The sequence below is a fragment of the Pseudonaja textilis genome, chromosome 18 (assembly GCF_049901715.1).
Source record: "Pseudonaja textilis isolate UNSWEBS1 chromosome 18, rPseTex1.2, whole genome shotgun sequence".
NCBI lineage: Eukaryota > Metazoa > Chordata > Lepidosauria > Squamata > Elapidae > Pseudonaja > Pseudonaja textilis.
In genome coordinates, this window is record NC_142007.1 from 4,145,699 (window position 1) to 4,215,456 (window position 69,758).

The 69,758-nt window shown below is 45.5% G+C and overlaps 1 protein-coding gene, 1 long non-coding RNA gene and 1 pseudogene across 2 annotated transcripts in view; all 3 read left to right on the forward strand.

Annotated features, from left to right (window-relative positions):
• HES4 (hes family bHLH transcription factor 4) overlaps positions 1-240 on the forward strand; it is a 2,954-nt gene extending 2,714 nt beyond the window's left edge. Inside the window, exon 4 of the mRNA XM_087915114.1 lies at positions 1-240. This exon is cut by the window's left edge and continues 734 nt beyond it. The gene's annotated coding sequence lies outside the window, so the exon portion shown is untranslated.
• A 49,494-nt stretch (positions 241-49,734) lies between these two features.
• On the forward strand, positions 49,735-50,730 carry LOC148124468 (uncharacterized; annotated as a pseudogene).
• Positions 50,731-53,385: 2,655 nt separating this feature from the next.
• LOC148124469 (uncharacterized) lies at positions 53,386-59,193 on the forward strand. The gene is made up of 3 exons (XR_015739835.1): positions 53,386-53,649; positions 56,895-56,952; positions 59,114-59,193. It is a non-coding gene; the product is annotated as an uncharacterized LOC148124469 (long non-coding RNA).
• The last annotated feature ends 10,565 nt before the right edge of the window (positions 59,194-69,758 follow it).

Consider the following 69,758-nt stretch of genomic DNA (forward strand, 5'->3'; position numbering starts at 1 on the left):
CCCCTCCACAAAAAACCTTTCATATTTATTCGTTTCCAAAGGTTGGGATGCCAATTTGTATTTTTCATCCTTTTAAAACGTCATGTGAAATATTTCTTTTTTAAAAAAAGAAAGAAGTTAGTTTTGTATCAAATATTTGCCATGTGCTATGCCAAAGCTTGTTTATGACTGTCTCGAGACTTTTGTTTTTAAAGAACGCTGGAAGGTGTTTGTACAAATAAAAACTTTCTTGAATTAAAACATGCTGTTGTGTCGTGGCCAGTGGGCAAGAGTTTTTAAAACTTTTTAAATTAGTGGACTTGGACAAATGTGATTTGGTTATCAATGCTATCTCCTTCTTTAGGGGCATCGCAGACACCACACAACGTGTGCAAGTTGGAGGAAAGTTGCAAGGATTGTGGGCTCCCTTAGCAAATCAAGAATGCAGAAAATGCTTTGGATTCAACTGAAATGTTCCAGTTACATTATTAAAGGTCCATTTTTTTCATGGACAAATACAAAATTAGGGTGTGATTATCTCAAAGGCGTTCCCATCTGTGAAAGAAATGGGTGGGAAGCAGTCTTTATCTGTTATACTTGCAAAATCTAAAAGCCCCCCCGTTTCCCCCACTTAAATAGTATTCAGATTTAATTGGGTAATCTTAAGTAGGCCTATAGGGGAGAAATTTGCCACCCAGGGCAATAAAATGCCCAGGGATGTGATGGACAAGTCATATTTTTTCCTTAATTTGGCAAGAGCTGCTTCAAACAGCTGATAGTGCTTTCATGCTAAGATTCCTCTTTCAAATCACACAAAATTAGCTTCCAAGAACACGAACTTGCTTATATATAACAGAGATGAAATTTAAGCCTTGTGATGTTAGCGAAGTTGACAACTCGGCCCAAAGCTTATGCACTTAGCTAGCCAAGATTTAGAGTCCACTCTGTTCTCCTTCTTCAAATCTTAGTCCCCCCCAAACCTTGGCTGCCCCTCAGCAACTCCAAACAGTAAACGCTAATATGGGAAAAGGAAAAATATGTTCATTACTAGGGAATCATTGTATTAGTTACCTCTAATTGTAATTCTGTTCAAATGAAGATTAAATTCAGCTTTGGTCCTTTCAGAAAGCAGTTCTAGGCTGGCAACCACATCCGGTCTGCAAAATTGCAGACAGCCATTAGATGGCAGCAAAGGTATATACTAGCACCCCCTACTGGCCATCCCTATTTATGCAACCCAGTTCTATTCGAATATTAATTTCAAAATGGGAACTAGGGAAAAACAGTTTTTTTCCCCTAGCATATACATTTAGAAAGGTTTCTAACTTAAATATTCTTTCAAGAAATGGGTTTCCGAATGAGGTCTTGAGCAACAGCTGAGTTCTTATAACTGATTTAACCTGGTTATTAAAATCCATTTTCGGACAATAACCAAAGGTGCTGGGACCATGCAATATCCTAAGCCACAATATAAGCAAGGTTAAAATAAACCACATTTATCATGTATATTCTACTGCTGTATTATTATTATTATTTTCTGGTCACTTGGTAAGCATGTTGCAGGACTGCAGCTGCCTCAATTAGATCCCTCTACAAAAGCAGCCAACGAGACGCTGCCTGTATATCTGATCTTCCTCCATTTCTCAGAGTAAGGACCAGGTACCATCTGCAGTTGTGGGGATTAGAGATATTATAGAAATTCTTATTTTCTAGTTGCGAAATATGCAACCTGACAGCCTGCTCTATTGACCTGGAAGGCTGCGCCAACATAGCCTTGCCCGGAAGCCTTTCTGCAGTTTTTAATCTGAGGCATAGAAAGATTCAAAAGCAGCCTAAAAAAGCTACGGCATCCCCTTATTCTCAGAAAAGGCAGGTTTATCTTCTCTATAAAACAGATGCAAGACCTGAAAATGGGGGTGAAAGAAACCAATATCACCCTTAGCTGAGAATGGCGGGGGTGCGAAGAGAACCATCTAGGAAAAAGATTTGGTTTTAGACAGGGGCTCTTGTGGCTTCGTAATACAAGTATGCGATATTTGCTTTCTCTTGGTATCAAATGAACAGTTTCTTTGACTTTGGAAAGGAATTGTTTCAGATTGAAGACGTGGGACAGAAGGGGAGAATCTTTGCATTCACGCCCTCTGCACAAAAGGAGCTATTCTCCTTACCACAATTCAGCTAATCCTGTGTCACAGATGAGGTTGGCCAGTATTATCATGATGATGAATTCCTGCCAGAAAGCAGTTAGGCCATTCTCCTTGTCACTTTTTTCCCTCTCTCCCAGCCTCTCCCGCCCTGCACTTTCCATTCTGTAGGCCGAAAGGCACCCGTATCAAACGAGGGAGTTTTGTGCCAAAGCGAAGGACCCGGAAGATCAGATCCAAGGCTTCATCTAAGCCTGCCTACCTACCCACCACGTAAATTGGGCGCTCTTTGGACTCATGAGCTGATTAAAAGCAGACCCCACCCCCACCCCCATGGAAGCAGGCTTGGCCTCCCTGTAGCTCTGCATTTTTTCCCCCCCTGGGTTTGGAAGAAACAGGAAAAGTTGCTCTCCCACCTTATGGGATGGGTAGCTGTCTTGGCCTCTTTTGTGGAGAAGGGTAATTAAAAGATATAAAAGGTCTCATTGAATATGCAGCGGGCTCTTTTGCAAGGCTGAGAGTCTATTGAGAGTCTGGGCCCTTCTTCCTCCTTCCCTCCCATCCAACCCCCCACCCCCCCCCCAGTAGCCCCCTTCTCATTGACCGGAGGGTGGGGAGGGGGGGCGCGAGATGGACTCTCGGACTCAATAGTGTTGTAAATTCAGTCGGTTGCCTTCACAAAAGCCTCCCTCATAAATGAGAATGATTCAACCCTGTTCTTCCTCCTCCCCTCCCCTGCCTTCCCTGTCAAACCTCCCCCCACCCTCTTCCCCTGCCCACTCTGCTCCAAACCTCACCCACACTGCCGCAAAGAAGGCAGCAAAGAAGAATTGAGGAGAAAACAATTTCGCCACCCATTATGACACGCACAGCATGGGAAGAGCAACCAAAGGCGAAGCGTCATAGCAAGCCCGAGGAGAGAAAAGAGGGTATTCCCAAAAATGACAGGGATGGGGAAAAGCTGTAAAAAGAGAGAGAGAGAGAGAGAGAGAGAGAGAGAGAGAGAGAGAGAGAGAGAGAGAGAGAGAGAGAGGGATGCTTAAAAGTGCAACAAAGCCCTTCCAAGGCATTATTTCAGAAAACCTTACAATAACCCTCCAAAGTAGGTCAGGTAATTATTAAACCCCATGCAGGCAATCAAGGAAGTATTCTGTCACTAAACAGAGACAGGAAAAAGTCCCAAGTGATCCAAAGGGACCAGTCCGTGAGAACAGAACAGAATAGATTTCTTTATTGGCCGAGTGTGATTGGACACACAAGGAATTTGTCTTGGTGCAAATGCTCTCAGCGTCCATAAAAAGAAAAGATACTTTCATCAAGAGTCAAGAATCATTAGGTACAACACTTAATAACAGTCATAAGCAATCAAATCATACCAGGAAATAGTAGATATAAATCGTGAGGATGCAAGCGACAAAGTTACAGTCATACAGTCACAAGTTGGAGGGGATGGGCAATAAGGAGTGATGAGAAGATGAATAGTAGTGCAGACTTTGTAAATAGTTGGACAGGGTTGAAGGAATTATTTGTTTAGCAGAGTGAGGAAATCAGCAAACGGACTAAGGTGCAAAATTGTCCTTTTTTTGAGGGGTGGGTGGGTGGAATATCCTTTCCAAAAGGGAAAAATTAAAGGAGAAGCCGAGAAACTAAAGCAGAAATACAACCAGGCTGAACAGGAGATGCGAATGCAATGGATGATTTGATCCTATCTGGAGGGGAAAAGGTTATTTGGAGTTAACAGCCACATTTCACGCCCCCCCCCCCCACCCAGGCTGCAAGTCAGGCCCAAAGTTTGTGATGGTCCCACCCTACGGTGCACTAAATATGGGGTTTATCCTTAGAGCACACAGTTAATCACTCACAGTGCTTACAGCACATTTAATCCACGGGAGCAGCTGTTTATTTATTTAACTGTATTTTTATCCTGCTTTCCAGGGACCCTGTTCTCCCAATATACTCCCAAGTCTCACAGCAGCGTTTTGGGGGGGCTCTTCACAGCTTTGTTAAATGTGGAAGGTGGATATGGGGAGTGGGTAGGAAAAAAAACCCTCTCACAATATTAAATCAGGGGGCAAATATTATTATAAGGCTACTGGAGCACAGCTGCAAAAATGTGGTTGGTCACTAGGAGGCAGCCAAGAGAGGTCAATGTGCTTAGGATAGGCCTGTGGCTGGCAAGAATGGGGAGTGGGGTAAAAGGCTTGTGGGAAGACCTTGTTGGGAAGGGATGAACAAATAGACTGAAAAAAGGAAGCTATCATTATATTATTTATTTAACAAATGCATATAGCCACCCATCGACTGAAGGAACATTGGTCTGCTGAGATCTTCCATCTAACCTACGGTCAACATCGCCAGGTTCAAGTGTATCAAGATGCTCAGCTTTTGGTTGTGTGAACCAGGGACTTATTTAACCAATCCTAGCTGTAGGGGGATGCCTTCCCTAGGAAGGAGCTCCTAGTCTACAACATTGAAGATTGTTTGGAAATGCCAAGGAAGGAATCTATAGTGTTCTGCGTGCCCAAAGCCTCGAAACGAGTGTAAGTGGATGGGCGCCAAGGTCAACGAGCCTGCTGGCAGGGGACGATGGGGATTGCACTCCACACCCATCTGGGAGGCCAGTATGTACCGGCGGTTATGTATCACCTGTTAAAGAAAAGGCCTAACCACGGTTCGGGGGTTTTGCTGGAAAACCTCAGCCAAGCAGATTTGCACGAGCCTTTCGGCTTTGAAGTGAAAGGAAGCCCTTCCTGAGCCAAGCTGTGCGGCGGGGCCGGCTGCCCTGGAGCTGGCGGATGCGTTGGGGTTTGGCGGCCGCCCCACGTCTCCGCCCTGCCGCGTGCATTGAGCTGAAGGTCGTGAGAACAGAGCGGGTTCTCTCGCTCCCTTCCTCCGCAGAGACTGCGCCCGGGCGCGCCGCCAAGCCAACCAGAAATTCTCTCCTGCTTTGGACTGTGTGCGGCGGCGGCTGGCTGGCTGGCTGGCTGGCTGACTGACTGACTGGCTGTCCGTCCGCCCGCCCGGCCTCCCTCCCACCCACCCGGCGCGGGCTCTTGGCGAGCCGACGAGCGTTTAGCCGCCCACGCGGGGCCGGGCGCTGGAGCGTTGAGGGAGTGACGGAGCCCTCGGCTGGCTCAGCCCGCGGCTGGGTGGCCCGGGCCTGCTGGAGGAAGCTTGGAGGGTGGAGCGCTTGGCAGCGGCCACCCGGAGCCGCGCTGGCTTGGCGCGCCGGATCGCAAGCTCGGGGAACCAGCGCCACGTCGGCCTGGCCAAGCTGGCAATTTGGGGGTGGGGTGGGGGGAGGACGGGGGGGCGCCTCACCCGGCCTAAATTCCGGAGATTTCTTCTCCCCATGCACCGGAGCCTCGGTGCAACAGCCTGGCACCCAATCTGGAAGGGGGCGGTCTGGCGAGGAGCGGGTGTCTGCAACCCGGTTACCCCGCGTGAGGAAGGCAGCCTCCTCTCCCCACAACCCGCGTGGGGTGTGGCGGGGGGTCAAGGAAGGGTTGACCGAGGCTGGGCGTTAAAGAGTCCTCTCTGCCAAGCTGGGAGCGAGCCTGGCGCGCGCTTCTCCTCCGCCTTTCTTTCTCTTTTGCAAAGGCCTCCTCGCCCCCCCCCCCCACCCCCGCCCCCGGTTGCGCAGGTTTTACCTCTCGCCCCTGTTCTTGGAAGGATAAACAAAGCCGTGGGCCCTGGCCTTAAAAAAAAAAGAGAGAGGTAATTCTCCCGATTCTGTCGTTTGATCCAGGGCAATAAAGCAGCCCCGAGGGACCAGGGCGGTTTGGATTGGAGGGAAGATGCCCCGCCAGGCCTTTCCAAGGTTGGCATCAGGCTGGAGCAAGAGACTTAAAACCCAACCACCAAGGCTCCCCGTTGAAAACCCTCCTAAAATCAGCCAAACCACCTTCTCCAATGTCTGTTTAGTTGGATTATTTCTCCTTGCCTCATCAGAAAAATCCTAGGAGTTTGTTGTTCCTTTGGAAACAATATATATATAGATATATATTTAAACTGGAAAAACAAGGGCGAAGGTTGCTTGTAATCTGCTATGGAAAAATACCTATCCTGAAAAAAAATAAGGGTATCCTTGGCCATCCTCCTCATCGCTGTCGTAATCAAAAAAGGATCATAGGGAATGATAACAATCTACAAGTTAGCCAGCTTGCCTTCCCTGGGATTGCGGTTGCGCCTGGTAGTCAAATTGATCATAAACCAGATCTCCACGTTTGGTTTAGAAGGGGATTGCGCCAAGCAGGCAGAGCAATGCCCACCTACCCACCCACCCAAAAAAAAGTCCTGATCCAAGAAACTCACCAGCCGGCCTGCAGCCGGTCCCAGCTTGCCGAGGGACGGGGCAGGCCGACTCAAGCCATTAATTTGATGAATTGAACTGAAATGCCCCCACAGAAGGCAGCCCTTCTTTCTGGGGTCAGGGGTTCACTGCACCCAAGCCCTCAAATCAGGATTTTAACCTCCCCCCTCCTGAAGGGGAAAGGAATGCGTCCCTTTCAAAGCAAGGCGGATTGGCGCCAAAATTCTTGCTCCGCTCCCTGCACTCCAGCGAAGGGACCCTCCGCTCCAAACAAAGGATGCCAATCCCCCCGCTCCCCCTGACTTGAGAGGCCGGTGGCCGCTGATCCCACCAGAAGAGCGAGGGTGGATAAAATAAATAAACTAGCTTGTTTGGCTTCCCTTTTAAGACGCAGGCCGGTTTGAGAGGATTTATAGGCCAAGGCGCAATCTGCTCCTGAACTTGCAAATACATTTTGAAGGGAAACACCCTGCATTTCTCCCCCACCCTCCCTCCCTCCCTCTCTCCCTCCCCCCACAAACTCCTTGGAGCTCTGTTCTTTCTGGTTATAAAGTCTGGAATCTGTCAGATTCCTTTCAAATGTGTCAAAGCCGGAGTGCCTGGTACGCTGGCATGGTGCTTTTTTTTTTTTTTTAAATTGCCAGGATTTAACAACAACTTTACTAGCTTTGGGTAAGTTTATCGTAGTTACCTTTCTGCGTCCACAGGGCTTTCACCCTCTTTGGGATGCCTTGGGTTTTCTTGATCAGGCCACACGAGGAATATGGGAATTGCATTAGGCTAAGATTGTGGCAGCTGAACAAAATCACGGCTTGTGAAGCCAATTCCTAGTTTAAGTCCCCCCCCCCGCTTTTAACAAAAGAATCGCTGGGAGTCAAGTGGCATATAAATGTGATTGTTTTACATTATTATTATTCTCTCTAGCAAAAGCGAGGACAATTACTAAGTGGAGCAACTTGCCTCCAGAAGTTGTGAATGCTCCCAACACTGGAAGTTTTTAACAAGAGATTGTACAACCATTTGTCTGAAGTGGTGTAGGGTGTCCTGCCTAAGCGGGGGGTTGGACTAGAAGACCTCCAAGGTCCCTTCCAACTCTTGTTATTCCATAATTCAACCCTACTACCTAGCCTCCTAGTTCAGTGGCTGTATTCACGCAACTTGTTAAACCTAATGACTAAACGAACTCATGTTCCGGCTGCCCACAATTCAAATGTACCCCAAAGTAGCCCGGTGGCCTGAATTCACACAAATCTATAAGCCCCACACATATCCAGGTTAACACTAATCCATCTTAATATGCTGTACAATTGCAATAGTTATTTGCTAGGCCTTGCTCCGTGAATATAATCCTTGTTCCACCTTTCTATCTGAGAAAGCCATTTCCAGTCACCCGAGGCTCTTCAATTCTATCTGAGAAAACTAGATCAAATCTAATTTGTACACCAGGCACCAATAATGTGTGTTTTTGAAGGAGCTTTTACACTATTCCACCCCCCTCTTTATTCCATTTGATTAGTAAGAACAGCAGGTTTTCCATTGATTGGCAGGAACTCTGGGGGAATGTTCCTCAGCCCTATTGAATCTGGCAAAATTCTGCACTTTAACCCTTCATCTAATGACCAGGGTGTATATATGCAGGAATAATGATGAAATATTACTGACATGCCTCAACATACAGAATGCCTTTCTTTAGTGTTACTGCAGGTACCCGCCAGAGATCCAGCAAATCGTTGGTCAATTTCATTTCGGAAGTTTTGATTTTTCACTAGACTAACCTTTGTGATCTTTTAAGAGATCATCAGCAAGCAAAACACGGGGCTTTTCTGGCTTGTTTAACCCAGATTTTTAAAATGCTTTTTTTTTTTTACTTCTGCTGGTGCAAAACCTCCTCCTCATTCAGCCCTCTTCATTTTAGAAAGGAGCAAGATTTTGATAGAGAGGAAGGTTGTTTAAAAGCTGAACAGAGTAAAATATCATGGCAGAGGGCAGGGGAAATCCCCCCCCCCCACGTCTGGTCAACATATGTGAGGGTTGGATGTGCCTGTGCAATTCTTCCTAACTTTTAGGAAGTTTTCTCAGACACCAGAACAAACTTTGGCTGATCTGTGGGGCTGCGGATGAGTTCGCCACCATCAGCTGAGTGGGACAGGTGAAGAATTCCTGCGGCATACAAAGAGAAAAAGAGACAAGAAAGCAGTTGGGCCTCTTTTGACACGTAAAGCTAATTAGCAGAGCAGTGAGGCTGTGCCAGCTCGCTTGGGAAAACAGGCTGTTCTCACGTTTATGGTTCTAAAAGGGCTTAAAGATTGTTGCTCTGTCTGGCGGTCTCAACCGCAGGCAGAATTTATCTCAAGGAGATAACAACAGAGCCTGTCTGAAGCAAAGGGAACCAGAAACGGTGCATTTGTGGGAGAATGAATGGAAAATTAGACCAGACATTCCTCAACCAGTTCACTTTTTCACTTAGTGCTGAAACCTGTTGTCGGCAGCTTAAGGGGTAGGAAAAAAAAAATGCTGTTCATTTCACGACCCTACTAGATGTTCTGTTTCATATTGGATCTGGCGTCTACCTGGTTACTGTTTTATTTTCTCCAAAACTGAAACTTGTTAAAGAAAGCTCAGGGTATAGATTTGCTTTTTAGATGCAGAAACAAATCGATTTCATACTTGGAAAGGAAACCATTAAAAAAGAAATATAAGTCCTTCCTTGCTTTGCTGCTCAGAAACCTTTCTGGTTTAATAAACAATCATAACACTGAAACTCCAAATGCTGATAGATAGATTAGATAGATAGATAGATAGATAGATAGATAGATAGATAGATAGATAGACAGACAGACAGACAGACAGACAGACAGGAGAGATGGAGAAAGATGGATAATAATTAAATCGCAAAGTAAGGCAAACAGGTCCAATCCCCTTTACTCAAACATTTAAATCTATTTTTCCCATTTGACACCGCCTTTCCGATGACCCAGTCAGCAAAGTCCCTCCCCTTGAATTCACATAACACGCCATGACCCCTTCAAAATATGTGTCCAAACTCCATGCTAAGACCCCTGCTAAACAGTTCAATGGTCCACTAAGCCACAAGTTCTTACAAATTTGTTTTTGACCCGATGCCTGTAATGAATACATGCATTGCTCAATGGTGGCAGTTTCTAACCTTTGCATTGTAAGGAAAATAGCGAAGAGATGTCCCAGCGCCCTCCAGAAGCCACACAAAATGGCAGCTGAGTTGACTTGATGGACAGCAGTCCCCTGTATTTCTTTGGCCAATGTGTGGCCCCATTCGGCCTCAGAGCACATTCTCACACCCAGACCCATCCCAGCATACATTTTGCACGGACAATGAAGCTGCCAGCCTTTCCTCTTAATGAGAAGTTAAGATGCTATAGGAAATCGATGGTTTAAGAGCATCGCTTGGCGTAGCTCCCGAGCAAAACCCTCTGCAGGAAACCACAGAAGCCGTAGAAACCAGAAAGATTTTAAAAGCATTTACGATCAAGCCAAGTGGAAAGAAAGAGAGAGAGAGAGAGAGAAAGGGAGTGTCTCGCCTCTGGAAAAGGACACAATTCTTTAAGATGGACAGCCTCAGATTCAAGCCAACCTGCTCATCATTCCAGGGTTGGCTTGGCAGAGTGGGTCAGCCTGAGTTAAGAATTATATTTGCTATATTGAGATAAGGATCCAAACTGTTTTCAGCCATGGAGAAAAGTAACGATTTTGGGAAGAACTTCCCTTTGGAAGATACCCTCATACAGGGGTGAGACTCAAATTTCTTAACGGATGGTTCTTTGGGCATGGCCTAGTTTGTGGGTGTGGCTTGGTGGTCATGTGACTGGCTGGGCGTGGCTTGCATGTAAATATTTATGTAAATATTGAATTTTTTTTTAATTAAAAAAGCAACTTTTATCCAAAAGTAGGCAAAGCAGGCAGGCAGATTGAGTTGCTTGCAGAATCACAGATTCACTCAGAGATCTACCTTTCTGCAATCTGCTGCCTGAATCTGAACTGAAAAATACAAGCTTCAGTCCTAAGAAAGGTTCAGCTCTGCTTTTAGAATGTAGAATTTACCTTTACTGTCATTGCATTACAATGAAATTTGAAAGCTACTCCAGCACAGTGCCCCAGACACCACATCACAATCACACTACATATTTAAAAATTAAAATAATTAAAATAATAATAATAATAATAATTAAAAACCTAGTCTAAAACCTATCTAGTAAGTTAATATTTAGTAAGTTAATTAGTTTAAAAATGCCACTATATACATAGGACTAGATCACAAATGCACTGTTTCATTCAAGACAATGATTTCCTGCTTTCTAGCTAATCTAAATCGCCCACCACAGATGATAGTTGGAACAGCTGATGGTCGGAGGAAAAAAAAGGAAAAATTAGGCGAAGGCACAGTGCAGGCAAGTTGGATGGCACGCGTGCCAGGTAAGGAGTGAATGGGTGGGGAGGTGAGGGGCCAGTCAGTGGCATGATTTGCTGGTTCTCCGAACTGCGCAGAATCGTAACAACCACTTCTATAGAACCGGTCTGGTCAGGTAGAATCTCACCCCTGCCTGGTCACACATTCCAAGCAGAAGTCTACTTCTGAGAGTCCATTTTTTAAGGCTTACTCTTGGTTGATATTTAAAACTAGAATGACTTGCCGCCCACCATTTGATATTAGTAAACTTATCACAACAGATGGACATTTTGCCCAGGCATTAGCTAAAAGAGATTATTTATTCTTAGGATCCCTCAGAGTCTCCTTCACTAAGTCAAGAGTAAAATTAAGGATATGGTGGGCTTGCCTTGGGTCAGGCAAAGGCTGAGCAAACACCTGTAAAGGTTTTTTCATTGCAGGCCCTGCCTGAAGCAAGAGGTTAGACTGGATGCCCTCTCAGTTCCCTTTCTCAGAAGAAATGACTGCTGGACCGGAACAGCCTTTTCCCCACTGACTAATCCTTTCCTGCCAACTCTGTTTGCTCAGAGTGCTAAGAAAACTCTTTGTTAGCAAGATTTTGCCTTCCACATGTCACAATAAGAAAGCATGCTAAAGAAGGCTCAATCCTGCCACCAAGGAGAGAGAGAGAGAGAGAGAGAGAGAGAGAGAGAGAGAATAAGGTCAGCTTTGATGGGCTGTCATTGGAACCTCTGGCCACAGTTTGGGGTCCGTATCAATCACAGATACTGCCCTCACCCTGATGTCCCCGAAGGAGCATGGGATAGTTAAGGAGTGAAAACTGGCACTGGTCAGAAAACAACACCAAGGATGCTCATCGGGATATGAAAACAATAATGCAGGTTGAAGCTTTTGAATTCTTCCTTCTAAAGGTGAAGAGGAGACGGAAGGCAACACAATCTTTAATGGGATTAGGTACTCTTGAGTGGATCAATGAAGGCCAATTCTTGCATCCTCTGCCACATGGTTTTCACCTTCAGAACACCAGCCTTAAAGATTAACCCATCTCTGCCCGCAATTTCCTAACGTGGAGAAAGCAAGGACCAATTCATTAGTGTAGAATTAAACCTGCACAACTCCCTGCCACTAGAAGCGGCCACTAGCTTCACTCCCAACAACCGAATAAGTATTTCCTTTTACCAAGGTTGGGCAGTCCAATAAGCCCCTGCAGGTGAGCCAACACTAGAGTTTTTTTAGTTTAGTTTACTTTATTGTCATCGCACCTCCTCATACAACAAAATTAAATGCCATCTTCAGTGTACATTAGAACTATAAAAAATAGAACACGAACACTCATCCTCCACATTCTGTACAATTGAATTGAAAACCCCTGATATTGCATTAACATTGCACTATACAGTAGAATTCAGTATAGTTACTGCTCTGGGATAGAAGTTGTTTTTCAGCCTATTTGTCCTTGGTTTTGTTATCTCACCAAAAATTATTTTGGGGAGAGATTGGAGAGCCATTTGTGTGGAGGATTTAAAGAAGAGATTGCACAACCATTTGAATGAAATGGTAGAGTCAAGTGTCTCCTGCCTGGGCAAGGGGTTGGACTAGAAGACCTCCAAGACCTCCTTCCAACTCTTATTCTGTTGCTGTTGTTGTTATTCTATTCTATTTCTATTCTGTTTCTATTCTATTTCTATTCTATTCTAAATTCTGTTCTATGCTATTCTTCTATTCTATTCTTCATTCCTTCTATTCTATTCTATTCTATTTCTATTCTGTTTCTATTCTATTTCTATTCTATTCTATTCTATTTCTATTCTATTCCTATTCTATTCCTATTCTATTCCTATTCTATTCTAAATTCTATTCTATGTTATTCTTCTGTTCTATTTTTCATTCCTCTATTCTATTTATTCCAATATTCTATGCTATGCTATACTATGCTATGCTATTCTTCTATTCTATTCTTCATTCCTCTATTCTAGTCTATTCTCATTCTCATTCCCTATTCTTTCTATTAATTCCCATTCTATTAATTCCTATTCTATTCTGTTCTATTCTATTCTATTCTATTCTATTCTATTCCAGTCTAATCTAGTTTATTCTAGTCTAATCTAGTCTAGTCTAGTCTATTTCTATTCTAGAACCAAGCCAGTCCTTTTAGAGATATCAGCAATTTGAACCCGGAAGGTCCATTTCTCGCTCTAGGGAAAAAAAAAAAAGGACCGGTCCAGCCCACATCCTTCCAGATAGGATTGCAAGCCTCAAACTTCCCAGGCCGTGGGCTTAAACATCCGGAAGGCAGCTGGCTTAGCAAGGCAGGGCGAGATAAAAGGCATGGAAAACAGGTGTTTTGGGGCTGCTGTTTGTAAAACCGAATCTCCACCTCGTACTGGAGGAGAGAGGGGCATGTCCGCCCGCCCGCCCGCCCTCCTTGGAATTTCTCTGCCTCTCGAAAAGGAGGTCAGCTTGCTTGCTCTCTCCTCTTCCCTCTCCAAGCCACGCTCGTTTATTTTCTGCCATGGAATCCGAGCAGGGTTGCTTTATTTTTATTTTTTTCCCCTTCCCTTTCCCACAAGGGCAATGAAGAGTGTTGGAGGAGGAGGAGGAGGAGGAGGAAGGGCATTCAGCTAATAGGCTGGCCACAGGCTCGAGGCTTGTTTCTTGAACGTAGCTGGTGGGGGGGGGACGGACAGGGGGGGAGAAAGTTATTCATCACTTAATTCCTCCCTAGAGATTTCCTCGGCCTCTTTTTTCCCACCACCAGGCCTATTATTTCAGTCACTGAAGGTATCCGGTTCGGGCTGTCCGACCGGGAGCCGCCTCCGTCCTCGGTGACAGAGGACACAATGCTTGCGGGGGAAATGTCGGCCCGCCCCAGCCCGCACACACAGCCTCTTTGCCTCACACTGGAAACTCAGCCTGCTGGTGGGTGGTACGATGTCATTACAACAGCTGCACGCTGCCGGCAAGCCGCCACCCCGCTCCCCCTCCCTCCCGCTGCATGGGGGTGGCGCGGCGGCAGGGGAGGAGGAGGAAGGCAACCAACCAACCCTGCAGTTGACAGGCGAGCGAAAGCAATAAGGAAGGTGTTGGGGAGAGAGAGAGAGAGAGAGAGAGAGAGAGAGAGGCCGCTTGCAGAATGTATTTTAATGCGCTTGCAGACGGATTCCTCCTGCCACCCTTCCAAGGAGTTTCAGAGACTGAATTTATTTTACAACTTGTGTGCAGATGGGATTAGTTACTGGCTGTGTTCACACAACCCACCCCCACCCCACCCCAAAACCAGCTCAGGTGTGTTTGGAAAGTTTGCCTTTTGAAAGGGGTTTTGGTGTTTCAACCTGCTTTCATGGTTAGGTTCTGATTTAAGGGCACGATGCCAAGCCAGGATAATGTGTTCATTCAAGAAATGGATTGCATCATGCAGGCAGACACTGGGTGGGGAGAACTCAAGATGCTGATAGTTGTGACTTTAAAATAATAACAATGAGGAGGAGGAGGAGAATGGAGAATGAAAAAGTCAAGATCTTGTGGGACTTCAGAATTCAGGCGGACAGCATTTGGCCCACATCACACCTGACATAACAATAGTTGAAAAGAAAAAGGGTTGGTTCATTGACATTGCAATACCTGGTGATGCACAAATTGTAGACACACAGCAAGAAAAAAATCACAAAGTATCGGGACTTACAAATTGAAGTTGAGCGACTTTAGAAAAAGAAATTGTGTGTTATCCCAATTGTAATTGGAGCCCTTGGAGCAATAATAATAATAATAATAATAATAACAACAACAGGTTGCTAGCCTCACAGAAAGGATCATGCTACAGCACAACAGTTTGTTGAGTGGCCATTCAGAGTTACACAACGGTACTGAAAAAAATTGGCATATGATCCGTTTTCACACTTAATGACCATTGCAGCATCCTCAAGGTCACATGATCAAACTCCGGACATTTGGCAACCAACTCATATTTATGATGGATGCAGAGTCCCGGTGGGGGTGTCACATGATCCCCTTTTGCGACCGTCTGACGAGCAAAGTCAATGGGGAAGCCAGATCTGCTTAACAACCTGTGTTACTAACTTTAACAAGTGCAACGATGAGCTTAACCAATGTGGCAAGATAGGTTGTAAAACGGGGCAAAATTCACTTAGCAACTGTCTCGCTTAGCAACATAAATTTTGGGATCCGAATGTGATCGTAAGTCGAGAACCACCTGTATAGAATGACAAGCCAGAGGAAAGACTGAATTAAAATATTCATAGTAGAGTGAAGTTACTGGTTTTTTTAGCTTCAGCTATTCAGTTCTGCTGCAAGAAATTGCGCGGTGCTATTTTGGGGTACTTGACTCTTTTAATTGGAAAAGTCTGCAATTAACCCTGGATTTTTTTTTTGTCACCGCTCTTCAGTTCGACTTCTTCTCTATAATTAGCGCCAGAAGAATAGACAAATGCAGACCAATTTTAACTTGTTTGGTTGCAATACTGTGTATTGCATATCTAGGTGTACATCCTTCCAGCCCAAGGTACCAGCTGGCTAGATCTTTTAATGACATCCCGTAGAATACATATGTCTTTTTAAAACAAAATATTGGTTCTTCCTGGAAACCCAAGCCCATAAATGCAAATTCAAAGCCAGAAATAGAGAACACTTTAGATATCATTCTTGTCAGCCAGACTGGGAATTTGGCAGAAAAAATAAAAGAGAGAGAGAGAGAGAGATGGTCAAAACATTTCTCTATAGTGTTGGGGCTTAACTTAACAAGAGATTAGTTTACACAGCTGAGCGACAAAACCTGTTCTCACATTTAAAAAATCAGAACCTCACATTAATTATGATAATAATAACAAGATCAACAGCAGAGAGCGTAAGGGTTTCTATGGCTGGCTTCACGTAGGTCAAAATGTACTATAAAATTCTTGTCATTCAAGTAAAGTCAGTCATTTATAGCTCATAAAAAACTATGTTGCCAAACCAGTCCTTGCCTTAGTCCTTGTCATCCTCTAGCTAAAATGCCACTGGAGTTGAATAATAAGGAGGGATAAAAATGCATCTGGAATCTTAAAGTTATCTTCTAAACTAGAAACATGTCCTTAAATAGAAAAGGTAGCTGTCCCTGGAATTCTGGCCTGCACAGAACTCTGCACATCGTTTAAATTGAGCCCCTTGAATTAAAAATGCGCCCACAAGTAAAATTAATGCTACTAAAAGTTGTATCAGTAATTGTTGTTTCTCAAGGATGGGCAGTCAGCCGTTCTCTAGATGTTTCAGGCTGCAGCTCCCATAATGGGCTTGCAGCCTACAGATTTGGAAATCGCAACCCAGAACATCTGGAAGACATCAGGTAGCCAACTCCTGGTTTAGAAACTACACCTCTGTGGGGGAAAAAATAAATCATATTTCATGAATGTTTGTAGATACTTGCCACACTCAAAGCTTCCTGTGGGCCTTACACACACTGCAAGAAAATCAGAGTGAACAAACTCCTCAACCTGTACTCTGTTGCACATTTATAACAAAATAACCCAACATGCAGTGTGCCAGCGTGAGAGCATAATGGCCTCTTTGGTCCAATAAATGCTTGTGTCACTTTCAGTTAAAATAACTACAACCGGAAGATTTAGGATTAATTATTGGTCTCTTAACTACTCAGTTAAAATACATTGAAGAATATAACGTATTTTGTAACACAGAGAAGCATCAAATTCTGTTGCAAGAACAGCAATATACATGCTCGTCATCAACTGCCCTTCAATTGTCCCCCAAACCATGGTGGATATTTTGGGTTTATCATCCCTGCAATCAAGACGTTCCCTCCGCCCCGCCATGCCTTCTCTTTCCCACTTACCATCCTAAGCTGTTTAGACAGAATGCCAGAAGCAACTCTGGGCCTTTCATGGCAAGGGTGGCAGAAGTTGAGGAAAAGGCACGATATCCATGAAAGGATGCCAAGCTTAATACAGTTATCCCTTTTTTCGATAAAATTTTCAACGAAATTTAAACAAACTTAGCTATGGCCTGCTAAATTGACGAGTTATGTGCCAGTGACTGGAAGCACTAAGAAGGGCTAATATAATTCTGTGATTTCTGTGCCATTTAAGCAGGGAGGGAAAAAAACCCTCAGGAAAAGTGCCTGAAAAAAATCTGGCATCCAATACTATATACGTGTTCTTGCCACAAGCAAAGCCGTGGTTCCTTTAATTAATTACTGTGGCTGGATTAGCTAATGCCCTAAATTGCTGGCCAGCATTCCCAAACCGTACAATTCATACAACGTGCTAAGCTGCACATATTTTATTTATTCATTTTATTTATTTTCTTTGTCGAGCATGTATTAGACAACAGATATAAGTATAAACATGATTATTAATACATGAAATGGATTGTGGGTTGTTGGACTGTTTTACTGATTGGTATAGCAATAGACCTTAGATGTATATACCACTTTTTACAGCCCTCTCTAAGCAGTTTACAGAGCCAGCCTATTGCTCCCCAACAATCTGGGTTCTCATTTTAGCCACCTCGGAAGGATGGAAGGCTGAGTCAACCTTATGCAGACCCAACTCAATTTTCTTGCACTTGCAGACGGTGAAGGCAATCAAAAAGGAGGCAGATAGAAACAGGTCTGTGTCTGTCTCTCTCTCTCTCTTTCTCTCTCACTCTCTCTCTGTGTAGATACCATTACTGATGGTTACAGACAGGAATTCCATTGGGTCATAAAACAATGCAAACAGCTAAACAATACCACCCATAGCAGCATGCTAAGCTACAGAAAGATCAGGCGTTCCTAGCTTGTATGCATACCTGCTTTATCCACACCAGAACAACTCAAGCTTTTAAGGTTAGCCTGTTCAGTGCAGTCCTAACCATGATGTCATCATTTTATGAGCTCAATTACTTGCTTAAAAAAAACCCAACAGTTTTAAAAGCCATGTTCAGTGCCAAGACCCTCCCACTGAATTGAGGTTCACAAAAATAAGGAGGGAGTGAGGCAGAAAGTAAATCCAGGAGAGTGTTTTTAAGAAAAATAAAGGCAATAAAATTCTCTTGTATAAAGACACCTTATCTGTGGTAAGCCCAAAGGGCTTCTTGAGTTATGGTCAGTCCGAGGTGACCCATCTTTTTCGCAAAACGGCTTACCTTATCTTCCCAGAGTTTTGATTCTGCGTGTTGGACCTGTTTGAAGTGAAGATGGGAAGCAGAAAGCGAGGAGGAGAAAAGTTCTCAGATTCTCCGGTGGGATAATGCCTGGCACCTGCCATTTATTGGATCTTGATTTTGGAAAAGGTTCAGGAACGCATTCTGAGGGGGGAAAGTGCAAAGAAGTTATTCTTATTTTAAGCAATCAAGACCTATCTTCCTAGTGCTGTTCCTTGTCATGTTTATACATCATTTTATGTGAAGCATTTATGCTTGTTAAACTATTATTTAAACCAGGGGTGCCCAGTCCAGGGTATGCCAGGCTGTGCAAACAAGTGAAGCCCCATCTAGGGGATGCAGGCAACACACAAAACCACACATACATACACACACACACAGAGTCCACAGAAAACAACTTTCTCCGATCCCTGCTGCCCAAAAGATTGGGGGCCACCGTTGTAAGCCATCCCTTACACCCCCACTTCAGTTCCTCCTGATGATATATAAGCAAGCACAGTGCCTAAATTATTCAGTGTTGTTTATTCAGTTTACCCAAAGTGGCTGAATTGCATTCAAATCTGCAGCTATAGTTTATTGGAAACAAGCAAGCCCCTTTTATGAAGCCCCGGCGAATCTTGGATAATCCTGGCTTACTTAGGTACAATGATCTTTAATAATAATAATAATAGTAATAATAATAGTAATAATAATAGTAATAATAATAATAATATTCACATATTGCCCAACTCTGGTGCATCTCTCACTGGATTATTGTACCCAAAGAATCTCAACACGATTATTGTGCCCAAACAATTTAAGATTCATAAACCAAGCTTAGGTGCTTACTCTAACTTGTTTAGGCACCATAAATAATCAGATTATTTGTTTATGGAGTTTCTTGATCATCCAGGACATGATTGTCCCAAAAATGTTTTTCCAAAAGGCAACGGGACGTTCTTGGTGTTCCTTTTTCTCCTTGAAAACATTTCACTTTTTATCCAAGAAGCTTCTTAAGTTCTGAACCGAAGCAAAACGTTTTCAAGGGGGCAAAAAAGTCAAGGAAGTCTTTTGTAAAAGAACCTCTGTGACGATTCTGGTTATTTGGGGTCTATTACTGGGAAGAGTTGGAAACACAACTGAGAAAGAAAAAGACTAGGAAAAACAACCCCAAGCAAAGCATATTATGGCTTAGGGTGTTGTCCAAATGTAGACACAAACAGAATTAGCTTTTATATATTTTAAATTCTAGGTGGTGCTTTCTTTTTGGGGAAAAAAAAAACAGATGCTTTGCTTTCTGACCTTTTGTACCGTTTCTGCAATAGAAACGGACTACCCTTGTTGAAAATACAGAAAGAAGGTTTGACCTGGATTCCAGCTGCGTTTCTACTCCTCCCAGGCTTTGCAGCCGCCATCCTGGACAGAGTTAAGCCACCCTAAATAAAATTAACTGGATGGACTAGGTGCACCTAATCCAGTCTAGGATCAGGTTACTTTAGGATGCCACTGCTGGGTCTTCCCCGTTTCTAGGTTTAATTTCCTTGGGTTGTTCAGCTGCTGTCAAAACAAGAAGAAGAATGCCTTCCTGTGGCTAAAAAAAAAAGAGAGCTCTTTTTCACCATCAGAAACAAAAGGCTTCTTGTGTCAAATTTCATTCCATGATTTCCTTATTTCACCACCACCCCACACACACACATACACACAAAACCCCAACAACCTGTGACTGCTAAACTCACTAGCAGAACCTCCCAGGTGTGATTTCTCATAAAAGGTGTTTATGTGTGTGTGTGCGGGATGGGATGGGACGGGAAGGGAATGGGATAGATAGATAGATAGATAGATAGAGAGAGAGAGAGATGGATGGATGGATGGATGGATGGATGGATGGATGGATGGATAGAAAGAAAGAGAGAGAGAGAGATGCATCTTGCCTTTATTATTTTTACACTTATTTTTACAACAAAGGCGAGATACAAATAAATATCCTGCCATAGATAGATAGATAGATAGATAGATAGATAGATAGATAGATAGATAGATAGATATAGGTATGTATATATATGGAGAGAGAGAGATCGAGAGATCTGCATCCTGCCTTTATTATTTTTACAATTATTTTTACAACAAAGGAGAGATACAAATGAATATCCTGCGATAGATAGATAGATAGATAGATAGATAGATAGATAGATAGATAGATAGATAGATATAGGTATGTATATATATGGAGAGAGAGATCTGCATCCTGCCTTTATTATTTTTACAATTATTTTTACAACAAAGGCGAGATGCAAATAAATATCCTGCCTTCCTTTTTTTTTGACCCCCCCCAAAAAAATTGAGTGCCAGAACAACAAACCTGCAAGGTAGACCAGCCTGTGAAGGACCAAACAAAACAGACCAATGTCGGCTTGCAAACCTCCATGGGTGGTAAAGATGGACTTGAATCTGGCTCCCCCAGACTGGTTTCATCTCCTTCATCCACCACTGACTCTCATTCGTGGCTTAGAGCAGTACACAAGCCCAACCCAAACTGGCTTGTTCAGAAAACCAGGTTTACCATCCTTAAAAACCATGGCTGGTTTTTAAAGGTAAATTAAAATTCTCCTCAGGCGCTGCTGCCCCGAGAAAATGGCCATTTCCTAGAAGGCTGCTGGGTGCCACAAGGGATTGTGGGATACAGTCAAATGGACCAGAGTGGCTGAGAGGACTACAAAGGCCATTTTCCCCCCCTCAGGAGAGGAGGAAAGGCATTGGTGAAGCCCCCACAGTTTTGGAGGGAAACACATTTGGGCAAAAAGTTTTCCTCAAACTGTGAGGCAAAGGGGCTCTGAGGGAAAAAAAGGGGGGGGGGATCCCCTCCTTGCCTTTGTGTGTGTGTGGGGGGGTCTCCTCTCTTTCGTCATCCCCTCAGAGGATGCCAGAAATGGTGGGGTGGGGAAAAGTTATTACTTTTTGTATTCCTCTGGTTTGTGAGAGGCCTCGCCGCAGCTGCCCAGTGCAAGGAGGCTGGCCCTCCAAGGTGGGAAAGTTTGGCTTTTCTTTTCTATTCTAGAAAAGAATAGAAAAGAACAAGGAACAGAACAGAACAGAACAGGAATAGAACAGAACAGAACAGAATAGAACAAGAATAGGAAAGAATAGAATAGGATTAGGAAAGAATAGAATTTGAATAGAATGGAATGGAATGGAATAGGAATAGGAAAGAATAGAATAGAATAGAATAGAATAGGATTAGGAAAGAATAGAATAGAATAGAATAGAACAGAACAGAATTTTTTATTGGCCAAGTGTGATTGGACACACAAGGAATTTGCCTTCGGTGCATATGCTCTCAGTGTACATGAAGAAAAATAAAATACATTCATCAAGAATCGTAAGATACAACACTTAGTGATAGTCATAGGATACTAATAAGCAATCAGATCATACTAGGGAACAAATAAAACAATATAAATTGTAAAGCTACAAGCAACAAGGTTATAGTCATAAGTGGAAGGAAATAGATACTAGGAAGGATGAGAATAATAATAATATAGTAAATAATTTGACGGCGTGGGAACTAGTTGTTTAGCAGAATGATGGCATGTGGCGGGGAGTGGGTAAACTGTCCTTGTGTCTAGTTGTTCTGATGTGCAGTGCCCTATAGTGTCGTTTTTGAGGGTAGGAGTTGAAATAGTTTATGTCTAGGATGTGAGGGGTCTATAAGTGTAAAAAGGGGTCATAAGTCACTTTTTTCAGTGTTGTAACTTTAAACGGTCACTTAAAAAATGATTGTAAGCCGAGGGCTACTTGTATGGATTTACTCACCTCAATTTCAGCCTCCTGCACTAATATACGAGTGGCGACAGCAAAGAGAATGTTCTCCTTGGCTTAAAAGAAGTACACAAACACACACTGCATAGCAGCAACCCTTTTCCGCCTTGTGAGAAACCAGGGGCCTGCTACACAAAAGGACAGCAGCCTTGGAACCAGATCCACAGACGGCACACTAATGAGAAACAAATGCGTGTTTATTGTGCCATAAATGGATTATGCAGGAAGGCAGACTCTGGCTTCCCAGCTGCTTTCAAATCCCCAAAGGGACTTATTTCCCGTCCTGGTTTATTGGCTATGCAATGTTGGTTTGATTGCTCTGAAGGGAGGTTGGGGAAAACAACCGTGGTAATTAGCTAATGAGGAAAGGACGGTGAGAAGCAACTTTGAAGCCCAATAAAGACCAGGATGTGGATGGTGGGTTGGTGTTATTTCCACTTCAAATTCCCAAGCCCCTTTCTTCCTTTGCAATCCCTGGGAATAGGGCTTATATTGCTCTTTTCCCAAACACCCAGTCCATTTGGTGGACAGAAAATATCCCTTGTTTCTAGAGTCTTTCTTTCTCTCTCTCTCTCTCTCTCTCTCTCTCTTTCTTTCTTTCTTTCTTTCTTTCTTTCTTTCTTTCTCTTTTTACTTTCCTTCCTTTCTCCTTCCTTCCTTCCTTTCTCTTTCTTTCCTTCCTTTCTTTCTCTTTTCTTCCTTCCTTCCTTTCTCTTTCTTCCTTTTTCTTTCTTTCTCTCTTTCTTTTATCTTTCTCTTATCTTTCTTTCTTCTTGGCTTTCTTTCTTTCGTTCTCTTTTTACTTTCCTTCCTTTCTCCTTCCTTCCTTCCTTCCTTCCTTCCTTCCTTCCTTCCTTCCTTCCTTCCTCTTTCTTTCCTTCCTTCCTCTTTCTTTCTCTTTTCTTCCTTCCTTTCTCTTTCTTTCTTTCTTTCTTTCTTTCTTTCTTTCTTTCTTTCTTTCTTTCTTTCTTTCTTTCTTTCTTTCTTTCTTTCTTTCTTTCTTTCTTTTTGGCTTTCTTTCTTGGCTTTCTGTGTCTAGTGCTTTCTCCACATTGCATATCAACAGTTAAATTGTAGACACAAACTCTTGCAATTAAAAATGAAATCCTTGGACGTTTGGAATGAAAAATCCAAGGTTGTATATCATTATTTATATACAGTTGGAGATTTTGAAATAGCCTAGGCAATTTGGTGAAGTTTCACAAAGTGGGCAGGGTACACTTAAAAAAAAAAATCTGTAAGTATATAGAGTTCTCCGATTTAGAAATTGAATTTTAGAGCATTCTACACTGTGGATGTATCTCTGCCTAATAATCTGGGGGTAATTGTCCTAAAATAAAATCCTTCTGCTAGAGAATTCTCTACATGCTCAAAGATACTTTTCTGTAGCTAAATTTACATCCTGCATTTAACCTAAATTAACTTGTTTCCTAGAGCTAAACAATAAACCGAAAAAGTTAGAATGCACAACATATTAGGACATAAAGAAATTAACAAGTTTAAATGTATCTAAGCTTAGTCAATCGTTTCAGAGGTTTCAGAAAAACAGAATTGGAAGGGACCCTGGAAGTTTCTTTGTCCACCTCCCTGATTATGCAGGAGACCATATAACCATCCCGTCCAATCTATTTTTGAAAGCCTCCAGTGATGGAGAACCCACAACTTCTGAAAGGCAAACTGTTCCACTTGCTAATTTTTAGGAAATGTCTCGTAATGGTGAGAACAATTGTGCCGATGCACTGGTTAAGATTTAGAGTGATTGTGCTTGGTGTGCTATATAAACCTCACCTATAAGTTTTGGGGTTAAAGCTGCAGGTTTTAATTACTAAAACCATCTTAAGGATAGTTTTGGGGCAAATTATTATTGGAGACTGAAGGAGACGAGCTAATTCATCAGATATATTACTTGTTTATTAATGAAGGCTTTGTTTTTTTTTTTAATTTAAGTTGCTGGAAAAAAAAATGATGTAACACCAGGTGGTGTCTAAGGAAGAATATCAGGAGAATTGAACATAATGTAAGTAGGTGGCAGTGTATTTATTTCCCTGTGAAAGATTGATTATACAGTTCTCTTTGCACATGTTTATGTAAGAATAAATCATGCCTTTGAACCCAGTCCTAACTGAGGAGTGACTGAAAACTTGCCTATTCATTTATCTAAACTGGGAGTATGTGAGTTGTTATAGTCACAAAATGTGTTGACACGTTTGTCTGCTCCGGACATCTCATATTTGATGGCTGCATTGGTAGTATCTCAATGTTGGCTTTTTCCATTACAAAAAGCAGAGAATTTTTTTTCTTCATGGTGCATTATGGATTTTCTCGGTCATGCTGAAAAAAAGCTATCTTGGGCGAGGATCTCGTGTTAAGCCAGATACCTAGTTTACACAGCTCCGTGGCTGATATTCTACAAAACAGAACAGAACAGAACCACGTTATGGCTGAGTGAGCGGCATGAATCCAGGAATTAAGATGGTGGACGTTATTCTGACATTCACCAAATCAGCCTTCCGTATTCTGATTCCCTCCAGATACTTAAGGTATATGTTTATTGGGCGGTGGTGGGATTCAAATTTTTTTTACTACCAGTTCTGTGGCCGTGGCTTGGTGGGCATGGCTTGGTGGATGTGGCAGGGGAAGGATAATGTAAAATCATCCCCACTCCAAGGGAAGTTTACTGCAAAATCCCCATTCCCTCTCTACCCCCGCTAACCTGCTTTCCAGCTCCATTCTCCTGTGCAGGGCAACCAAAGGAAGACCCAGCCGATCAGCTGGGACTCGGGAGGCGGAGAATAGATGGGGGTGGGGCCAGTCAGAGGTGGTATTTACTGGTTCTCCGAACTACTCAAAACTTCCACTACTGGTTCTCCAGAACTGTTTAGAGCCTGCTGAATCCCACCTCTGCTATTGGGAAGGAAGCTATTGAACATAAGTTTGTTACCTGTGAAAATGAGGCCGCCGATTATATGTGCAGAGGAATGTTGACATTTTCTAGGCTGCATCAACAGAGGGGTAGAATCAAGATCACGTGAAGTGTTAATACAACTTTATATTGCCTTGGTAAGGCCACACTTGCAATTATGCATCCAGTTTTTGTTACCACAATGTAAAAGAGATGTTAAGACTCTAGAAAGAGTGCAGAGAAGAGCAACCAAGAGGATTAGGGGACTGGAGGCTAAAACCTACGAAGAACGGTTGCAGGAACTGGGTATGTCTAGTCTAATGAAAAGAAGGACTAGGGGAGACATGACAGCAGTCTTCCAATATCTCAGGAGCTGCCCCAAAGAAGAGGGAGTCAAGACATTCTCCAAAGCACCTGAACGCAGGACAAGAAGCGATGGATGGAAACTAATCAAGGAGAGAAGCAACCTAGAGCTAAGGAGGAATTTCCTGAGAGTTGGAACAATTAATCAATGGAACAACTTGCCTCTAGAAGTTGTGAATGCTCCAACTCTGGAAGTTTTAAAAAAGATGTTGGATAACCATTTGTCTGCAGCGGTGTAGGATTTCCTGCCTAAGCAGGAGGTTGGACTAGAAGACCTCCAAGGTCCCTTCCAACTCTGTTATTCTATTCTATTCTATTCTATTCTATTCTATTCTATTCTATTCTATTCTATTCTATTCTATTCTTGTTCTTGTTCTTGTTCTTGTTCTTGTTCCTGTTCCTATTCTATTCTTGTTCTTGTTCCTGTTCTGTTCTATTCTATTCTATTCTATTCTATTCTATTCTATTCTATTCTATTCTATTCTATTCTATTCTATTCTATTCTATTCTATTCTATTCTATTCTATTTTATTCTATTCTGAAGACACGTGTCGTTTTAAATGCAAAAATCAAAGACCCCTGTTTTTCTATTCCCACGGGCCAGTGAGGGGCTTTGTACTATTATGGTGGTGATAGCACCCCCCGTTTTTTGAGGTGTCCAGGAAATCGCCGATGCTTTTTCCAGGCGCTTGATGTGGTTTTGCCTCCTTGACTGACCCCTCTCCTAGCCAGGAGAAACTTCTGTGCATGCGTCGAGGGTTTTCCCGCTCTTAGAGGAAGGCCTCCCAAAGAGGCAGAGTAAAATGAGAGAGCAACGGAGGGGCAGGACCTCTGGCTTTGTCAAGCCCCCCCAAAGCCCCCCCCCCGAAGCCCCCTTCCGAGCTTTCTTTGCATGGGGCTGCAACTTCACCCTGTTCCTCCAAGGCAGCAGAAAGTAAACACAAGCATTTTTGTTACTTTTCTTTCTTTCTTTCTTTCTTTCTTTCTTTCTTTCTTTCTTTCTTTCTTTCTTTCTTTTGCTTTCTTTCCTTCCTTCCTTCTTCCTTGCTTCCTTCCTTCCTTCCTTCCTTCCTTCCTTCCTTCCTTCCTTCCTTCCTTCTTTCCTTCCTTCCTTCCTTCCTTCCTTCCTTCCTTCCTTCCTTCCTTCCTTCCTTCCTTCTTCCTTCTTCCTTCCTTCTTCTTTCTTCTCTTTCTTTCTTTCTTTCTTTCTTTCTTTCTTTCTTTCTTTCTTGCTTGCTTGCTTTCCTTCCTTCCTTCCTTCCTTCCTTCCTTCCTTCCTTCCTTCCTTCCTTCCTTCCTTCTTTCTTGCTTTCTTGCTTTCTTTCTTGCTTTCCTTCCTTCCTTCCTTCCTTCCTTCCTTCCTTCCTTCCTTCCTTCCTTCCTTCCTTCCTTCCTTTCTTTCTTTCTTCTTTCTTTCTTTCTTTCTTTCTTTCTTTCTTTCTTTCTTTCTTTCTTTCTTTCTTTCTTTCTTTCTTTTCTTTCTTCCAGCATCGCCTGCCACTCCGCCCTGCCTCCTTTCTCCATTGGTCAACATTGGATGTTGGCTTTTCCTTCTATCCCTCCCTGTTCCGCGCAAAAGAAAACAAAGCCAACCTTAAAAAATAATAATACAAAAACGGAGGAGGCATGGAATGGATGGCCATTAAAAAAAAACCCCGAATGCCCGGCTCTTGTGCCGAGAGGGACAAGTTTTCGCTATTGAAAAGCTACGGCTTAGCTCCGAGGTGGACCATATGTCACCATTCCGGCCGAGAGTGGGCCCACGGTCTCCTTGGAGCCAAATCGTCTGGTTCATTGTCTCCTTCTCCGGGCCCTTCTCCCCTCCCCACCTATTCATAAGTCAGGGAAGAGGATCTGCCTCGGAGAGAGGGCACAAACAAATTGATACATACGCCCACCCCATCCTCGTCCAGCATCGCCTGTTTTAAGCGGGACAATGAACAGCATTTCAGGCTGTTTAAAACCTCGAGAAAAGAGCAGTTGTCACGGGATCAGATCTTAAAGCAGCCTATTAAACTCCAATTGTACCTTATTCATTAGAGCTGACTCCTAAGAGGTGAAGGAGGAGGGAGAGAGAGAGAGAGAGGGAGAGAAAGAGTTTTAAAATGAAGTGGGCCTCCAGAAAAGATTGGTACAACTACCAGTCGGTTCATCAAATTAGACGGCAATTTAATTTGTTCTCTTCCTTTTGTTTAAAAGTTATGCACGCACACGCGCAAGCACCTCTCGCTTCGTAATTTTCCAGGGCTCCTATTAAGACAGATTTCTTCCCAAGCCTCAAACTTTGAGGGGTGTGGGGGGAAAAATGGAAAGTCAAAGAATAAATAAAAGCAAGCAACTCTCTCTCGTTTTTAGAACTTGCTGAGAGAAAGGCTTATAATTGCTGAAATGCCTCTGGGTTAAAAGTTTCACCAAGGCACATACAGAGAGGGATGTGTGTTTTTTTCTTCAGCCACTTTGTGGAAAGTATGTCTCTTGGGATCAGCATTTAAACTTCGTTATTTGTGCCGTCAAGATGTTGAGTTCGCTGTTCGCAGTTGCACTTAGCTGTATCAGGTTGCAAGTTCACTGCTAAGTCGAGCTTCCATATCCAAGAGCAGTCCTCTGTTCTTCTAAATTACGTGATGAAACGACTCCATTCCACAGTTAAAGGGTTGTCCTGGTGGATTATGAAAGGCCTCCAATTTTAAGAAGAGAATCAGAGAACCATTTTGTGTGAAATAGTATAGGGTTTCCTGCTCGAGAGAGGGGGTTGGACTAGAAGGCCTCTAAGATCCCTTCCAACTCTGGTCTGTTTGGAGTTGGTCATATTCCCTTGAAAGGAAGAATGCAAAAGAGCCTTCAGTGCAGAAAAACTCTAAGTCTGCAGAAACTTCATCCTGCAGTAGCTTTATTATTTTATGTGTAATTTAAATTTTTTTAAATGATTTAAATAAGCCTTGCAAAAGGGCAAATGTTTCAGTCTCTGACCTTGTGGGTTGGTTTTTTTAAAAAAAAATAAATCTCTGGGTAAGAACTAGTAAAACACAACCCACCCATTCCCATTAAGGGTAGCCTCAGGCCTTTTGCAAGATTTGGCCAGTGATGAATCCCTTCCTTCAGATGATTTTGTTAGTTTCACCGAAACTCTAGAAAGATATGCCTTGGGTGTAGTGAGCTGCATGGATGAAAAAACATATGCCTTTAATACTCGAACATATTAAAGCACTCCCAAAGAAATTCCCTATAATTTTTGGCGACCGTAGGCTAACCCAGTTCTCTGCCTACGCCTTCTAGAAATTGCCTAAGAGGGGAGCTTTCCCAATTTTCAGAGCATTTTGGTGTGACTTACATCCATGAGAACTAACCTCCAAACACTTTTAAATGTTACCAAGGCTGGTTTTGTGGATTTTATAGGTAGTCCTCGACTTATCACTGTTCGTTTAGCGATCGTTACGACTGTGACTGGGGACCGTTTTCACACTTTCTGTGTGGAGAAACTTTCTGACGGTGAAACAGAAGTTGCCCTCGCAAGTTGTGGGAGCTTCATCCCTAGAGACCTTCAAGAAGAGATTGGACTGCCATTTGTCAGAAATGGTGTAGGGTCTCCCACTTGGGGGGTGGGGGGGGTTGGACTTCCAACTCTGATTACCTGTTATCTTGTTACCCTAAACTACAAATCTCTCAACACCATTTTTAGTTGGAAGACGGTGCAAACTCAGCTCATGAACTCTGCTTGTGGTTCAGTTGCGCAAGGAGAATCCAGACAATTGAGTTAATTATGTAAACGAGCCTTGTTTAAGTCACCCTGCAGAAATGCGTCCCAGCTAAGTTAACCAAGTACGCCTTGAGGTTTTGCAGAGACTCAAACCAGTTGATCCAGAGTGTCCGAGGCTAATCTATTTATTTAAATTATAAATAAAGTCAGAGAAGCAGGAGGCTTCCCTGCATCCCTTTTTAGGCTGTTAAATGTCTTTAGGAGCCCAGAACAAGAGAAATCAAAGCTTTCGGGGGGTCATTTTTTCCACTGGGAAAAAAAACCCAACGATGTCAGATCTTATTTACATGCAGAGGCAAAGTGCTCAACTGACTCAAGCTGTTTTTAAAAAAATAAAAATAAAAATAAAAGCAGGCTTTCTATTCTCACAATCAATAATTGTCAGCATTCCTGGGAGCAGCTACCCTAACTCAAGGTGTTTCCTTGTGAAGAGGAGACAGCAAAAGAGCCCTTAATTGGCCATAGATTATATTTATCTGACTGACAGCAGTCTGGGCCCATCTCTTGTGCCTGAGAGGTGTGGAGGTGGAAATGGGGTGAGTGGGGGTGGGGGAAGGGAACAGGATCCTCCTCATAATCTTACATCGTTCTGAATTATTCATAAGTGTCTTTAAAGAGGGTTGATAAATCAAGGAGCAAGCGGATTGGAAGGTCCTATTCACCAGAGGCCAACGTAAAGAGAAGAGGCAGGCGCGAAAGGCTCTGGAAGGGGTGGCTGGAGGTCATTTGGCAAATAGGGATGGGGGAGAGGTGATATTAAGGAGCGTTTAAGAGACGAAACTCTAGATCTTTGGATTAACCTCAGCCTTGCTGAAGAGGCCCCTACCTGGCTTCCCTCTGAAACAGAGGGATGCCCTTTTCACACAACCTGGGGTCGGTCGGTCTGTCTGTCTATCATACCCATCCATCCGTTCATCCATCCATCCTCCCTCAATCCATAATATTTACCTAACTATATCCATCCATCTATCCATCCATCCTCTTTCCCTCTCGCCTTTTCATCCATCCATCCATCATCTTCTCTTTTTCTCTCTATATCTATTATCTATTCACCATCCATCCATTCATCCATCCATCCATCCAATCTATCATCCATCCATCCATCCATTCAGCATATCTATCTATCTATCTATCTATCTATCTATCTATCTATCTATCTATCTATCTATCTATCTATCTATCTATCTATCCCATCCTTCATCCATCCATTCATCCATCCATCTATCCTCCTTCCTTCCATAATATCTACCTATCTATAATCCATCCATCTATCCATCCATCATCCTTCCTTCTCACCCTTTCATCCATCCATCCACCCTATCTATCATCCATCCATCCATTTAGCATTATCTATCTATCTATCTATCTATCTATCTATCTATCTATCTATCTATCTATCTATCTATCAATCATCTACCCACCTACTTGTCTGCCTATCTGTCTACCTATCTACCCATCTTATTTATATGGCCATTGATCTCAAACAAGTGGAATTTGAGGTGCAACCCCCCCCAGACATACATTAGATGGGAGCAGAGAGTACAATTCACCTGTCTCTCTTGGCTGTTGCCACCTGGAATTTGGCCACCTAAATGTAGTACCCCTTATGAACTGCCAGTCTCGATTATAAAAAATAAAGAGGCACCTATTTCTCCTACTTATTTCTGTCTCAAGGCACTAAAATGCCTTTTCTTCTTTAAAGGACACTTCGTTCCATATCGCTCGTCAACTATAAACATCCAGGGGTGCACCCACAGCCTGTGTAGATCGCTGGGCTACCTATTACTAACTCGTCTGCGTTTGGGAATTGTAGCAGACTGCACACATTTTCTTATTTTACACAACCAAATTAGAATTCAAACCACACTATGGTTTGTGCTACCGTCTGTGGCTTGCATTCGCGCAGATTTCGATGCGTCGCCTTAGCCACAGCAACTGGGGTCTGACACTTGCACAATGTCACTCTCTAACCACCCACACTGGGGTTCAAACCCAGCTCAGGTGGCCCCTTTATATTCCTCCCGAGTCATCTCTCTCGCTCTCTGCCCCTCTTTCAGCTTGCTTCAAAATGAGTGTTTGCTTTTTCCTCGCTCTTCTTCAGTCTCTTTCTCCCCCCTGGGTTTTGGGAGGGAAAAAACAAACCTACATCCCTCTGTTGTCTAATGAAATATTTAAGATTTGGATGGGCCCTCCACCTCTCCATGGCATTGTTTGCTCCTTCTTTTTGTCAGCAAGACTGCAAGTAGGTTGCCAGGGTCTCTCCAGATTGACCAGGACAGTGTTTGCATTGGTTACAGCTGTGTCACCGGGAAGATTCCTAGCTGAGACACCAGGTTGGTCCTCCTTTGTCCGGCATTGTGAAGAGAACACCAAGGGGGCCCCCACGTTTATACAAACCAGATAGCTGCTGTTGCCGGACCTTATTTTCATTTCATTTCATTTTATTTAGTTTAGTTTGTCAAGCGTGTATAAGAAAACAAGTAGAACATATTAACATATAAGGATAAATTTAAGTATATACATAATACACGAGTATGAATAAATAGGAACCATAGAACAGGGATAGTGGGCATGCTGGTGCACTTATGCAAGCCCCTTACAGGCCTCTTAGGAATGGAGTGAAGTCCAGGGTAGACAGTCTGTTGGAAATGGTGTAAGGGTCTCCTGCTTGTGCGGGGGGGGTTGGACTAGATGACCTATAAGGTCCCTTCCAACTCTGTTAATCTGTATCTGTAAACAGTATTTAATCCACACCACTTGGGAGCCTCACATCCAAGGCTCTGACAGTCCAGTCTCTTCTTGAAAGCCTCCAGGGATGAAGCTCCCACAACTTCCGAGGGCAACTTCTGTTCCATGAGTTGATTGTTCAATGGTCAGAAAATTTCTTTCTACTTTCAGACCTTGGGGGACTGAAGAAATGGTGCTTAGGGAAACAGTCAGAGAACTTAGCCCTCAGATGCATAATGGGTTGAAAAGAGATTCAGAAGGGACCCTCCCTAATTTCTCGGCTCTAAAGGGACATTTGTACTTTCAAACTTGCAGATTCTGTTAATATAGCCTTATAATGAAGTAGAATTAGCTATTCTGGCTCTGTTTCCTGTCTGCTCCACCTGGGAAGGCCAACCGGGGTGTGGACCAGTCGTGGGATTCAATTTTTTTTTACTACCAGTTCTGTGGGCGTGGCAGGGGAAGGATATTGCAAAATCTCCATTCCCTCCCCACCCCGCTAACCTGCTTTCCAGCTCCATTCTCCTGGGCAGGGCAACCAAAGAAGACCCAGCTGATCCTTGGGAGGCAGAAAATAGATGGGGTTGGCGGTGGCATTTGCCGGTTCTCCGAACGACTCGAAATTTTTGCTACCAGTTCTCCAGAACCGGTCAGAACCGGCTGAATTACCACCTCTGGTGTAGATGACCATTTGGTCACAAGCCTCCTGCATGCTTCAGTCAGGTTGCCACTGTCCTACCCTGACCAACAGCTGTGAGGCCTCTGTTTAAACATCTCCGGCCCGGGGAAGGAGCCGCTGGCAATCTAAGGCAAGTTTACCCTACTTTGTCATCCCTTCTGCAAATTTGCTAGCTCCTGCTTGCGTGTTTTCATCCCTCCTTGAGCGATAAGGGGCAATGACAGATGCCATTATCTCCCTGACAGGCTTTTCAGAGCGTCTGGACTTTGATTGCACCTTTCTGTAATCTCCATGTTTCCAAGTAGGCGTACCCCATTCTTTTCAACGTTGAGACAATCTTCCAAGCCATTTTTGTTTACTTTAACGACTGCCCTTGCCCCAGAGCCGAGCTGGACATTTACATGGATGTCTTCTGGAGGGAGAGAGAGCGACAACATTAGAGAAATTGTTTGTCCTTCTTCTGCTCGATTGTGTTTTTTTTTCTTTTTTAACTTCCTATCTAACCAACAGTTCTCCCGGCATTTCTGAGTGGTCCCCTTTTCATTTCAAAGACTTCGCAATTGCGCACCAAGAGAAACGGACTGTCCGGGCTTTGATTCACTTTTTTGGTGGGGGGGGGAAAAAGCAATAAAAAGAAATGGTAATTCCCCTGCCTACTCTGGAGAATTTTAGTCAAATGGAAAAGAACAAGCTTGGGGTCAGATGAGTATTATGGGCTGTGCCAGGCCTGGGTAGTCTCGCCAGTTCTCAGAGCTCCTGGGCTATCCAGGTCGTCCTCAACTTACAACTATACGAAGAACCGGTAGTAATGCCGTTTGAATCCCACCCCTGGGTCAGACCATAGGCAGGTGGTTCTAGGTTGTCCAGGTTCAAAATTTCAACCCTGGTCGCAAGTTCAGGAGTGACGGAGGCCTCGGCTGCAAGTCCCTTTTTTCGGGGCTGTTCTAACTTTGGCCGCTAAACGGACGGTCGCATGTCCAAGACAACCCGCCTGTACCGTATTTCCCCTTCCATGTTGTGTCGTTGTCTTGCCTGCTTGCTCGCTCTTTCCACGCGGGCCTGAAGAGATGAGAGCCAGGGCAAGGAAGGAAGGAAGGAGCAAGGAAACGTCCTTTGGTCCCGGGTTCAAAGCAGCGCCGCTGAGAGAAGCAGGGATGGGGGTGGGGGAAATGACCCCCCCCACTCCCCCCAGGAAAGCTCCACTCCCCAACCCAAGCCAATCCTGGATAGGAAGGCCTTCCCTGCAGCGCAATAATTCAAGGTCTCTTTCCCTTCCTTATGTTTTTCCCGTCTCTGCTGTGTCAGGAATGGGTTCCAGCCTTTTGGATGGCTTCCTTGTCCCAGATCAGGGAAGAGAGGTTGTAAAAGTCCTTCTCTCCATGCTGGCTCTGTCTAGGTTTTTTGGGGGGGTGGGGGGTGGGGGGAGAAGTGGGTGGGGATGACAGAAGGAAGGGAGAAGAAACGCTGGTGTGCCGGGATGTGTGGCGATGGTGCAAGAGAGCGTGGCCACCGAATGCAACTTTCTCAAAGGCAGCCCCTCGTGCTGGCATGCAAAGTTGGTTGTTCGACCCCATCTCAAGGGAGGATCCAACTTGAATAACAGCTGGAGGGCGGAATCTGGAATTCCAGCTGAAGAGGAGGAGGAGGAGGAGGAGGAGCGCAGCGCAGACAGTAGGAAGGATTAGAAATGGGGAGCGGGGCGTGACGGATGGGTTTCCTCTTGAGGGGAAGGGAAAGCATTCCAGCTGGATTGCACACGGAGCTCAGGAATCTTGCTCCAGCTCCTCTGTGCAGGAAACACCTTAAGTTTTTGCCTGGGCTTAGGGTCAGGCTGGGTCAGTGCACAGAAGGGAGACCACCTGGAGACCTTGCGACTGGCAGGTCCACTCAGGATTGGAAGGAAACCCCCAGCTTCCTGGTGCGGCTACCAGAGAAAGCAGAACAGGTACATCCACGAGGCCCTCACAATTCAGGCACCGCCTTTAAAGTTTGTGCGGACCCTTTAAAGCCAAGGCCTTCAAACTTGGCAGGTTCAAGACTTGTGGGACTTCAACTCCCAGAGTTCCTCCTCCAGTCATATTAGCTCAGGAATCCTGGGAGCTGAAGACCTGTGGACTTCAACTCCCAGAATTCCTGGAGTCCAAACATAACTGGAGGAGGGATTCTGGGAGTTGAAGTCCCACAAGTCTTGAACCTGCCAAGTTTGAAGACCTTGGCTTTAAAGGAGGCTTCCGCTCGCACTCAGACCCAAATCCAGGCCAAAGAAAGGCTAAGAGGTAGGAAGTGAAAAAGAGTAGGGCCCAGAGAGTAAAACATCACTTCCACGGGGCGGGGGGAGTAACTCCTTCCAGAATTTGCACCCCTGTCTACTTTAGCCTGTCTAAGTTCTTCTTTTTCAGTTAAATTGTGTTTTATTAGTTCCGTTTGGTTTTTAAGATTCTTTGTGTTTGTGTGTGTGTGTGTGTGCGTTTGTGTTCTTTCTGCAGCTCTGTTGCTAATCTTTTGTACTCTCCTTCTAATGCCTTTTGAGGTTGCTATTTTTCCTTATTTTTCCTTCGTGCATAAGTTATGGCTAGTCCTCTAAAATATGCCTCGGCTGTATCCCATACGTTGGGATACACCCACACACCAACTTTGGGCTATTCTTGAAAGGCTAGGAAGCGGTGGTGGGATTCAATTTTTTTTACTACTGGTTCTGTGGGCGTGGCTTGGTGGGCGTGGCGACGGTGGCTGTGGCGGGGAAGGATATTGCAAAATCCCCATTCCCCTCCCCCCCACCCTTCTAACCTGCTTTCCAGCTCCGTTCTCCTGTGCAGGGCAACAAAAGGAGACCCAGCCAATCAGCTGGGACTCAATACGAGGCGGAGAAGAGATGGGGTTGGCGGGGCCAGTCAGAGGCGGGATTTGCCGGTTCTCCGAACGACTCAAAATGTCTACTATCAGTTCTGGAGAACCGGTCAGAACCGGCTGAATACCCACCTCTGCTAGGAAGTCCAGAGAAGAACTAGGGGTGACTTGAGAGCAATCTTACAATATTTGAGAGGCGGCCACAGAGTTGCCTCCAGAAGTTGTGAAGGCTCCAACGCTGGAAGTTTTCAAGAAGAGATTGGCCATCCTATTGTCTGAAGTGGCCCAGGCTTTCCTGCTTAAGCAGGGGGTCAGACTAGAAGACCTCCAAGGTCCCCTGTAACTCTTGTATGCTAGATTACTGTATTATGAATCCCCAATCCCTTTGGCCTTGCCTAGCTGGAGATTCCGGGAGGCGTTGTGTGTGTGTGTCCCTCCTGGGCTACCCTAGAGTGTTGTGGTCTTGTGGCCGCTCAGCTGTGACCTTGACCAGGAGCCAGGAGGAGGAGGTGTGTGTGTGTGTGTGTGTGTGTGTGTGTGTGCGCGTGTGTGTAGGGAAAAATAAAGTCTCCACAGAGGAGCATTAAAGCAAAACACCTCCTGTTAAGCAGCAAGGCTGACACGCCGACCTCGGAGTCTTGGCGGCCGCCCAGCCAATTACACAGACTTGGCAAGGGGAGCGTGAGAAAGCAGGGGGCCACGGGGCGAGGGCCGGTGCAGCTGCAAAAAGCAAAAAACACACACACACACACACACACACACAAAAACCAAGCCAGGGCTGAGGAGATGCTGCTGAACAGAGGAAGGGAAAGAGAGAGAGAGAGAGAGAAAAAATAACCACACAGGCACACACACACACACAGACACACACACACACACCCTAATTAGAAAAAGACCTGGCCCTGCAGCCTTCCCACTACAAACACCCAACTGCCTGGATACCCCCCCACCCCCCCCACCCCCTCCTGCCAAATGCACATCTTAAGTGATTTGAGGCCACAAAGGAGTGTGGAATTTGCTAGGTTGGAAGTGGGAGCGCTGGCAGTGCCGGGTTAGAAGAACTATGCTGCAGAAGCCATAAAGCAGAGCTGTCAACACTCTGGGGTTGAGGTAGGGTGGGGCAAGCAAGAGAAGAGAGGAGGAGGCGCGCACACACACACACACACACACACATACACACACACACACACACACACCCCATCCTCCCCTTCTTAGACGAAGCAAAACTTCATGGTCCCCTCCTGGTTTCTTTCCCCGGATGCAAGAAACTCAAACAAAGATTCTCCCTGGGGGGGGGGGGGGGAGAGGGGGGGAACCATTATAGAATCATAGAGCTTAGAAGGGGCATTGGAGGTCTTCTAGCCCAACCCTCTCAGCTCAAGGCAGGAGTCACGTTTCAAGAGCCGTGGTGGTGTAGTGGTTAGAGTGAGGTATTATTGCAGGTTAATTCTTCCCACAGCCAGGAGTTCGATTCTGACCGACTGGCTCGAGGTTGACTCAGCCTTCCGTCCTTCCGAGGTCGGTCAAATTAAGACCCAGATTGTTGGGAGCCAGAGGCTGACTCTGCAAACTGCTTAGAGAAGACTGCAAAGCGGTATATAAGTCTAACTGCTATTGCTATTTGTTCCCTTTCCAGCAGAGACAAAGAATTAATAGAATAGCAGAGTTGGAAGAGACCTTAGAGGCCTTCTAGTCCAACCCCTTGCTCAAACCCTACACCGTTCCAGGCATTCCAGACTGTCCAATCTCTTCTTGAAAACCTCCCAGTGTTGAAGCACCCACAATTTCTGGAAGGAAGACGTTCCACTAATTTATTGCTCTCACTGTCAAGAAATTTCTCCTTCGTTTTTGGTTGGATCTCTCTTTAATGTTTTTTCACTCATTACTTCTTGTCCTGCCCTTTGAGGGATAAGCTGAATTGTGCATATCCTTCAAACTGGACTGGGGGAGACTATGACAACACAACTGGATTTTTAAGCACCTGCCTTTCGGGGGTTGCTCAATGCCAACCTGGGTTGTCTTTGATTGTCTGTGAGAAGCAACGCTCTTGAATGGTTGTGAGGAAAAGGAAGAAGAAAGATCCAAAGAGATAGCTGACTTCCACTCACCCACTTAAAAGAAGCCGTAATTCAGAAAGTTAGGTCAAAAAGTTAGGAGGGCTATGAAAACTGTAGATCTAGTTTTGCATGTGTTGACAGCAGCAAGGATTGTATTTGCACGCTATTGGAAAAATGAGAACACCCCATCAGATGAGGATGTAATTCGGAAAATATTAGACTGTGCAGAGATGGATAGATTGACACTAAAAATAAAAGACGAAGACACAGAATGTTACTTAACATGGAACAGATTTTACGAGTGGTTAGAGAGAAGAGGTAGAAATTAGGTGAAGAAAGATTATTGCTATGTATAAATATAAAGATTGCTATGTATAAACTAAATATAAACATTGACATGTTTGTAATTATAAACGTGCCAATATAACCAACCGAATTACAAATAAGCTGAGATAAAGAGAACTCTAGTTAAAACTATTCTGTTACACTATTATTCTTGTTATTAGTATATATATTAATATTCCTTTTTTGCCCTTTCTTTGCTTTTCTGTAACAACGCATTGTATTCAAAGTGTTTATGAATGAAAAGAAAGAAAGTGGCAGGGAAAAAAAAACAAACGAGAGAGTTAGGTCAAAACCCCAGGTTGGCATTTGAGGGGTGGGCGCTGCGCAAATCCGTGCTGTTTGTGCAGTTCGACCGGAGTGCCTTTAACGCTTTCCCTCTGCTTCTTCATCCTTTACGTTCAATATCACCCTCCACTTGAGCAATTATTATTTTGGCCAAGTTTGGTTCCAGCCCCTTCCCGTCCCTTTTCCCATCTCCCTTGCAAAATGGCATGGCCCTCCTCCAGAGGGAAGTAAACTCAGTTAAGCCTCTGGGCCTCTGCAGGAGGAGGAAGGAAGGAAGGAGAGCCCCAGGATCGTGCCCAGCTCGTGTGGGTCATCGGACCGATCTGGGAGCAATTTTAGTTTAGCCCTGGCCTCTGTTAACACGCCGGAAAATTAATTTTTTTCCTGTGATATCCAGAGGTGTTTCAGACAAGGACAGGAATTGGTGTGGCCTTGCCACCCATTTGAAAATGATCTCGGTCAATTTGCTATTTTGGCCTGGAGAAGTGGGGGCGGGAGGAGAGAGAGAGGGAGGGAGAGAGAGAGAGAGAGAGAGAGAAAGGAAGGAGGGAGGGAGAGGGAGAGAGGGAGGGAGAGGGGAGGAAGAAAGGGAGGGAAGGAGAGGGAGAGAGGGAGAGGGAGGAGGAGGGGAGAGAGGAGGGAGAGAAAAAGGGGAGGAGGGAGGGAGAGAGGGAGGGAGAGAGGGAGAGAGAAAGGGAAGGAGGGAGGGAGAGAGAGGGAAAGAGAAGGAAGGAGGGAGGGAGAAAGGGAAGGAGGAGGGAGGGAGGGGGAGGGGGAGGAAGGGAAGGAGGGAGGGAGAGAGAAGGGAAGGGAGGAGGGAGGGAGGAGGGAGAGAGGGGAGGAGAAAGGGAAGGAGGGGGAGGGAGAGAGAAAGGAAAGAAGGAGGGAGAGAGAGGGAAAGAGAAGGAAGGAGGGAGGGAGAAAGGGAAGAAGGGAGGGACAGGGGGGGGAGAAAGGGAAGGAGGGAGGGAGAGAGAGGGAGAGAAAAGGAGGAATAAAGTCTCCCTTGTGCTGACTTTTTTTTTGGCATTTTTGCTGCTTTCCTGAAGGAAAAAAAACAGCAGCACACATTCTCCTAGTGCCACCTACACAGTGCCAACGTGGTGTGTATCAATAAAATACAAATTCCTTATGGGTACACGCTCCCTCTCTCCAAGATTCATTTCCTCCTCCCTTTGCTGTGTTGTGCCTCCTACAAAGAGAAGTTACCATTTGCAGGACTCAGGATTGATGTCTGAGGAGTTTCAGACAGACTCTGATGGTTGGGATTGTCCCATCTGGTGGCCAGCTTTGGACCCAAGAGTTACTTTGTGTGTGTGTGTGTGTGTGTGTGTGTGTGTGTCTTCAGAAGCCATACTGAGGCAAGATAGGCTGTGAATTATCTCGATAAATTAAGCATGACACGTGGAAAATAGCCAGGCTCCTCCGTTATATAAGAGGACATCCCAAATATTTCTTGGAAAAGGTTGGTTTGGAGCAGCAAGTTTGTTAATGTGAGATAAATGCCACGCATCAGGCAGGAATGGAAGGCTCAGAAGTCTTTAAAAAGAGCAGGTAGCTTCATGGTTGTAGACACTAAAACCAGGAGATTGCGAATTCTAATTGCATCTTTGTCTAGAAATTGGGAGACAGTGAGTTCTAGTTCTACCTTAAGCTAGAAACCAGGAGACTGAGTTCTAGTTGCATCTTAGTCTAGAAACTGGAGGATAGTGAGTTCTAGTTCTACATTAGGCTAGAAACCAGGAGACTGTGAATTTCTAGTTCCACCTTAGTCTAGAAACTGGGGGATAGTGAGTTCTAGTTCTACATTAGGCTAGAAACCAGGAGACTGTGAATTTCTAGTTCCACCTTAGTCTAGAAACTGGGGGATAGTGAGTTCTAGTTCTACATTAGGCTAGAAACCAGGAGACTGTGAATTTCTAGTTCCACCTTAGTCTAGAAACTGGGGGATAGTGAGTTCTAGTTCTCCATTAGGCTAGAAACCAGGAGACGGTGAATTTCTAGTTCCACCTTAGTCTAGAAACTGGGGGATAGTGAGTTCTAGTTCTCCATTAGGCTAGAAACCAGGAGACGGTGAATTTCTAGTTCCACCTTAGTCTAGAAACTGGGGATAGTGAGTTCTAGTTCTCCATTAGGCTAGAAACCAGGAGACGGTGAATTTCTAGTTCCACTTAGGCACAAAGCCAGCTTGGGCCTGATCCTCTCTGGGAAGGAGGCAATGACAAACCAATTCTGAACGCTTGCCAAGAAAACTTCAGGGACATGTCCAGGCAGTTCCCAGAAGTCAAGACTGACTCAAAAGCAGACACACACGCACACATACACTGCCTACATCCTTTTCTCTCTCTCCCCCAAAGTAGGCAACCTCTCCAGGTGTGCCCTGCTGAATAAACTCCAGCCAGCGAGGACTTCGCCTCAGTAAGGAACATGTGAAGAACAGCAAGTGGTGAACACAACTGCCTGGCCTGCTTGCAAGGCGAGCCAGAGGGTGTTCACTCGCACAAAAGCTCTCCTTGGCAGGTGTTAAACCACCACAATTCAGACAGTGAGTGGGTTGGGGAGGAACACGGGCCAGTCCTGGAGTTTGGGGAAGATTCTGACAAGTCCTCTAGAGTGTTGGAGGCAGAGATGAGGCCAGGGCCTTCTGACATCAGCTGCCTTTGGAGCCAGAGATCAGTGGGGCAGAAGAGCAGCTGGAGCCTATTCCCAGTGTGCGCAGGCACAGAGTTGACAGAAGAAGGGAACAGCTAAGGAACAAGGGTCGAGTCAGGATTAAAGCCACACTAAAGGCCCTTCCCATAAGGAATAAAAGAGGAGCGAAAGGGGAGTGGGGTTTTGCAGGTGGCAATTAGTTCATTTGGGTGAAGATCTGTCCCTGCATTCTTGCCAAGTATTGTCTGCTACAGTGTGGTGTCTGAAAGGTATCGGCCTGGCAACTCTCCAAGCCTGATGAAGGTCTGTAATTGAGGAATCTCTTGAAAAGACTGTTGGAGAGGAATTCACTGTAACCTAAATAAAAGGGTTTTTTAATCGGGACGAGGAAGAGTCAGCTTCGTGCTGTTGTGGGAAGTGTAGGTCAGCATACAGAACACACACACCCTCCAAGGCCTGCGTAAAAGCCACCTCCTCCGAGAGGAGGAACAATAATCTAGTCTAGCCTTTCCTTCCAGGAAGGATCTGGGTAACGTCCTGCAAGCAACACGCCCCAGGAGAATCCGTGTCCTCCCCTTCCTCCCGCACTAGTCAGAAGGTCAACCTATAATTGTTTCTAGTTGCTCCTGAGCTTCCTTTGGCTTCTGCACACAGCAGCTTCCGTGTAAGCTGAGATGCATTTTTGGGAAGCCGGAAAGAGAGTGCCAGGGCTCCAGTTTTACAGGCGTTTCCTCCCTTTAGAGTAGCACCAGCCCCCCCGTCTGCAAGGTGCTGGCTTGTTGGTGCGTTTTTGCTGATTAGAGTTCTCATCCCGTCTTTTTTTTTTTTTTTTTTTTGCTCAAAGGTGCCGGGGTGGGTGGGTTTCTCTTCCTCCCTCCGGTCCCATGGGGATATTTGGGTTGCATTTCTTTGGAAAGGATCGGCAATGTGCAAAGAGCAGTCTTCCGATGTTTGAGGGGCCGCCACAGAGAGGAAGAGGGAGTCAAGCTATTTTTCAAGGCACCTCAAGGCCAGACAAGGAAATAATGGATGGGAACTGACCAAGGAGAGATTCAACCTGGAAATAAGGAGAAACTTTCTGACAGGGAGAACAATCAACCCATGGAACAGAAGTTGCCTTTGGAAGTGGTGGGAGCGCCATCACAAGAAGAGGCTGGACTGCCCTCTGTCAGAAATGGTGCAGGGTCTCCCGCTTGGGCGGTGGGGGGTTGGACTAGATGACCTATAAGGTCCCTTCCGACTGATTATCCGTATCTGTATCTGAGCATAAGGTCACGCCAAAGCTAGTTTTCTGAAGGGTAGGTCAGCTGCAGAAGACCCTAAAACTGAGTTGAGTAGAATGCAGAATAGAATAGAATAGAATAGAATAGAATAGAATAGAATAGAATAGAATAGAATAGAATAGAATAGATGGATCCTCAGTTCAGGAGCCCTGAAATACAGGTAGTCCTCGACTTAAAACCATTCATTTAGCGACCGTTCAAAGTTATCATGGAAAAGGTGACTTATGGCCACTTTTCCACACAGCCATTGCCGCGTTCGCCGTGGTCCCACAATTAAAATTTGTGCGCCTGGCAACTGATTCACATTTATGACGATTGCAGTGTCCCAGGTGTCATTCAATCCCCTTTTATGTCCTTGAGATGAAGAACGTCCTCCGGAAGAGTCAGATTTACTCAACCCCCCCGAGCTGCTAACTTAGCAACTGCAGTGATTGAGTTCCCCGTGAAGCTTCTTGGATGAGAAGCGAAACATCTTCCAAGAAAAGTTCAGTTTGCCTTTGGAAAACAAAGCACTTTTGGGGACAACTGTGAGTGGATGACTGAGAATCTCCACAGATTTTTCTTGCTACAGTTTATTCCTCTTTGATCTCCTCAGAAATCTCCTCTTATTCTTCATGTACACACTAAATCAAAGTCAAACAGAAGCAAAGAACTTCTGCAAACAAGTGGGGCTGGAGTCTGCCCCCCACCCCCAGTTTAGAAGAGGGAGGGTGTGAGGGAAACCTAACCACGCCAAAACCACCTTCCTTTCTGTCTTTTAAAAGCTTCCCTTCTTTTAAGCTCTGGGCACGAAGTCTTTTCTAACCGGTTACCCGAGAAATCTGACTCATTTTTTCAGATTGCACGAGTTTGTCCTTCTTAAGAGAAAAAAGGAGAGGGTGAGAAGGAAGAAAGTGGGGGCTGGAGGAAAAAAGACAGAAGGATTTTTATTCTTTTCTCCCTCCCCCCAAAAAACCCCCAAGGAGTGTGTGTGTGTTCTTGGATAATATTTATGGTCTCCCCGGTTGGGAACGACAGCGTGACATGATTCAAATCCTCCATACCAAAAGCAGGAGCCAGAAACAGCTTCGCCCTTGGCTGTTTTTGTCAGGAACAATGTTGGGATGCTTTCGGATGGGGGGGTTGGGGGTTTGGGGTGGGGGGTGGGGTCTTTTGCAGAGGTTTGCAATCCAAGTCGTGGCGCACACCAAGTTTTCTTTTCATTCTTTCTCGAATTCCCCCGTTCCGTTGTGAATCCCTTTGCTGGAGGGAGTCCCAGCTGAGAAATTTTAGCCTAAGTATAAACAAAATTTAAGTGAGGGGGAAGTGCATTTAGGAAGTTTGGGGGCAGATGTCAACAAACATTGGGGGCAGTCAGGAAGCTTCTGAGGTCAGGCTGAATTCCAGCCAGGTGTGTTTTTTAATATATATATATATATATATATATTCACAGCTCCGGAGAAACATCGCCTTGTACGGCTATATATATATATATATACCTGTTTGCGGTTTTATACAGAAGGTTACCTGTTTGAAGGAGGCTCTGTGTGTGTGTGTAGCAGTCGTCAAACTGTTCAAGGCCAGCTGCCCCGTCCTCACCCCACACACGCCCCAGACGGGAGGAGACCTGAACTCAAACCAAAGCCGGTTTCCCCCGCCCCACTTTGCTGCTGCCTCTGTGCCTCTCCGCCCGTCATCAAGTGAACCCGTTGGCAGGACTTCAGAGCTGGAAGGAAAGAGAAGGGAGGCTGCCTGTCAACTCACAGGAAGGGAGGGAAGTATTTGGGAGGCGGCCTGTGAGGTGGGCGGGGGGAGCAGCTGGGAGGAGGAGAAGGGACACAGGGTGGGCAGGAAGGGATGGAGAAAGCTTGGGAAAAGCCAGCCGCCCTCGGAAGCAGCCAAGTCTCAAGGCTTGGCTTTTAAGCAACCGATCCCTCTAAACCCTTTTTTGGCATCTCTCTGCCGTGGGAACCTGGCAAAACAAATAATAATAAGAAGAAGAAGAAGAAGAGGAGGAGGAGGAGGAGGAGGAGGAGGAGGAGGAGGAGGAGGAGGAGGAGGAGGAGGAGGAGAGAGAAGAAGAAGAAGAAGAAGAAGAAGAAGAAGAAGAAGAAGAAGAAGAAGAAGAAGAAGAAGAAGAAGAAGAAGAAGAAGAAGAAGAAGAAGAAGAAGAAGAAGAAGAAGAAGAAGAAGAAGAAGAAATAATAATAGAGGAACAAAAAGAAGACAATGAAGAAGAAAAAGAAATAGAAGAAGAAGAAGAAGAAGAAGAAGAAGAAGAAGAAGAAGAAGAAGAAGAAGAAGAAGAAGAAGAAGAAGAAGAAGAAGAAGAAGAAGAAGAAGAAGAAGAAGAAGAAGAAGAAGAAGAACAACAACAACAACAACAACAACAACAACTCTTTGCCATTTACTATCTCCAAAAGAACAAGTCTTAAGCAAGGTCCAGAAACTGACCCACAGAAAACCACCCCTTTGAAAGGTTGAGCTGGTTTTTCCTTCCAGAAAAAGTCCAGTTTCCCCCCTCCCCAAAGAAGACCCTCCTGGGCACAGCAGTGGCGGCAGGGGAAAGGTCACCCCCACTTCTCTAAAATTCCTGAATTTACTTTTGGGGAGACTGGAGCCGAAAAACAGGCGAGGGTCTGGAAGCACCCCCCCCTCAAAACTCTCTCGGGAGCCAGAATTACTCCCTGGGAGCCCGCTGGGGTGGGGAATCCCTATCCCCCCCACACACACATACCCCTCGCAACCCCCTCCCTCCCCTCTTTCAGCCCTGCCAACTTGGGGGTTTCAGGTCCTCTGTCTGTTCTGCCTTACCCCGCTGCCCCGTTTCCAAAAAGTGTATTTAAAAGCTTTGCAAACACAGCGCCAGAGGCTGCAAAAGTTGGCCATGCGGCCGCCCAAGACAACCGGGAGAGAGGGGGGAAAGGAAGAAGGAAGAGGAAGAGGAAGAAGAAATGGAGAAGGAGAAAAAGGAGGAGGAGGAAAGAAGGAGAAAAAGAAAGAGAAGGAAAGGGGGGAACAGGAGGGAAGTAGAAGGAGAAGAAGGAGAAGAAGAAGAAGAAGAAGAAGAAGAAGAAGAAGAAGAAGAAGAAGAGGAGGAGGAGGAGGAGGAGGAGGAGGAGGAGGAGGAGGAGGAGGAGGAGGAGGAGGAGAAGAAGAAGAAGGGGAAGGAGAAGGAGGAGAAGAAGCCCAGCTGGCCGCCCTCCCCCCCCCTCCCCTCCCTTCCCTTCCCTTCCCTCCCCTACCCGCCCGCCTTCCGCTTCCCCTCCCTTCCTCTGCCGCAAGTCAACCACCCGTCAGCCTTCCAGCCGCCGCCCGGTCGCGTGGCCCTCGGAGGCACGTGCAGACAGCGCTCTGCCACCCCCCGCCCCACAGCTGGCTCCGGCTGCTGGTGGCTATGTGGGGAGAGGGGGTCTCAAATAAAGGGGAAAGAGGAGGAGGAGGAGGAGATGCCTTAGAGCATATGGAGGGTGGGCTGGTGCCCCTCATTCTCCGCAGACTAAATGAGCCACAGCTTGTTTCTGCTGCTTAAAAAAAGGTCTGCGTGCTGTGAGAGTGTGCCTGAGCATGCACAGAGTGCTATTTTTGAATAGCTTGACCCCTTCTTCCTCCTCTCTGTGGCAGCCCCTCAAATATTGAAAGACTGCTCTCCTGTCTCCCCTGGTCCTTCTCTTCCCTAGACTAGCCAGGCCCAGTTCCTGCAACCGTCTTATCGTAGGTTTTAGCCTCCAGTCCCTTCATCATCCTGGTTGCTCTTCTCTGCACTCTTTCCAGATTCTCAACATCTTTTCTTATAGTGGTGACCAAAACTGGATGCAGGACTCCAGGTGTGGCCTTACTAAGGCTTTACAGAGTGGTATTAGTCCCTCCCTTGATCTTGATTGTATCCCTCTGTTAACGCAATGTGGGATTGCATTGGCTTTTTTGGCCGCTGCTGCACGCGGCTGGCTCCTATTTAGCTGGTTGTCCACTAAGACTCCGAGATCCTTCACACAGCGGCTGCTGTTAACCCTGGTTTCACCCAGGCTGTTTGTGCCCTTTGGGTTTTTTCTTGCCTAAGGTGTCTAAGACTTTACTTCCCTCTACGTTGAATTCCATTTAAGCTGGCCAGCTTGGTGGGTGGGTGAGTGGCCAAGGATAGCATCCTCTCGAAATGCTCTTACGGTCCCTTTTTATTTTGGAAAAAAAAGGTTTTTCCCCCCCGGACAGCGACGTGTTTCCTTCCACATCTGTGATTGTTATTTTTAAGAGGCCTGCCCGGCTTCTACAAACCCCTCACCCCCTCCTGCCCCTTTTTGCAACCCAAGTACTGATTCCGCCAGGCTGCGATGGGGCGAGCCGTATCTCATCATCTCCTCCTGAGCTGTTAAGATGCTGACCTCCGGTTTCCCCTTCCTCCTTTCAAGGCTCATGGCAGGAACAGCCTCCTTTCATTCTGGGAACCTATCCAGCTTCAACTCGGTGGAGGTCAAACATCTCCTGGCAAGGCAAGCAGGCTCCACAGGAAGCAGGGAGGAGGCTGGAGAGAGAGAGGGAGGGCTGGGTTTTTTTTTTGCAGTTGTCAAGGGACCTCCGAAGTTTTGTGTTTCTAAAAGTCTCAGCAGGCCTCTAGCTTTCTGCTCTGTTAATCCTTTTCCAAGTTCTCTCCTCGCTCCTTAAGTCCATGGATTCTTATGAAATCAGGAGATTTCATCAGGGCCTCAAATCCTGACTCTCTGTGACAGCGGTCCTCCAAGATTTGAGGGGCTCCCCCGAAGAAGAAGAGGAGGCCCACCCGTTCTCCAAAGCCCTTCGGGGCAGAACAAGAAGCAACGGCGGGAAACTCACCCAGGAGAGAAGCAACCTAGAACTAAGGAGGAATTTTCTAACATGAGAACAATTGATCGGTGAAACTAATTGCCTCCAGAAAAAGCCCTCACTGGAGGTTTTAAAGAAGAGATTGGACAGCCATGTGTCCAAGATCTCCTGCTTGAGTAGGGGGCTGGACTAGACGACCTCTAAGGTCCCTTCCAATTCTCTTATTCTGTTACCAAACAACATTCCCATAGTCTGCATTTCTTCATTGTGTCTTTATGCTCTTTCAAACAACCAGATCAGCAAACTCTCACCAGGAGCAAAGCAAACTATCCAGGTAATCCTCGGATTACGATCCCAATGGGAGCCACAATTTCCTTTCGCTGTGAACGAGGAAGCTCTTAAACGAGTTGCGCCCGGTTATTTTTTTTTTTCCTCTGACACTTTTTCTCGGTCGTATAATCCATATATATATATATATATATATATATAAGGCGAAACTCCACTCACGCATCATCACAAAATCTGTAGGACGGTAAAGCCTACAAACTTGGAAATTTGGCATATATATTCCTCTTGCCTTCTAGGTGCTCACTACAAAAGGATTTTTCGACATGACCATCACAGCATTTATATCACGTATATTATTATTAACACGCTCTGATGCTAAGGAGTTCTACTCCCCCTCCCCACCTGAAAAGAAACCTGCCCCAAATGCAAAACACAAGCAACGGGGAGGAGTTTCAGTTTCACAGCACCAAGCAGCTTTAGTATAGAACAGTTGAGCTAAGCCATGCCCAGGCTCCTTGCTGTCTCCTTCTTGCTCACACAGCAAATACTGTTTCAGTTTCCAAACAGGCCTCAACTCTAGCCAGAATATGAATATGATGGATACTGGTAGGCAGAGGCAGCATTTTTTTATCTCTTATTTTCCTCCCCAAAAACTAAGCCCGACACATAGTTTCATAGCAAAGCACGGGGTGTCGAGCTAGTTTTCTATAAAACTCCTGAATTGTTTTCTTTTGATACCGGGAAGCTCCCTTCTCGTCTTGCAATTTGCTTTATCGGTTTCTTTTCTTTCTCTCCTTTCCAGCTTGTAAGCTAGCCATCTTCCCGGTTTATTGCCATTTTCAAAAAAAAGTTTTGTTTCGTTCTTTTTAAACTCGTTGCTCCTTGAGCAGGGCTGGGTTCCTGGGCCTCTCTCGGTTCTTCCTGCCTGTTGCTTTCCGCCCCAAAACACCGAAATATTGCGACGGTAGCTGCCGGTGCAGAGTGCAAATCCTGCGCCAGGCCAGGCGGGGGTTTTTTTTTCTTTGGTTTTTTCTTTCCTCTCCACCTTCCTATCTCAGTGCCCACGACCCTTCCCCTTCGTTGGGGAGCACCGAAACGTGCTGCTATTTCTTTCCCATTTGGCCTGCTTCCTGCATGTGTGGCCCAGACAACGCTGTGTCGAAATTTCTCAAAAAGCTCCCACCGCTTCTCTCTTCTTGTTCCAGCTTCTAACCAGGAGCCTGGCTGCCTTGGCAGGCTCCACGCCTGTCTGCGTCAAAGGAAGGCTTGGAAGTCATGTGGGATTTCTCAAAGGGTAATTCAGATTTCCAGCCAGCGATTCTTGTAATGGTGAAGGAGGAGGAGGAGGAGGGAGAGGCAGGGAAAAAAAAAAACCCTTTTCCCTACAGAAGCTACAGATTATTATTTTTTTTAAAAAAAAGAGAGAGAAGGAAGATAGCACTGTTCCAATATTTGAGGGGTTACCCCAAAGAAGAGGGAGTCAAGCTATTCTCCAAAGCAGTGGTCATCAACCAGCGGGCCAGGGACCACTGGTGGTCCACGAGAAAATTTTGGTGGTCCGCAGAGAAATGTCACCCCCAAAGCACTCCTTCTCCCCAAGCAATTAATCCATGGCCCACGGGAACACAAGGCTTGTGCCACTTGCATTGCGAATAACACAAGGGGAGGGGGAAAGGGTGGAGGGGGGAAACTTGCCCCATTTGCCCCACACATCTGGCCTGGCCACCGGGCTGCTTCTTTCCGCTTCTTTCTTCTTCTGCTTTTGGCTGCACGCAAGGAAAGCAGCCAAAGTCTTTCTTTCTCTCTCCCAAACTTCGCCAGAAATGAGTCTTTGGGACCCTGCAAGGCGTCCCTGCTCCAAGAGGCTGCGCCAGCAAAGAGTCATTTCTGGTGGAATTTGGGGGAGAGAAAGAAAGACTTCTGCTGCTTTCCTTGCATAAAGCCAAAAGTCTCTCTCTCTTTCTCTCTTTCACCAAGGAAGATGGATATGAGACTTTACGAGAGAGAACTTTCCCTCCAGGCTTTCTAAATTTCTCTTATCTTCCAGCAAGGACTTCTCTCTATGGAGACTTCTTACCTATTGTGTAATTGAGAATTAACCAGATAAAAAACTTGATCGCTCCAAAAAAAAAGAAAGAAAGAAAGAAAAATTAACCGGTGGAACGACTTGCCACCAGAAGTTGTGGGAGCTTCATCGTTGGAGGCTTTTAAGAAGAGATTGGACAACCATTGGTCTGAAATGGAATAGGGGTTGGACTAGAAGATCTCCAGGGTCCCTTTCCATCTCTATCCCGATTGGGGGAAAAAGCCGAGAATTATCGAGCAGGTAGCGCAAAGGGCAGAGTTTGGGGAATGGGGGGGGGGGGGGAGATGGAGGAAGAGGATCCTTTCTCCCAGGTGTCTTTGCAAGACCTTCAGGGTGGCCCACGCCCCAACCCTTTCAACCCCCCCACCCCCCACCCAAAAAAGACAAGCCAGAGTGGGTGACTTGCTCAGCACAGGTTGATGGTGGTAGCTGTGGGCCAGTTAAGAGGGGGTCAGGGGGAAAGCGTGTGTGTGGGGTGTGGGTGGGGGTCCCACTTCCTGCAGGCCCGTCTCTGAAGAGCCAGCAGTGGAAGGTGTGCTGTTTGCTCTACGCTATCTAAACATTTGCGAAAGGTCTGGCAGCGCCCGGGAATGTGCCGAGGCGGTGTGTCTTAGGCGTGGGAAAATGCTGCTCTCTTCAACCTTTGCTGGCCTCCTTCCCCCCACCCACCTCCCCGCCCTCCGGGCAAGCCAGCAGTTCAATTAAAAAAAAACAGAGAGAGAGAGAGAGAGAGAGAAAGAAAGGAAGATCTCTGTGCCAAGAGATTTATTGAGCTGATAATGACAGCTTCAGTCAGCACCCAGCAGACATCAGGGAAGAGAGAGAGAGAGAGAGAGAGGAGGGAGGGAGGAGAGAAGGAGAGGGAGGGAAGGAGAGAAAGAGAGAGAGGAAGGGAGAGAAAAGAGAGAGGAAGGGAGAGAAAGAGAGAGGGAGGGAGAGAGAGAGGGAGGGACAGTGAGAGAGGGAGGGAGGGAGAGAGAAAGAAAGACGGGAGGGAGGAAGGCAGAGAGAGAGATGAAGGGAGGGAGAAAGAGAGGCAGGGAGGGAGGGAGAGAGGGAGAGAGAGAAGGAGGGAGGGAAGGAGAGAAAGAGAGGGAGGGAAGGAGAGAAAGAGAGAGAGGAAGGGAGGGAGGGAGAGAGGGTGAGAGAGAAAGCTCCGAGGAGGCAGGCAGGGAAAGAGGAGAAGCGCCAGATTATGGAAGGGCGGGGAGAGGAAACGGAGGTATATTTCAGCCAGGAACGATTCGGGTGTCAGGGGAAGGTTGAGAAAACGGAGATGCAGACATGCTGTTCGCTGATTTAGGTGTGCTAAATCTCCAAGATGAAAAATGGGCAGGCCTGTGATTTTGGCTGCCCCCACTTCATTCCTCGCTCATGTTTTCCGGATTAGGTTTATTCCAGCGAGGGATGTGTCCCTCTTCTGGCTATGGAAATGATTTGCGTTGTGTCAAATGAAATTCGTACTGGGTTTTGTGGAGGAGGAGGAGGGGGAGGAGGAGGAGGAGGAGGAGGAGGAGGACAAGAAGAAGAAGAAGGAGGAGGAGGAAGAGAAAAAGAAGGAAGAAGAGGAGGAAAAGAAGAGGAGGAGAGGAAGAGGACAAGGATGAGGGGGAAAAGAAGGAAGAAAAGGAGGAAAAGAAGACAAGAAGGAAGAGGAAAAGAAGAGGAGGAAGAGGAAAAGAAGGAAGAAGAGGAGGAGGAGGAAAAGGGGAAGGAGGAAAAGAAGAGAGGAGGAAAAGGGGAAGGAGGAAAGAAGAGGAGGAGGAGAGGAGGAAAAGGGAAGAAGAGGAGGAGGAGGAAAGAGGGAAGGAGGAGGAGGAGAGGAGGAAAAGAAGGAAGAAGAGGAGGAGGAGGAAAGAGGGGAAGGAGGAGAAGAAGAGGAGGAGGAGGAGGAGGAGGAAAAGAGGGAAGGAGAGAAGAAGAGGAGGAGGAAGAAAAGAAGAAGAGGAGGAAGAGGAGGAAGAAGAAGAAGAATTCTGTTCTGTTACAGAACAGAAGCTGAAGGGAAGAGGCCAACCTTGAACAGTGACTCATACAGAAGCTCAGCCGACCTTGGGCTGCAAAGGCGCTGGAAACCCTGCCATTGGGGATCGACTGGTGCTCTCCCCTCTGATTTATAGCCCAGTCACCTCCCCAGTTTCTTACTGGAGGCTGGTTCTGGAAGGGTGACCCAGGACGCTGACTCACGCAGAGGCCTACCCTTCCTTTATCCAAGGAGTGCCTGATGTGCTCCTGCCTCTCCTTTCGAAGGCAGGATAGAATCTAAACCAGGTCAAGGAGAGAAAACAGCCTCCTAGGACGAAGCTGGGGCGTGTGTGTGTGTGTATGTGTGTGTGTGTGTGTGTGTGTTTGTGTGGAATATTCCTAACCATGAGAACAATCTTCATTCCAAGTCCGTGTTTTTCAACCTCAGTGGATGGGTGGGCTTCCCCCACTTGGCTGGCCGGGGAACTCTGGGAGTTGAAGTCCCCTCACCTTAAAGGTGTTGAAACACCTCTCTAGGCAAGGGCTACTCGTATCTTCTATTTGCAGCCTCGTGAAATAACCTCAGGTTATTTCAGCTCTTGGATTTGGGTAAGAAAATTGGCCCAGGTTGCTTAGTTCTCCCTAGGATGGAGTTTTAGCCGCTAAAAACTGAACCCTCCTCTCTTTTACTCTGCTTTGTGCCTAGTCAGTTTCTCCAAAACTTTATTTCCAAATTACCGGCCCTTCTTTGTCCAAACATTACACAGCACTATGACCACAATGGAGCCCAAACTTTCTGTTGAGTTGTATAAGGGAGTTTGGGCTTTTGTTGTTAAGTTAGTTAAGTTGAGTTAATCTGGTTTCCCCCATGGAGTTCGCTTGTCGGAAGGTCTCAAAAGGGGATCGGGTGAAACCCACCCTGACCATCATAAATACGAAAGCTACCAGGCAGAAGCAGATCAACCCTTGGATTGAAATCCATTTTCAACTGCTAGCCTCCCAGTATCAATCCAGGCTTGGATAAATATTTACCGAGTGTGCTTAATATATAGTATTTGGCATTGTTGCCTTTTGTTTCTGCAGTTCTTTTGACAATGACTTGTAACTTTATCTTTATTTTACAGTAAATAAATGTGCTATATATCTTATGGACAATGTAAACTTAATTAAGGGAATGGCATGAGGATGTGACAGAGTGTGTGTATGATATATATGTGGGAAGATATTACAGTATATTCTCCAGGGGGGCCGTGTGGAGGGAGGAATTAAATTTGTTTTCCTTGCACCGCCTCTCTTTGTCTATCTGCCTGCCTGCCTACCTACCTACCTACTTACCTATCAATCTTCCTTTATTCACTATTCCTTCCTTCCTTCCTTCCTTCCTTCCTTCCTTCCTTCCTTCCTTCCTTCCTTCCTTCCCACATCTCTATTATTTTTATAAATAACTCAACGCAGTGAACATATTTAACACCCCTTACTCCTCCTATTTCCCTCACAACAACCCTGTGAGGTGGGTTGGGCTGAGAGACTGATTGGCCCAAAGTCACCCAAGCAGATTTCATGCCTAAGGCAGGACTAGAACTCCCAGTCTCCTGGTGATTGGCCCAAAGTCGCCCAACCAGAATTCATGCCTTAGGTGGGACTAGAACTCCCAGTCTCCTGGTGATTGGCCCAAAGTCACCCAACCAGATTTCATGCCTAAGGCGGGACTAGAACTCCCAGTCTCCTGGTGATTGGCCGAAAGTCGCCCGACCAGAATTCATGCCTTAGGTGGGACTAGAACTCCCAGTCTCCTGGTGATTGGCCCAAAGTTGCCCAACCAGATTTCATGCCTAAGGCGGGACTAGAACTCCCAGTCTCCTGGTGATTGGCCCAAAATCACCCAGCCAGCTTTCATGCCTAAGGTGGGGCTAGAACTCCCAGTCTCCTGGTTTCAAGCCTGATGCCTTAACCATTAGACCAAACTGGCTCTCCTATAATCATTATTTTAAAAGAATTAGAAATCATAAAAGCCGAAGAAGGGAAGGACAATGGAATAATAGACAGAAGGACGTTAATAATAACGCAGCCACTTCAGCAGTTTACCCCATCCCCAGGGGAAACCTGGATTTGGGGGGGAGGGAATCCATTTTCCTTTACATCTGGGTTGTTCCCTCCTGTTCATTTTTGAACACAGGCATTCTGATTCTTAAATGCAAGGGATGGTGTTGGAAACATCTGTACATATGCAAAACGCCTTTTCTTGAACAGGAACTCACAGATGCCTCCCTGTTTATGGAATGGAGAGAGAGAACTTTCTGTCCTCTGGAACATTCCCAATTTCGGAAGAAAGCACACTCTTAAAGAGGAGTGTGCAGAGGCTGTCACCTCTGTAAAAGAAGTTAAAACCCAGCCTTGTACTCTGCGGGAGATAAAAAAAAAAAAGAGATAGGCCAATAAAGAGGATTATTTGTTGCTCAGGGTTGACATGAGGGGTCTGTGGTGTTCTCTGAGCTTGATCGTTTTCTTGCGGGCATTTAAACCTCTGCAAGAAAATATCCCAAAGGATGGTTTGTTTGTTTTTTTCAGAACTGAAGAAGCTTCTTGGATGAGAAGCGAAACGTCTTCAAAGAAAATCCAGAAATCCAGTCGCCTCTTGAAAAAAAGCACCTTTGGGACAACCATGATCTGGAGGACTGAGAATCTTCATCGTCACTCTTCAAGAAAATAGCCAAGCTCAGAGAGCACCATGGACTCTCTTCTCAGAGATAGGCCAAGATCCAAACATACCTGTCCCCGGTATTACTGGAGAATCTTACGATACATTATTTAGAATTTAAGCCTGGACTTAAGGTGTGTGTGTGTATGTGTGCTGTTTAATGTCTATGTGTTTTTACCCATATAGCATGGCTGTAGAATTATTCCTGTGTTTCCCTGAAAATAAGACCAGGTTTTATGTTAATTTTTACTACAAAAGATGCACTAGGGCTTATTTTCCAGTTAGTGCTTATTTTCGGGGAAGTACGGCACTAAATGTGTCCGTTTGGCTGACAATCTTAACTGGGGCTTATTTTCTGGGTAAGGCTTATATTACGAGCGCCCTGAAAAATCATGCCAGGGTTTATTTTCCAGTTGGGTCTTATTTTCAGGGAAACAGGATAGAACATAGAATAACTGCGTCGGAAGGGGCCTTGGAGTCATCTAGTCCAACCCACTGCTCGAGCAAGAAAGTCTATATACCATTTCAATTATTATACTCCTCCTACTTTTCTTTACTCCCGCTCCAGTACGATCCAGTGTGGCAGAAAAAGGAGGTTTTCGAACGCTTTGAACCTCCCCCGCCTGGCCTCAATTTTGCAGCTTTGGAGAAAGATCGCTTTCCAGAGTTAATTTTGCCCTGGTTTTTGCCTGGAGGCTTTTTCTGTGGATGCTCCGGGGAACGTTTCAACCTTGGCCCGAAATGAAACTCATCGATAAATTAAATAAAACCAGAGAAGTCAATGGGGGGGTCTTTCTTGATGACGCAAGAGATCCTGTCTGGACATTTGCTAATCATTTAGCAAACACAGCTGCACTGATTGGGCCTCCCAAGGTCTCCACGACCCGATCGTCGTTTGTGTGTTTGTGTGACCCAACTTCCCCTAAAGTGCAGGCAGGTCCAAATCCTATCGCCTTCTCATAGCAGCCTCTGTTTGGCGCCACAACCCTCGGAGACCTCCAAAAGGAAGGCCTCTCTGACGTCCAGGTCTCGGAAAGCATATTCCTATCGCCCTCCATGCCACGATCCACGTTGGAGGTCTTAGGCCCAGTTCCTTTATAAGAGAAAGTCACACTTAAAAAACAAAACAGAACCTATTTCTCCAGCAAGTGAGGGTTAAGGGAAGGACAGAGGAGTCTTAGTGCCAACTGGAGCGGGGCCCCACAGCAAAAGCTGTTCTAGCACTGTGCTGGTTTTTGTAAAGAAGGAGGTAGGAGAAAGAAGGAGAAAGGAGGAGGAGGAGGAGGAGGAGGAGAAGAAGAAGAAGAAGAAGAAGAAGAAGAAGAAGAAGAAGAAGAAGAAGAAGAAGAAGAAGAAGAAGAAGAAGAAGAAGAAGAAGAAGAAGAAGAAAGCGAAGGAGAAGAAGAAAGCGAAGGAGAAGAAGAAGAAGGAGGAGGAGGAGGAGGAATGGGGAAGAGGAAGAGGAAGAGGAAAGGGGGAGGAGGAGGAGAGGAGAAGAAGAAGGAGGAGGAGGAGGTCTTTGTATCTTTTTTCCTTTTTCACAGAGCTTATAAACAGTTGGTTTCTCTGAAGAAGGAAGCCATTCATTGGTCAACCCTACCAGATTTACAGGCTGAGAAGTTTTGTGAGAGATAGACGGGTGTTTTATCTATGTATATTTGTTATTTCTCTCACACACACTGCTCCATGGGCCTGTAGAGTTTTTCTTCCTTTTTGTTTCTCTTGGCTTTCGGTGTGTAAACTGGCAGAGCCAGACAAACACTGTTTGTCCCACGCTTAAAGTTTAAACACCCCACTTCAGGCTGGGAAAGTTGATAGATTTATTTACAGTAAGCAGATCACCGAGTTGGAGAGCCTGCGTGTGCTTGCTGGGAATACGGCTTAGGTATGTGCAGCCTTAAGAATCAGCGCATGCTCTGGGAGCACATTCCCATAGATAGTTCCCTGCCTCTTGAAGCAAAATGACCTTTTGTTTGATATTGTCTCAAATATTGGGATTCAGATGGAGAAAGATCTTTTCTGTCATAAATAAAAAAAAACCTCTCTACTCTAGCCTGGTGACTTAATTCAAATGTCAGCAAAAAGGAACAGAAGTAGCTTAGATTGGCCACTGCCTTCCGCCACCGTCTCCTTGCAAAATATTTTTATTTTTCATATATCGACCTAGCCTTCATCGCCTGGTGGTCTCCTTTCCAATCCAACCACTTACAATAACCCATAAACTGGGTGCAACATTTGGCTTGCCTCCTTGTGGGCTGGCTCCCCTTTGAATCTTCCACAACGGGCTATCACTCCAATGTTCAGGTGGCAACTTTAGAGAATTGCCTGACTCCTTGCCAGCTTAGCCCTTGACTTAATACCAATTGCACGTCATTAAGCAGTTCACCATGTGACCATATCTATCTGTCTGTCTGTCTGTCTGTCTATCTATCTATCTATCTATCTATCTATCTATCTATCTATCTATCTATCTATCTTTCTTTCTATCTATCTATCATCCATCCATCCATCCATCCATCCATCCATCCATCCATCCATCCATCCATCTATCTATCTATCTATCTATCTATCTATCTATCTATCTATCTATCTACATCTATCCATCCACCCATATCCATGTATCTATGTATTTATCTATCTGTTTCTATCTATCTATCTATCTATCTATCTATCTATCTATCTATCTATCTATCTATCTATCTATCTATCTTATAATCTATCATCTCTGTCTCATTGTCTATCATCTCTATCTACCTACCTATCATTTCTCTTTCTCTCATCTATGTATTTATTATTCTCTCTCTCATCTCTCATCTCTATCTCCATCTCTCTATCACAGTCTCTCTATCATCTGTCTTCTCTATATACTGTATATCTACCCACCTATCTACCTATCATTTCTCTCTCATCTCACCTCTCTCGCTCATTCTTATCATCTCTCTCTTTCCACCTACCTACTTACCTATAATTTCTCTCTCTCATGGCCTATCTCTTTATCTGTGTATCTACGTGTCGGATCTACTTGGGCAGGGGGTTGGACTAAATGACCTACAAGTTCCCTTCCAACTCTTGTTAATCTGTATCTATCTACCTATCTTTTTCCATAAGCTATGTAGCCCATGAAGAACAAGCAAGCGAAGCTGAACTAAGGAGAAGAGTCTTTGGTATCTTTGCAGCCGGAATCAATAGTTCCATTTACAACGTGCCCAGAAGAACCTGTTCTGTCTAGAAAACCACTGCAATTCATGGGGATTTCTTAGACAGAGTGGTGGTGGGGGGAATGTGGGGAGGGAGAACACCGTGTGTGTGTGTGTGTGTGTGTACTTTCATGGCAGGTAACCAGGTGAACAAAGTCCCTTTTTTTCTTTTTTTCCAACAGGGAGACGGAAGGGAACAAAGACTTGAAAGAAGTTGAGAAATTGGCCAATGAACAGGAGGTTGGTGGTTTCTGTGGGTCACACCTGATGGCTTAACCCCCCCCCCCCCACTCCCTTCCTTCCCTCCCTCCCTCCCTCTGGCTGCTTAAGGACTTGCTTTGTGGTGCCGTGGAATGCGTTGAGCTTGCCAACCACCGAGGAGGCACAGTGTGGGAATTCTCCACCCTCTTTGACTCAAAGCCATAGGTTATGTATGCCCCGGGGCATAGCGCAAGCACTTGGGTTAATGAATTACGCAGAAGTGTGTGTGCATATAGGAGAGAGGGAGAGAGAGAGAGAGAGAGAGAGAGAGAGAGAGAGATCCGACAGGCAGGCAGGCACACACTCCAACACACACACAGGCACACACAGACACGGGCAGGGTGAGGTTGAGCTTCAGGAATCAAGTATGTGGGGCCTTTGACAAATTTTATGGCATGCGGTTTATCAGCCATCCGCCTGTCTCAGAAAGTCTTGCTCAACCGGGTATTTAGAAGTGTGGAGCTGAAAGAAGAAAAAAAATATAGAGATATTTCAAGGAGAAATTTAACTCTCTCCTGTCTGCCCCAGTTTGGTATTTTCCAAAGAGCTGCTGGTGATATATTTTTTTTTAAAGAAAGAAATAACTTATTATGAATTATACCCATAACGTTGCCAAGTTTTTCCAGAGTCCAACCTAGAATTTATTTATGTATTTATTTTGTCAAGCATGCATTAGACCACACGCATAAGTATAAACATGATTATGATTATGAGTACATGAAATGGATACGAATAAAACAGGAACATTAGGACAGGGATGGTAGGCACGCTGGTGCGCTTATGCACGCCCCCTTACAGGCCTCTTAGGAATGGGGTGAGGTCAACAGTAGACAGTCTGAGGTTAAAGTTTTTGGGGGGTTTGGGGAAGAAACCACAGAGTCAGGTACTGCATTCCAGGCCTTGACCACTCTGTTGCTCAAGGTGTTCCTCCCAAGATCTCTTGAGAAGGTAAATTAATGTGGCATGCCTCAATCTCTTCCCCACCTCCAAAAACATATTCCACCCAAGACTAGACTCTTGCCTGGGTCATCACCCGCAAGAAGGCATAGCTCATTATATTCTTAATTGCTGCTCTGGCTGAGGGCCAGAATAGTAGCTTCAAGCAAAGACAAGACATTGTCATAGGTTCTGGTGCAATGAGTTGTAATTGCGTGTTTCAGTGTACTGAGATTATGGTTTGGTTGATGACTGGAGTAGAGATTCCCTCATCCTTTTTCTTGCATAAGAAATTTTTGTTTTTCCGGAATGGATCCTAAATTAAGCTGCGAAAATCCAGAGCATCTCCAGAGGGCAGCAAATAACCAGCTTTCTGAATCCCTTGGCTGCCCTCTAGTGGCCGTTTGATTCTTTGCGGCCCAAATCCTGTCACCTTCGCTGAGTTAAGCACTACTAAATGCTCTGGGACTGGAATAAGAAGTGGAAAATGTCCAGCTCTCTACCTTTCCTCACCCTGAGGTATCCAACACTGACTACAGCACCCATAATTCCTGGCCAGATTTTTGACGTAGGAAAATGAAGGTGAAGGTGCGGGCAACATCCCTTCTAGCCACATCTTTCTGCTCTGGAGGACTTATTTTCTAGGCTTTTTCGCGGAGTCTCCTTGTTTGCTTTTCTCTTCTATGCATCTGTTGTGGCCACAAGGAAAGACCTGTCCAATCTCTCCGGGGAACTCCAGAGAGAAATTTTTCTCCCGAAACTTTTCGATTCAGGCTATGACTAACGGTGCTCTCTTAGATCATTTCTACAATGCTGGCCTGTACTTCCTGCTTCCTTAAAGCATCTTCGTCACATCTGCTTGACCATTGCAGGAAATATGGGTTTTGGATAGTGGTGGGATTAAAAAATTTTTTTTATTACCGGTTCTGTGCCCGGCTTGGTGGGCACTGGGCATGGCTTGGTGGGTGTGGTAGGGGAAGGTTATTGCAAAATCTCCATTCCCTCCCCACCCCACTAACCTGCTTTCCTGCTCCGTTCTCCTGTGCAGGACAACCAAAGAAGACCCAGCCAATCAGCTGGGACTCAATGGGAGGCAGGGAATAGATGGGGATGGGGCCAGTCAGAAAAGGTGGGATTTGCCGGTTCTCCAAACTACTCAAAATCTCTGCTACTGGCTCTCCGTTAACTTTTTTATTCTTTGCAGCTCATTGGAGATTGATCAAGTCGTTTGCAATTTATGGGATGCTTCAGTCTGGAAAGGCCGCTCCGTCAAAGAACGTGGTGAGTGTTTGACGGTTTTGCACCACCTTTTAAAACTCAACCTTTCTTGGGCTCTCAGGCACAATAGCAGCCCCAGTGTCTGTTTTTTTTTTTTAAGGGGTTAGTTTATGATGAGAGATTTTCAATCTATGGAAAACTGGTACAAACTCACCGCTGGGGGAAATTAATGGACACTGAACCTCATCATGGCAGTCGCAAATGGAGGGGAAAATTTTTTTCAATACTTGTTTTTGGTTGGGAAATTTAAACTAACGGGCCTTTCTTGGGCCTATCCTGCCATGAAAATGGGGAGCTCCAGACTCCCAGCAACCTCTGGCATTTTCAGCCCTCTTGACATCAAAACCTGCCCCAACCACCTCTGACTGGCCCCACCCCCATCTATTCTCCGCCTCCCGAGTCCCAGCTGATTGGCTGGGTCTCCTTTGGTTGCCCTGCACAGGAGAACAGAGCTGGAAAGCAGGTTAGTGGGGTGGGGAGGGAAGGGGGATTTTGCAGTATCCTTCCCCTGCCATGCCCAACAAGCCACACCCCCACCAAGCCACGCCACGCCCACTAAGCCACGTCCACAGAACCGGTAGTAAATTTCTTTGAATCCCACCATTGTGGTTTCCAGCATCTCCAAAATTGCCAGGAGACCCTTTAAAAAAAAAAAAAAACAGATTTCAGAAGGATAACAGAAAGAAAACCACAACATCACAGATGTCGGATCGATCAACCCCAAATGACTCTCTTTGTTTACAAAAATCCTGGTTGCCTTAAACCAAGAGACTTCAAACTTGGCAACTTGGAAGACTTGTGAACTTCAACTCCCAGAATCCCTGAACTAACATGACTGGAGGAAGGATTCTGGGAGTTGAAGTCTGCAAGTCTTAAAAGCTGTCAGTTGCTCAAAGCAATTTAGCCATCAATTACTCTGATAAATGGATTCAGGGGTGTGCCTGCTTCCAAGCGCCTATAAGCTCAGAGAGAATCCGTGGGCACATGGCAGCCTTGGAAATGAATGAGCCGCCTTCAGTCGGGATGATTAACTGAAGTGCCAATTAACACGTCCTCAACTCCCAGCCTCTAATCTTCCTAACATTATTCAAAAAAGGCAACAGACTTCCAGTGTATTTGCAAAGCTACTGGAAGGCCTGATGGGTTGGGGGTGTGTGCATGGGTATAGAATGGGGGCACCTCAAGATTTATAGCTGGGAGTTTGTCTGAATGGCCACTGGCTCCTAGATGAGATGGGAAATGGGGAGGCGGCTTCATTCATTGCGTGTTGAGATCTAAATTTGAAGACAGGTTGGCAGTCCTCATTGAAAAGTTTCCAGGAACTAGGGCTGGCTGTGCCGAAGTTGCCCAATCAATGAATCAGGCATCTCTGATTCACACAATATGCAATGTCTTGTTTTCATTAACTAGGATTAGGGTGTGCAGTGGTTAGGCAAGCCGCAGTAATTTCGCCCGTGTCTGATTCAAATCAGGCTTATTGTTGGAGTGTTTAAGTGTGATCCGTGGTCCCTCGTTAGGGGCTGAATGCTTAAACCGCGTGAAGCCATGTTTGTTTTAACCAGGTTTTCATGTTGGCTGGGTTCCAACAGCATGTTCACCCCAAAACAACTGAAACTTTTTTTGACTTACTGCGTTCTATGAATTCCCCAGAGTTATTTTTCAAGGTAACTAGTAGATTAATAGAATAGAATAGAATTCTTTATTGGCCAAGTGTGATTGAACACACAAGGAATTTGTTCCAACTTTAGGGTGATAGTGGGGTGGATAGTTGGATGGTTTTATGTTTTGTTTGTTTTTGTTTGTCTTTAAAAACCAATAAAATTTACAAAAAAAAAAAGAATAGAATAGAATAGAATTCTTTATTGACCAAGTGTGATTAGACATATAAGGAATTTGTCTTTGGTGCAAATGCTCTCAGTGTACATAAAAGATACATGCGTCAAGAGTCAAGAATCATCAGGTACAACACTTAATAATAGTCGTAGGGTACCATAAGCAATCAAAAAATTATGTTAGAATTATGTTAAATTATGTTAACCAACATAATTGCCCCCTAAGAAATGTTGGTAGCCTTCACACAACGGGCTTAGATAGCACTTCGACTTCTATACTGCTTCACGGTGCTTCGCAGCCCTCTCTAAGTTTACAAATGTCAGCATATTGCCCCCAACAATCCGGATTCTTCATTTTACCGGCTTCAGAAGGATGGAAGGCTGAGACGTTCAGGATCGAACTCAGTGGGCAGTTAGCCTGCAGTACCACATTCCAACCACTGCGCCACCACGGCTCTCTAATGCGGATACCGCTCTTCTTTTTGAACTGAACCAGCATATATCGACAGTCAATTGCAGCCTTTGGAGGTCATGTGACTGTCCCAGTCAGCTTCCAACTTAACCAGCCTGGCCAAAAGGTTTTTAAAACCAACCCTCATTCTCTTAGCAAACAAGCAGCTTGCTTAACGATGGAAATTCTGGTCTCAATGGTGGACATAAGTCAAGGACCACTTGTAATTTATGGAAGAACCCCCCCAAAATCATGTTTCTACCCCACCTCCCCTAGTTCACCACGGCCCCCAACACCGCCCTCCCCAACGTCACAGCTACAACCTTCACTCTTGCAAACTTTTCAACGGAAATCTTAGTATGCCTGACTTTTCTCCATGCCCCCCGCCCCCCCCAGATCCCCACCCCCTCCCCCTTATTTTGGAGCACTTAAAGGACCCCCGTGGCTTTTTTCCATTTATGGCCCCACTTTAATCTCGGTTAGAGCAGGTTTTAGTCTCCTTCCTCCCCCCCTGTGCTTTTAAGACAAAAGAAGCGTTTAACTCTCGGAGCACCTGGCCAGAGAGATGCCAAGGCAGGCGGGTTTGGAGAGAGAGAGAGAGAGAGAGAGAGAGAGAGAGAGCACAGAGCCTAGGTGGAGGTTGGAGGGTGTCGTCCACCCCACCCCCCCTCCTCTGCCCAAACTCATATTGATCCGGAGACCCCTGCATGGGCAGCTTTTAGCCAGAAACTTCAACACACCATAAATAAATAAATAAACCCTGCACCTTCATTTTCTCAAGAAGCAAAAAAAATCTTCTTCTTCTTCTTCTTCTTCTTCTTCTTCTTCTTCTTCTTCTTCTTCTTCTTCTTCTTCTTCTTCTTCTTCTTCTTCATCTCCTCCTCCTCCTCCTCCTCCTCCTCCTTCTTCTTCTTCTTCTTCTTCTCCTTTGCTTTTTCCTTCTTCTTCTTCTTCTTCTTCTTCTTCTTCTTCTTCTTCTTCTTCTTCTTCTTCTTCTTCTTCTTCTTCTTCTTCTTCTTCTTCTTCTTCTTCTTCTCCTTCTCCTTCTCCTTCTCCTTCTTCTTCTCCTTCGCTTTTTCCTCCTCCTCCTCCTCCTCCTCCTCCTCCTTCTCCTTCTTCTTCTTCGCCTTTTCTTTCTTCTTTCCTTCTTCCTCCTCCTCCTCCTTCTTCCACTTTCTCTTCTTCTTCCCCTTCCTCCTCCTCCTCCTCATAAAAATGAGACCCACCCAGTTATCCAGGAACGATAAGAAGGGGAATAGTTTATCCTTAAACCAGCGGTCAACGTAACCCCTTTCCCCGAGTTTAGGCAGCTTTAAGCTAAAAACCTTTCCATGAACAAACCAGGCTATCTTCCCAAATAAACTTTTCTTTTCTTTTTTTCCCCCGTTTTTTTAAACCAGAAGAAAAAGCCGCAGCACACTGAGATTACCAGCTCAACATGTTTTTCCCAGCTGGTTGAGTTTGCTTCCATGTCTCCTCTGGAGCAGGCCATCAACATGGAAAAAGGGGGAGGGGGTTTAAAATAGAGGGGTGTGTTTTTTTGTTTTTTAAAGTGCAGGGGATTATGTTCAATTAAGGAGCACCACTTGGTCCAGCGGAGAGGAGGGTCACGGGGGAACAATGGCTTGTTGACATCCCTGCAAGAAGCGATTCATGAAGTGGGAAACTTCGGGGAATGGGAGGTGGGGGGCGTGGGGGGTGGTGGGGGGCTTTGCTCTGAAAGAGTTCCCCTTATCAAAGGAGCCTTCTGAACTCTTCTTGGGCCTACCTTCCTTCCTTCCTTCCTTCCTCCTCCTCTGCTTTCGCCAAGCGCATCCTTAGAAACTTTGCCCCTTTTGTTGAGCCGGGACGAAGAAGAAGAAGAAGAAGCTGAGAGAGATGAGGAGTGGGCTATAAAGAGTTGGGGGAGCAGAAGGCGGCTGTTTTCTGGGTTGGGGGGGGGCAGCGGGATTGCATTAATCCTCCTCATTAGTTCTCACCTGACATCATTATCTCACATTAGCCACCCACTTGCTACAGTAATTGGGAAGTCCTGAATGACCCTTTAATTATCTGGGGGTGGGGGCTCTTTCACCTTCTTTCATGGCCACTGGCCTTTCTTCCTCCCCCCCCCTTCTTCGCTTCGGTTCCAGGCCTTGTTAAGATGCCTATATGGGGGCGGGGGTGGTGGTGGGGAGAGAGAGAAGGGCCAAGCCCTTGCTGTGGGGCTCCCAAGAGGTGGGGTGGAAAAGAGAGAAAGTGGGGGAAGCCCCTCCGAGAACCAGGCTTGAACCTTTGGCCACGAGGGGTACCTGGTGGCTCTGCTCTTCGGGGGCCACTGCCCAGCTTTTGGGGATCCCCTGCTGGACTTAATGGGGGGGACGGACGGGATGAAGGTGCCGGCTGAACTCTCTCTCCATAAAAGTGATGAGATACAGAGCATAAGGACTCTTATATTTCTTTCTTTCTTTCTTTCTTTCTTTCTTTCTTTCTTTCTTTCTTTCTTTCTTTCTTTCTTTCTTTCTTTCTCTGTCTCTTTCCTTCCTTCCCTTCCTTTTTCATCTTCTTTTCTTCTCTCTCTTTTTTCCTTATGTTCTTTTCTTTTTCTTTCTTTCTCTCTGTCTCCCTACCTTCCTCCTTCCTTCTTTCCTATGTATTTTTTCTGTCTTTCTTTTTTCTTTCTGTCTCTCTCTCTCTCCCTTTCTTCCCCCTTCCTTCCTTTTCTTTCTTTCTCATCTTCTTTTCTTCCTCTCTCTTTTTCTTTCTTATGTTCTTTTATTTCTTTTTTCTCATCTTCTTTTCTTCCTCTCTTTCTTTCTTATGTTCCTCCCTTCCTTCCCTCCTTTCCTCCCTCTTTCTTTCTTTCTTTCTTTCTTTCTTTCTTTCTTTCTTTCTTTCTTTCTTTCTTTCTTTCTTTCTCACTTTCTTCTCTCCCTCCCTCCCTCCCTCCCTCCCTCCCTCCCCCTTCCCCTTCCTCTTATTTAATGGAGTTACAGGGAATCACGGCAGATATTAAGTTAGTCAACACGATTGTTAAGTGAATGTGGCTTCTCCCAGATTCAGTTTGTCCGAAGCTCGCCAAAGGGGATCACATGACCCCCTTTGGACACTGCAACCGTCATAAGTATATGCCAGTTGCCAAGCGTACGAATTTTGATCACATGACCATGGGGACACAGCAACAGTCACAAGAGTGAAAACGGTCAGAAGTCACTATTTTCAGAGCTTCAAATGGTCACCCAACGAATGGCTGTAAGTCAAGGACTACTTGAGGACTCTGGGATGAAAGAAAGGCAGGTTGGGATGATACAGATTAACAGAGTTGGAAGGCTGTAGGCCATCTAGTCCAACCCCCCCCGCCCAAGCGGGAGACCCTACACCATTTTTGACAAATGGCAGTCCAATCTCTTCTTGGAAGCCTCCGGAGATGAAGCTCCCACAACTTCTGAATACAAGCTGGTTGATTGCTCTCCCTGTCAGAAAATTCCTCCTTATTTTCAGATTAAATCTCTCCTTGACCCGTTTCCATCCATTATTCCTTGTCTGGCCTTCGGTGCTTTGGAGAATAGCTTGACCCCCTTCCTCCTGTCTGGGGCAGCCCCTCAAATATTGGAAGATGCTCTCCTGTCTCCCTTGGTCCTTCTCTTCCCTAGACTAGCCAGGCCCAGTTCCTGCAACCGTCTTATTGTACGTTCCAGCCTTCAGTCCCCTCATCATCCTGCTTGCTCTTCTCTGCACTCTTTCCAGAGTCTCCACCTGGGTGACCAAAACCGGGCGCAGTACAACAAGGGGGCGAGGCGGACTCTGTGGGAGTTGATGTTGCAGGCACCAAAGCTCCCTTGTGGCGGCTAACACAATTTCGACACGTGCCTTGTGCCAACCATCTTTTCCAGGGTTGTCCCTGCCTGCCGGTCTCTGTGTGTCTGCTCCCCCTTCCCTGCCCCTCCTTTGCAAATGGCTGCTCTAATTCAGTCCAGATTGAGTGGGGAAGCCAGACCCTCCCTCCCTCCCCCCTCCTGCCCACAGGAGTGCAATATGTGGGGGTGATGGTGAGCAGTCCTCTCTTCCTTCTCTTCCTTCTCCAGGGTGGGCGAAAGAGGGGAAAAAAAAACCCAGCGCTAGTCCCTCTGAGGCCCAGAAGGCCACTTGGAGACGGGTGGGTGGGAGGGAGGGAGAAGAGAGGGAAAGGGGGGGCACGCGTGGGAGGAAGACAAATTGAAAGCCACAGACCTCAAGCCTGGCTTTGACGTTTTGCTCCCGGTGGAACCAGGCAGGGAATGTTGGTCTGCTGCCAGCACAATTTTCCATTGCCCCTGGAGGCTTCCAAGAAGAGGCTGGACAGTTACTTGTCTGGAGTGGCCTGGGATCTCCTGCTTGAGCGGGGGTGGGTGGACTAGAAGACCTCCAAAGGTCCCTCCCGTCCCTGTTGTTCTGTGTTCTTCAACTAAAAGCTCAGCTGTTTGCAGGAGGAAGATGCAAGAAGAATGTCTGCCTCTTGTCTGTCTGTCTGTCCAATCTATCTGTCTTCTATCTTTATCTATCTATCTATCTATCTATCTATCTATCTATCTATCTATCTATCTATCTATCTATCTATCTATCTATCTATCTATATGTCTGTCTATCTATCTTTCTATCTATCTATCTATCTATCTATCTTTCTATCTATCTATCTATCTATCTATCTATCTATCTATCTATCTATCTAATTGTCTGTCTATCATTATCTCCCTCCCTCTTTCTCCCTGCCTGCCTGCCTATCTGTGTGCCTATCTGTCTGTCTATCTTCTATCATGTAGCTATCTATCATTTTCCGTCATCTACTCTCTGTCTATCATTATCTCTCTCTCCCTATTTCCTATCTATCTACCTACCTACCTATCATCTCTTGTCTATCTGTCTATCTAACATTCTCTCTCTCCCCTGTCTCTCTGTCTATCATCTACCTATCATTCTCTCTCTCTTCCCCTGTCTGTCTGTCTATCATCTCTCTCTCTCCCCCCCCCCACGTCTGTCTGTCTATCATCTATCTATCTATCTATCTATCTATCTATCTATCTATCTATCTATCTATCTATCTATCTATCTATCACATTTCCTAACTGCCCATCTCTCTTCTTCCAACTCCAGATGGAAAAGAGATCTCAGGGCTCCCTGTGTGAGAAGGTGATAAGAGATGGACTTGGTTGCTAATTCCATCATCATTTTGGATCCTCATTTTGGATCGAGAAGAGCCAGTTGCTGAAAAGCTTTGCCTCTAACACCTGATCTTGTGGGAGAGGTCAAATGGCTTTTAGCCCAGAGAATAATAACATTTGCCCTTAATGGATGAATTTTACTTCAGTCAGGTTCTCTGTCCTTGAGTGACATCTAGTGATAGAAAGAATCATGGTTCAAAGAAAACAGAGGCTTGTGCATCATAGCCCTTTATAAGGCCTTGGTAAGGCCACACTTGAAGTACTGCATCCAGTTTTGGTCACCACGATATAAAAAAGATGTGGAGACTCTAGAAAGAGTGCAGAGAAGAGCAACCAAGAGGATGAGGGGACTGGAGGCTAAAACATACAGAACAATTGCTGGAATTGGGTATGTCTAGTAACTAGACTCTAATTTAATGAAAAGAAGGACTGGGAAGGGAGGTGATATGATAGCTTTGTCCCAATATCTCAGGGGCTGCCCCAAAGAAGAGGGAGTCAAGACGTTCTCCAAAGCACCTGAAGGCAGGACAAGAAGCAACGGGTGGAAACTAACCAAGGAGAGAAGCGACTTTAGAAGTAAGGAGGAATTTCCTGACAGTTAGAACAACGAATCAGAGGAACAACTTGCTTCCAGAAGTTGTAAATGCTCCAACACTGGACATTTTAAAGAAGAGATTGGATAACCATTTGTCTGAAGTGGTGTAGGGTTTCCTGCCTGAGCAAGGGGTTGGACTAGAAGACCTCCAAAGTCCCTGCCAACTCTGTTATTCTGTTAAGGGAGGTGATACATCCCATATTATAACAATATCTTTCCGAGGTCAAAATAGCGTGCAAACTTTTGAGATCACAGCACTCTCCGTCAAAAAGGGAAGGAAAAGAAAGAGAGAAAAAAGAGGAAAATGTTAGAAAAAAACCAAGCACTTTCCACTGTAAAGTTTCTGTCCTTTTTCGCTTTTTTTTCAGTAGTTTCAAATCAGTGGCAACGGGGATTGTTGCTTTTCTGCTTTATGGCCAGCAGGTGGCAGACCTCAGCCAAAATTGTTATTCCTCCTGTCTTGATCAAGTTTGACATTGTGCTATATTTAAAAATCGATCAATCGGTCGGTCAGTCAGTCATGTCACAGCTTTCCAAATGCATGGATTTTCTTGAAAAAGGTGGTTTTGTTTCAAAAGGAGCCAGAGCCCCAGAAATATTTCCAAGATTAGCAAAGTAACTTCATTCGCAGCTCTTAAATAAGATGCAAACTTTTGGGGGTGATGTACTTTAGCTGAAGGCAAATGGACAGAGACGGTCCCTTTGCAAAGAATACCCAATGGCTGTAAAAAAAAAAAAGAAAACGTTTGTTTCTCTCCATATTGCAACTCAGATGGCCAAATCTAAACAAAGGGGGAAAGATTACGAGGAGATAATTTGAAGTACTAAATATTTGAAAATGCATCATTTGGGTGAGGTGAGAATGAAGAAGTGGAAAAGCAAATATTTTGTGTAAAAGATGACTTAGGTGACCTTGGCACGCTGTTATGTTTAAAAGGAGGCTGGTGAGAATCAGATAAAATTTCTGTCCTGAGCAAGGGGTTGATCTGGATGACCTCTAAGGACCCCTTTCAGATCTTGGTTCAAAACTCCCTCCTTGTTTTTCCAACCAGGACCAGCTCCTCTGCCATCAACACTGCAGCTCTCTCATTGCCTCACCTTTGTTCTACATAGGAAAAGTATCCACGTTTGGTTTATTCTGTTTTCTTTCCAGCCGTTCATTTCCACAAGGCATAAAACAGCTCTCAGATAAACATAACCAGGTCAACCCAGGAACCTCAGACCTGAAAAAATAAATATTTGTCACCAACCCAGTTTTGAGATCTTAACGGGGCCTAAATAGAGGGTGTTGAAATCCTGTGTGATACGAAGCCTTGTGGCTTTTACTTGCAACCGAATTAATGGCTGTTCCCACTTTTAACTTCTGCATCAGCCCGTCTGGGAGATTTGTTTTTTGTCTGCTTCTGGTGTCCCAGATTTGCGGGTTGTCTGACTCAGCCTTTCTGGCCCAGCTTTCCATAAGAAGGAGGGGGAGGGGGAAGGAAGCGGATTAGAGGAACAGAGGACATTGGGCATCTTGGCACCTTGTGAAGGAGAGGGGAGAAATTCGTAACTCAGGGTTGACCTGTGGCGTCCTTGGTGTTCTTTCAGCTTGGTGGTTGTCTTGAAGACGTTTCATGACCCAACTAGGTAACATCATCAGTGCCAGAAGGATTTGCAGGGAGGAGGAGGAGGAGGAGGAGGAGGAGGAGGAGGAGGAGGAGGAGGAGGAGAATGATGACTTTGAGGTCCTTAGGGCTCTCTGAGCTTGATTGTTTTCTTGCAGACATTTCATGACCCAACTGGGTAACTTCATCAGTGCTAGAAGGGATTGGGATTTGCAGGAAAAAAGGAGGAGGAGGAGGAGGAGGAGGAGGAGGAGGAGGAGGAGGAGGAGGAGAGCGACGACTTTGGGGTCCTTAGGGCTCTCTGAGCTTGATTGTTTTCTTGCAGACGTTTCACGACCCAACTAGGTAACTTCATCAGTGCCAGAAGGGATTGGGATTTGCAGAGTGGAGGATAACGAGAAGTAGAAGAAGGAAGAGGAGGACTGTTGGGTCTTTTGTCCTCCTCCTTCTCCTTTCCTCTTCCTCCTCCTCCTCCTTTGTCCTCCTCCTCCTCCTCCTCTGAGCTTGGTGGTTGTCTTGAAGACGTTTCATGACCCAACTAGGGAACATCACCAGTGCAGGGATGTGAGGCTACCAGGAAAACCAGAGGCTAGACTGGGAAGTCCTGAAAACATCTGGAAGGAAGGCTATTGAAAATCACCCCTGTCCATTAATTCCCCGGGAGCCAAGTCTTTACATAGGACAAAAAGTAATATTTTAAAACAGAGCCGAAGAAGCTTCTTGGATGAGAAGCGAAACATCTTCAAGGGAAAGCCAAGAAAGTCCAGTTGCCTCTTGATCAAAGGCCCCTTTGGGACAACCATGTCTGGAAGACTGAGAATCTCCACAAGCATTTAGTAATATTTGAAAAGCGAATATTTATTCTCGCACTGTGGCCCTCTCTCCGAGAGCCTGGCTATTATTATTATT